Source organism: Malus sylvestris, chromosome 5 (genome assembly GCF_916048215.2).
Source record: "Malus sylvestris chromosome 5, drMalSylv7.2, whole genome shotgun sequence".
NCBI lineage: Eukaryota > Viridiplantae > Streptophyta > Magnoliopsida > Rosales > Rosaceae > Malus > Malus sylvestris.
Window position 1 is genome coordinate 4886495 of NC_062264.1, and position 72089 is coordinate 4958583.

General features: G+C 37.2%; 3 protein-coding genes and 1 pseudogene across 5 annotated transcripts; 1 reads left to right on the top strand and 3 right to left on the bottom strand.

The window, feature by feature from the left end:
• Positions 1-9211: 9211 nt before the first annotated feature.
• Positions 9212-29825, bottom strand: LOC126620965 (fluoride export protein 1-like). The gene is given in 8 exon segments (XM_050289300.1): positions 9212-9736; positions 10062-10477; positions 10618-10767; positions 10770-10809; positions 11117-11215; positions 11583-11660; positions 27777-28211; positions 29587-29825. Coding segments are annotated over 8 exon segments (1440 nt in total). The 5' UTR covers positions 29590-29825; the 3' UTR covers positions 9212-9517.
• LOC126620966 (fluoride export protein 1-like) lies at positions 25274-27886 on the bottom strand (annotated as a pseudogene).
• Positions 29826-58093: 28268 nt separating the features above from the next.
• LOC126620967 (glycine-rich cell wall structural protein 1.0-like) lies at positions 58094-60919 on the top strand. Its single transcript, XM_050289301.1, has 2 exons — positions 58094-58978; positions 60616-60919. The coding sequence occupies exon 1, from the start codon at positions 58222-58224 to the stop codon at positions 58936-58938; it is 717 nt and encodes a 238-aa protein (XP_050145258.1). The 5' UTR covers positions 58094-58221; the 3' UTR covers positions 58939-58978; positions 60616-60919.
• A 1399-nt stretch (positions 60920-62318) lies between these two features.
• Positions 62319-64080, bottom strand: LOC126620968 (probable ribosomal protein S11, mitochondrial). Of its 3 annotated transcripts, none has more exons than XM_050289302.1 (3): positions 63683-64080; positions 63327-63454; positions 62319-63023 (listed from the first exon to the last, which is right to left on the bottom strand). In XM_050289302.1, the coding sequence occupies exons 1-3, from the start codon at positions 63743-63745 to the stop codon at positions 62564-62566; spliced, it is 651 nt and encodes a 216-aa protein (XP_050145259.1). In that variant the 5' UTR covers positions 63746-64080; the 3' UTR covers positions 62319-62563. The 3 variants fall into 3 exon arrangements, with proteins under 3 accessions (XP_050145259.1, XP_050145261.1, XP_050145260.1); XM_050289304.1 differs by having other exon boundaries at positions 63810-64074; XM_050289303.1 differs by having other exon boundaries at positions 63759-64072.
• Positions 64081-72089: the final 8009 nt, after the last annotated feature.

Genomic DNA, 72089 nt, shown 5'->3' on the forward strand with positions numbered 1-72089 from the left:
GAAGATTCCTAGCTACCACCGTCGCGGTTATGTCATTCTTCATCATAGAGTCCCCAACTGTAAGAGGACCGGTGGCGGATAAGAAGGACGGGCGCCATACGTTGTCTGGAGAAGACATATCAACATCTTCCCCAACATTCAAATCAAGACGACGATCAGATGGGCAAGCCATTTGCAAAAATGATGAAAGAAGAATAGGTCGTGTAAGTCGAATTCTTAGAAATGCAAAATAAGGGAAATTCCTAACAGGTAGCGACTCTCTAAGTGTGTTTTTGAACACGATTCATGCCTCTATAAAAAGAAGAGGCAACAGGGCCTGTTCAAAAATCGAAGAGGCAATGTGGTCGTTCAGAAACCAAAGAGGCCCCTCTCCCCGAATTTCAAAAAACTGAGCCATTTGTTCATAAATCGAAGAGGCAACAAGGCCACCAGTTCAAAGATCGAAGAGGCACCACTCTCTGAATTTCAAAAAAGACCGGCTTTTCAGGATTTGTCACCATCCTTCACACGCAACCTCAACTTTGCGGAAATCACGCACAACTTTGTAAAAGATTTCTGACAAAGCTGAAAACGCGTGAATCTTACTATTTCAATTACCCAACGGTTGCCGACAAGAGTAAAGGAATAGTGCCACTACTGGCTATTGGGAAATTCCTATATATGTCGACCTTCACCCTCCATAGCAAGGCAGACCTGCAAAAATGTCCAACCCTTCCTCATTTCCGAGAGTACACTCCCAGCAAAGCCTATTGAAATACCCAGTTTTCTTCCTCTCCTGGAATACCTCTGTAAACAAATGACACCAAAGTAAAAGTATCCCATATCATCAGGGTAAAAAGCAAGAGTATCTCATATCATGCAATCTCCCTATCCTTTTCTTTGTCCTTGTTCTTACCTGCAAAGACAAGGATAAAGAAAGCAATATGTCGGAACCTCCACTCAAACTCCGGGTAAGGAATCGACTACCTGGAACCTTTGCCTGGTTGCTTACCTGGCATTGCTCTAAAGTACTCGTCTTAAACTGCTGATGTACTTCCGAAGAAGATGCCACATTTGCCTAGAGAACAGATAAGGCAAGTGAAAATGATACCTTGAAGCATGTGGAGACAACGTGTTGATTTCCTTCAAGATCAAGTCTCCCCTTCCCTGCACAATCAAGCAACCCAGCAGAAGAAGTCTGAGTTGAATCCAAGAGCTCGAGCTGCTTCAACAACATATTGACGGCATCATCATCGAAGAGCAAAGCCTCGCTGTGCAACGCTGTCAAAATTGCCACCATTTATTCGAAAGCAAGAGTATTTCATATCATGCTTTCTCTATGTCCTTGTCTTTGTCCTTGTTTTTACCTGCAAGACAAGAAGAAGGAGAGCCATCAGTCAGAACTTGAAAGTCAAACTCCCAGTCAGGAACCGATTGCTTGGAACTTTTCCCTGATTGCTTACGTAGCACTACTCTCGAAGTATCCATTATCTCAACATCTTATACTTCCAGATAAGATACCACATCTGCCCGAAGAACAGATAAGGCAAGGGAAAATGATACATTGAAGCATGTGGAGACAAGCACAACAAAGCACAACAAAGCACGTGCCAATTCATCTGCTACTTCTTCAAAATCAAAAGTATCTCATATCATCAGGGTTTCAATCACTCTGGGTAGTGGACTCGTTTTGACCCTCAAATTCTTGGGTCGACTTGCTAGGCGTTGTGGGCTGCACGTGCCGATTCACCACCCTTGAATCAAATCCTTAAAGATCAAGTCACCAACTGGAAGAAGAGCCCATCAATCTTGAAGATCATACCGTTGACCAAACTCCTCAAGTGTGAATTAGAAAGATTGAACAAAGCAACAAGTCATCACCTTCACCTCGTGCCTGCTTGCCATGTGTTCGAGTCAACCTTCAAGAATCAAGCCTCAACGGCCCTTGAAGAAGCTTCCAGCCAAATTCAAGATCAAGCCTCGACGACCCTTGAGGAAATCACAAGTCCGATTCAAGATCAAGTGTCTACCACCCTTGAATCAAATCCAGTTCAATAATAAGCTGTGGAAAGTCAACAATTGGAGGAAACCAGAAAATCCTCCAACCTAGTTCAAGAATAAGCTTGTGGAAAGTCAACAATTGGAGGAATCCAGAAAATCCTCCAACCCAGTTCAAGATCAAAGCTGTGGAAAGTCAACAAGCGCAACAAAATACGTGTCAATTCATCCACTACCAAAGCCAAGGATCATATACCACATGAAGCTCCTTGTGGTCTAATTTCAACCTTCAATATCAAGCCTCGACGACCCTTGAAGAAATTTCAAACAAAGTTCAAGAACAAGCCTCAACGGCCATTGAAGAAATCTCTAACCTAATTGAAGATCAACCATCAATGGCCCTTGGATCGACATCTACATTAAGGGACTTCAAAACGCATCTTCTACACATAATAAACATGTGTATACAGCGTGCCTTGAAGTGGGGGCATTTGTAGACATCGAAATTTTGGTGAAATAAATGTTGATCAATAATTAAAATTTCAACGTTCACGTGTCACATAAATTTTACACATAGCAGGTGACTCAACGAAAAATCGAGAATCATCAAAAAAGTCATCAAACAGGACACGTGTCAACACCTGGCAGAAACGATTTATTTCATCTGAATAATACATTCAAAATTAGGCTTTGGAAAATTCTATAAATAGAAGCCATTTCATTCATTTTGGGGACCCCAATTCATAACCAATTCACCTCACACCAAAACCTTGAAGCTTTGAAACTCCAAAGCCCCAAGCAAATCCCGAAAGATCAAGAAAGCTCTCTTCGTTCTTCGTCAACCCAACCTTCAAGATCAAGCCCCAACGGCCCTTTGAAGGAACTTCCACCAATTCAAGATCAAGCCCCGACGGCCCTTGAAGAAAGCGTTCATCGTTCATCATCCGTTCATCCTAAGATCAAGCCCCAAAGACCCTTTGGATCAACAACATCAACAAATCCACATATCCAACCGTTCTTCAAGATAAAGCCCAAAAGCCCTTGAAGATCCATTCATCAACTGTTCATCAAGATCAAGCCCTAAAGGCCTTTGAAGATCCGTTCATCAACAATTCTTCAAGATCAAGCCCAAAAGCCTTGAAGATCCGTTCATCCATCAACTTTCAAGATCAAGCCCAAAGGCCCTTGAAGAAACTTCCCTGAACCTTCAAGATTAAGCCCCAACGACCCTTGAAGAAAACTTTCAACCGTTCATCCAAGATCAAGCCTCGACAACCCTTGGATCAATCGCACATCCACAAATCAACACCTTACGGAGATCGAATCAGATGATCAAATTTGAGAGAGATTGTAACCCCTAAATCATTAATACAAATATTATTTTGTACATGTGTTCTTGTCTAGTTCGTTTCAGGAATTTCCGTATTTACAGATTCAACTTTAAATTATAAACAGTCTCAAGAGGTGTCCTCTAAGGAGGACGAAAAGAAGACTGAATAGCATTAGCAATAGCTTCTCCTAATTGAGCAATATCGGGGAAACTAGGCTCAACAGCGGGACGTGGATCTCTACGAGGCGCCATAGTTCTGACAGAAGACATCAAAATAATTAGAAAATTCACAAGATATGCAAGACTGCAAACCTAAGCTCTGATGATGGTGCTCGTCCTCTAGATAGGTCTCACCTATATGCGAAATAACTAAATAAACGTTAATTAAAGCATACAACCACAATTAGCTAATAACTTCTCATACAATGCTCAAATGGGGTGTTTGAATATACCAACGTGATCTACTCAACACCACGAGCATCCCCATATTTTTAGAAAAATTTTCCGAGCATCTACGCACCGGCCAAGGCACAGCCAGATGCACGGCCCACGTTCAGGCACGTGCCTGACACACCAAACGGATTCCCTAATGGAGTTAGGGAATATTCCATTAAAAACCAGCATATACCGTTAAAATTACCTAACGACATTAGCATATTCCGTCAAATTTGATAGAATATTCTCCTCCTTCCTCCTTGGTTTGCTGAAGTCCAGCACCGGTGCGGCTGCTATCGCAGGAAACTTGAAAAATCTTTAAAACTTCATATTTTATTCGATTCTCAACCAAAATTCATGAAATTTGTCTCAAAATGAAGCTTAGAGTGAGTAGAACACATTCTTACCACTTTCAAGCCTTGAAATCCATGGAAACTCGCTAGAGAAACCTCGATAATCTGGCCAAAATTTGAAACTCGTCAAACTAAGCTTCCCGAGGTCCAAAACACTCCAACTTTCTTCCCCGATCGTCGTGAAGACGTCCTAAAACTCCCTAGAACCTTAAAACTCGAAGAAAAGTCCATAATCATGACTGCATGAACAATGCTCAAAATCGGGATTCTTGGGTTCTCGGGTTTTCGAAGGATTCATGTTCTAAAAATGGTACGGATGTGTTCCTGAGCTCACAAGGAACACAAAGATGGCTTCCAAAACCTCGATCCATGATTAGTGAGCTAGGTTCGAGTTTGTCCGTACTGTTGTACGGAAATGGAAGAAAATCCGAGAGGGAGGAGATAGAGAGTCAACGAGATTGGTTGGTGTGTGTGTGTGTGTGGTCCAACTTTGGGCTACTAACAACAACAAACCATTAACTTTAAGTTCCAAAAACTTAGGAACTTAACATATTGGTCCACCTCTAAAAGTACGTTACACGCAACACATCTCAATGTTCAAGAGCAAAATAGACATTTCACATTGTTGATAAAAATAATCTGAGACAGGCTGTGACAAATAATGTTTAAAAGTGGTCCAATGTTGGTTGTGTACAAATCATGTGGTGGTTGGTTGGGGAAAATATTTATATTTCGACAAGTAAACCATTTTTAAGGAATTATGTAATCATAAATTTTTAATTTAAATGGATGTGCGGGGCTGTTTTTTTTCTTTCTTTTTCGATAGACATGAGGCGTGTGGGGATTCTGCTTCGCTATTTAAAATACGGTGTACTTGTAGTTCATTTCATTTATTGGTGAAATATTTAGGTTTAAATCTGGTTAACGAATAAGCCAAATTAAATTATTATAGTTGATCTATTGTGTGATTTGAACCTATATCATCATTTTTAGTGTAAATTATAGCGTTATAATTTTTTTTTTTAAAGTCATGCTGTTTTATAATAGTTTGAATATCTGGAATAAATCGTTTACCTTTACCTTCATCTTTATGTACGTGGAATTTTACGAGTTATCTATTACAATCCTGGAAACCAAACGAGCTTAAGAAACAAAGAATCGGAATATTTAAACTTAGGACCTTGAATACAAAAGTGTATATTCTTAATCACTTGAGCTACAATTTCTTTGTTAGACTTTTGTAGTTTAGAATGCATAATCTAATAAAAGCTTTATTTACAGAAGAAAAGAAAGAAAATGAGGAGACATGTTTGATTTGTACTAAATAATAGGGGTGTGATATCTACACATCACGTTTTAACTTCTCACACACCCTCTTAATTTCTAACCGTTAGATCGAATGAATTAAAAAAAAAATCAAAAGACAAAAATAATAATGCTTAAAGGTGGTCCAATGTTAGTTGTGTAAAAATCATGTGGTGGTTGGTTGGGGAAAATATTTATATTTTCAATTTAAATGAACCTGTGGAGCTTTTTTTTTTTTTTTTTTTTTTTCTTTGATATTTTGATACAGACATGAGACGTATGGGGCTTGTCAAAAGAGTCATTCTTCTTTGTTATTAATTCAGTCTAGTTGTATTATGTTTTATTAATAAAATATATAGGTTTAAATCTTGTTGACTAATAGGGCCGAACCAAATAATTATATTTAATTTATTGTGTGATATTTTCATCATCTTTAGTGTAAATCCTATGGTTATAATTTTTTTTTAAGTCATGCGGCTTTATAACAGTTGAATACAATATTGCAATAAGTGCGAATAGTGTCAAGAGACTAATGTGAAACTTTTGTTGAATTGAAGGACATAAATTGACCGAATTTTTGTTCTAGGACATATTCTAAAGTCGGGAGCAAGTTCAGGGATGAATTCTCATTTTCACCTTTTTAAATCTTTCTTTGCTTATAAAAACAGATGAATACTTGTATTATGTGGAAAGATTTACAATATATGAAGCTATCGATTGAAATGTAAATGTAAATATTGTTGATGTGATATTCAAGTTGTTAGGATTTAATGTGAGTCATTGAATCATAGTCTTTTTGGTATCTTAGATTAGATTTCATTAAGTCATAACTCATGACAAGTGTAATCATCTCATAAGGTGACTTAAGATTGAATGGTTAGGATGATTTTGTATGGTGTGATAGAGTGAGAGAGTGTGGTGCTCCTCCTCTAACGATAATATATTATTTGCATGCATATTAAATTATTAGTCTCTGTGATGATATGGTAGTTGGAAGAAAGTTCATGTAGTAAAAGAACAAAAAACCAAATCCCCTCCTTCTTTCCTGCAACCCGCACCTCCACCAGCGTTTTTTTATCAGGAAAACTAATGAAAAGGGCTTGAAAACTTTGAGTTTTAATGATAAGGACAAAATAAAGGGTAAAGTGAATAGTACCAGGATTGACTTTTTAGTGTAAAAATATGGTTTTTCGTTAAAGTGAACAGTACCGGGAGCTTTTCGTTAAAGTTTCCTTTTTTATCTTCCCCCAATCAACTTTTTAACCACTCAAAGCTGTCCTAAAATCCCCTTTTCTTCTTCTCTCTCCTCAAAACCTTCTTCTTCCCTTCTTCCTCCCCCAATCAAATTTTAAACCCCTCAAAGCTATCCTAAAATCCCCTTGTCTTCTTCTCTCTGCTCAAAACCCAAAAAGCCTGCGTGCGCTTCCAACATCCAGGTTGCAGACAGGTTCGCGGCGATCTGCAGGCTGCTGGAGCAGTAGATTTTGCATTCGGCTTCCTCCGCTAACAAGTCTTAGATTTGGCAACAGCTCTAGCACTACTCTCAGTTCCCCGATTTCAATAACTACCTTGCTTTCAATCTCGCACGTGCCGAGGTATGCTCCCCCTCCCTCCACTTCCCCCCAATTGTGTATTCATTTTCAATTTGAGTCAGTAGGGTTTGTGTTTTTGCTTTTCAATTTTTATTTTTTTAAGAGAGAGAGAGGGATGGGGAAGAAATTACAGGGGGAAGAAGAAAGGTGGGGGAAGGTTGGGGGAGACTGGTGGTGAAGGAAGGCTGGGGGAGGGTGTGGGTTGCAGGGAAGAAGGAAGGGAGGGTTGGGGGAGGAAGAAAGGAAGAAGAAGAAGTAGAGAGAGGAAAAAAAAAAAAAGAAAAAAAGCTGGAGGGTGCGGGTTGCAGGAAGAAGAAGGGGATTTCAGGGTTTTTTTTTTATTATAATTTTTTTTAATATATATTTTTTTAATGATATGTGGCATCTAGTCATTGTCCACGTGGAACAACATGATCAGTTAACAGAAAACTTAACAGTTTGACTAACGGATGAATGAGACTGTCCCAAAATTTACACTTTAGATATAACTCTAAAACGAAAAAAACTTGATGTACCAAATGTTGAAAACCACAAAACATAAAGGTAGTAAAGGGAGTTACCCTAAAAAAAATTAGAATTTAAGTTCTTGTGGGGAAGTTTGTTAGTATTTATGCCAAAAAATGAAACTTCCGTCAACTCTCCTTTAATTATTAACACGTGAGCTATACATATTAGGCTAAAACAAAATTCTCCATCAATTGTTAGCATGTGGGGCTTAAATATGAGGCTAACTTTATTTTTTTAGTCTCAAATGTGAGTTTCATATGCTAACAATTAACGAAGAGTAGACGAAATTTTTAATTTTGAATCTAAATCTAAATAGATTTCACCACACGGACTTAAATCCTCTTTTTTTTGTTGTTATGATTTAATGTGAGTCATTGGATCATAGTTCATGTGGTCTCTTAGATTAGATTTCATTAAGTCATAACTCATAACAAGTGTAATCATCTCAAAAGGTGACTTAAGATTGAATGGCTCTGATGATTTTGTATGATGTGATAGAGCGACAAGTGTGATGCCCCTCCTCTAACGGTAACATATTCTTTGCACGCATTTGGTGTGAGGATGATAATCCAATGAGAATTTCAGCTGTGATACTTCTTTGCAATTGTTGCATCACTGCAATTCCTCAGAAATCATTCCATTGAAATCGTACACTCAGAATCAATATACTAACAAATCTATTACAATGGATTTCCGAATTACTCGTTTCCCCATGTTACGCCAACGCATCTGTAGAACGGTAAGAACTTGGCCGGTGTTAAAGGTAGGCATTGGTAGCGGTTGGTCAGCCCAATCTGGTGATAGTTCCACGAGATGGCTGAAACTTACATGAAACCTGTGTATACCCCCATCTGTATCATCACGAGAGGACGGAGATAGATGAGGATATATTTTGTCTCTCCCGCAAGAGTCTGCTACACACTCAAGAAGCACCACGGTGTCATGTTTTTGATCCTAATGAAGACCGCGCGGGTTCGGCGAACATGCTCCCCGAGGCATAACCAAAGAATAAAAATCAAAACAATGGCCTGAGCATGCTACTACTTAGGGGTGGATTTTTTTGCCTAATTGCCGTGCCAACCGAATTACCAACCGTGCCATACCGATTTTGTGCCAAATTTTTTTGTGCCAATCGGTAATGGTACGGTATTCTACCGTACCGAAATTTCTTGGTACGGTATTGGTAATGGATATCATTACCACGGTATTACCTTACCGTACCGAACATATAATATAATATATCATTTATAAATTATATAATATATAATTATATAACACATATTTATAATATTCTAATAATTTGATATGATGAAAGAGGCTCAACCTCGGTTCAAGATTCCAAATAGGAAGAAGATTGCGGCCAATGTGTGGGATTTATATGTGTTGGAGAAGTCTAAATTATTTGAAGCAATGCATAATCAAAAGGTAAGTATCACAACCGATACTTGGACATCAGTACAAAACATTAACTACATGGTAGTTACCGCTCACTTCATGGATAATGAATGAAAGTTGCACAAACGGATCATAAACTTCATAAAGATCACGGGTCATAAGGGAGAAGACATTGGGAAAGTTCTAGAGGTGTGTTTGAACCAATGGAGGATAGAGAAGATCTTTAGCATGGGGGAAACTTCTATTTGTTTTGGTTCATAACTTCTATTTGGATTGTAAGCTTAATTTTCATCATGAATCTTGATACATCATTTGAATTATTGTGTGTGTGAATTGTAAATGATGAATAATAGATGAATTTAGGCTACAATGTATGAGATACAGGTACAATAAAAAAGTTTTGCCCTTGAATTGGGTTAAAAAAGCAAGAACAAATTTTGTCCCAAAACAAAGTGGCAATTACCATTGCCATACAATGCCAACCGAACATTTGGCAATACCGAACTTCGATATACCGAAAGTTTGGTATGGTAATGGTAATAGATTTTACCAAACCGAAAGTTTGGTATGGTAATTGGTACGAGGGTTTTGGTACGGTAACCGTACCGAACCCACCCCTACTACTACTTGTATGCCCTTGTCCAAACAGGTACACAATATATCAGGATTCCCAAACCAAACGAGGTGCATATCGTAGCTGTGGCATATGCGTATGCTCTCCATGGGTATTTGCTTTCTCTCATCGCGTTGAACTCAGCGATGAAGGTAGAAACAGTACTAAGGCAACCCAAAAATCCAAATTGTATGCCTGTTGCAACAATGTCGCAAGTCTTAGTATTCACCTGCACAAACAAATAGTTCTGCACGTCAGATTTTCTATTAAAAAGGAAAAAACCGTGGGCATGGATCAAGACAACGTATGACAAAGGTAATGCAGTTCGAAAAACATTACAATAGAGAATAGTACGGTTCAAGAATTCCCCAAGAAGCTTTTAAAACCTCGACGAGAAAAAAAAAAACCCAAAATAACAAATTTAGCAGTTTATAATATGACGAATATATGTGAACAGTAAGCTTGCCGGACACGAGACAATAACACATGAAAGGTAATGGTGAGGATGAAGTCATGGAGTGGATGCGGACAGATATCATATCATAACAGCTTACTGCCTTCTTCACAGTAGACAGGGCTGCCATTACACAAGCTGCAGAAACATTGGCAATTAAAGTACCAAATGGAACCCATTTCAACAACCCGGTCTTTCCTAATCCACATCCATTAAGCCGGGCTAAGAACCACCGGATCCACACACCAAAAGGTCCAACTATGCAACCCAACCATAGTTGCGCCTCGCTGCTGCTACTGTTAAATTCCTCTCTCAACAGTACTCCACCTATGCTCCACAGAGAACTTAGCATCAGCAACAACACTACTAAAGCTACCAAGTGACGCTTGTAGCTGTCAACCCTCCACCTCCTTCTAGAGCTGGTAATACCACAGACTGAGCTTCTCTCAAGAATCTGCCTAAAACCCTTTGCTGTCTCTACCCCAAAAATGATGGAGTAGGCCGCAAGAAACAAACCTGACATCCGTCACATAAAAGAGGATCTCATATTAGTCCAGTGATTTGAGTAACATTGATTGAAATGAAATTTAAATATCCTGTTTGCCAAAGCGATCCACATGTCTACTGCAGCAATTCTTTAGAATATGACATCTTACCTATCAAAAAGCCGAGCAGAGCAAAAACCCAATGTCCTTCAACACTGAGTTCAAGCATTTTCTGGTTCCAACCACTAAAAGTTGTAAGGCTTCCCAAGTAACCAGTTGTTAATCCGATGACCAAATAATCTGACACATAGGATATATCTCTTTGAAAACAACACCCAAACACCCCATCAAGAAAGAGCCAACCTACAAAAATGCATTAGAAACAAAAATTTGAGTTGGAACATCATCCAGCATTTTCGGCATCACAACCATTGAGAACTATGACATGAAAAAAAAAAAAGATGATGGGAAAAAAGTATGGAAAGAAAGGTGTTAAGAAACTTGATAATACTTCGGCGATCATCGTACTGTGTGCATCACAAGTCCTTCCTAATACTCATAAGTAACAGCTTTACAGAAAACATGTTTATTAACACAACACTACCGAATAAAGGGCATAATACATTTGTGTGTGTGTGTGTATGATCGTGTGCATGAGAGAGAGAGAGACCATATTAGAAGGAAGATCAAGGTAGAGAATGGTTTTGTCGCTTGTTACACCAACAACTCCAGGGCCAAACAATTTTTGCAGAAGATATCTCGTTAAGACCTGCATACTGTAGCATGTCAAATAATCTATTTAATATCTAGGTTTCCAGATTTGAAGAAAGATCTAAGAAGATGTATTACAGTGACATATTCAATTTTTTCCAAGACAAACAGAAATATGAACATGCCAGTGCATCATCAAACATTTTTGTGAACAAAACTTATGTAATTTTAGGGGGTACAATAGACCGGATACAATTTGTCTGCATACCAATTACACAGATTTTCCACACAAGAAAAAAAAATAGCACGAAAAAGTTCGCAATACAATTTGCCAAACAAATGCAACAACAGCTATAAACCCAACACATTAGGACTAAAAAAAATTTACATCGGTATTTAGTAAGAAACAGAGTTAACCGTGTTACCCCAAGAATGCCAAAAAATGCTAAATGAGTCATGCATGAACCATATTCCAATAATTTTGGCAACCTTGTTGTATTTTCCTGCATATGAAAACAAAATAATTTAAGTTACTAGCATGATTCGACAAAAAGAAAAGAAAAAACTCTTAACATGTTATGATCAATGAAAAAGAAAGCCAAATGGACAAGGATCTCTAACAAACATAATATACAATATGAATTTTATCAACCGAAAGCTCACTGGCTTTTTGTCTTCGGATATGATCGCATCAGTGGAAAGAGGAGATATGATTTCCTTTGGCAAGGGAGTGACAGGGGAAATTGCAGGGTCACGACCCCATAATCCATAGGTTTGCAGTTGAACATACTCTGAAGGAAACAGGCAGACGCTGCCAATCTCACTGTGCCTATTGCTGTGAAGAGCCCGATCGCCAATATCTCCTGCCTCTGACACACATTCACTTTCATTGTCATCATCTATTTGAGAAGGCCGAACATGTGATAAACTTAAAGACCGCCTCCTTAATGAAGAAGTGGCACCGCTTGTTCGATCATTGGATACGCTTCGTCTGGGTTTAGTGTCATTAGTCCCACGGTACCCTTCCTCCATAACCACAGCGCTTGATTTCTCTTGAAGTGACTTCACAAATAATAACAATAAAATCCGAATGTTGATTATTTAGAGAGCTAAAAATGAGAGGAACAAGTCCAGTAGAGAAAATAATGCAATTATTGTGCTACAAACGTTGAAATGCTATAGTTTGTACTTTGGAAGGAGCCCTAACCACTCCGTGTGTCAAAATAATCAAAAGATTTGCATACAAACAAACGGCGACAACTCTTTCAGCTTTAATAAGAATAAGTCAAGACCTTAAAAACCAAAAAAAATATAAAAATAAATATGAAGTATAATGACAAAACTTCGTACATAAGCTCTAGCAGCCATGACACGAGCAAAAAGAAAGAGACAAAACTGATTCGTCAAGATTTCCACAAAATTCATACATCCTATAGCTCTAAACAAATCCATTCAGATAATATTTATTATGCTACGTATTAAGATTATAGAATTATGAATGATGTCACCGTTTCATCTATTCATCTAAAGGGAGAATGTACGCTTTATTTTTCTACTTGTCATCAAGTAAGAAGATACAATAATGCAATTAGACTTAGTTTTTCGTCAACAAAAGAGTACTGTTACACTGCAGAATTATGTTTAACCACAGAAGAAACAAAAATAATTGCTCAACTTTTTCAATGACACCACACGATTTAACAACACCAACAAAAAGCAAATGCCAGGGCCTGCCAACTAAATTAATCATAAAGTAAATTTCAGTGTCAAACAAATCACAGAATGTTTCTCAAAAAACAAAAAACAGACGAATCACAGAATGTCCTTCAAACCAATTTAAATCTAGCAACCCAATAGTTATTTTGACAAATAATCAATGATTTCTCTTCAAACTTGTAATACCAAACCTTGTGAATTTCAGTTCATATACAGAATGCAATATGCTTTTGTCGTCTTTGTAAAACAAAATACAGAAGACAAATCATCAAAAAATCCCAGTCCGATCTAATATTGTCATGTATTTCAACTATCCCAAGTAACAGTGCATGATGAATTTGGGATACTGACACAATGACATTTGGTTATAGCTAAGTTCGAGAAGGGACTATCTTTTTGCTTTATGACTACTAGGTAGCAAATTGAACAAGTTGGGACCTAATAAAAAGTTGGTTCATAACATCAAATTAGAAGCAGTAACAAAGTCAATTTGTTTAATAAGCACTCAAATCTCATTTCTCTAAGGACGTGTCCTCCACTAAAGAACCTAAAACATAAAAAACCAGAAGAACAAAAAGATTACATTTTCATTGGTTGTGAACTGTTAAATTATGCACAAACTAATCAGAAAGTGAAACATTTCAGAACCTAGAATTATTAAACAATCTCATATTCTAATAACACAAGTTTAAGGTGCAAGATAGACGCATTAAAGTAAAATTAATACGAGCTTAAAATATAAACGAGAAGAAAAGGTCAAAACTTAGAGAAATTGGAAGATTAAAATATAGAGAAAAAAGGAGTTTAAGGTACCGTTGATTCTTTGAATACAGAAAGAGGTGTCTAGATTTCAAAACTGCAGAAAGGGTTCGCGAGTTTGGTATTGAATGGCAGCTGGAGAGGTTGAAGGCGGCGGCAATGGGAGGAAGACAGAAAAACAAAGAGTATTTATCAAATATAGAAAAAAAAACAATCTTTAATTTCAAAAATGTTACATTTTATAAAATCTTTCAAATATATACAAAATTCCATCTAAATAGACGCAATACTCTCAAATTTAACAATCAAATAAATTAAAGGCTTTTTAGCCAAAATGATTTGTGACATTGACATAACTCCTTAATCTGGTCCTTAATAATTAATGATAATCAATAGTAATGTTCTTGAATTTGTCTATCATGAATCATTTTAGTCTTTCTTTGAATTTGTTCATCGTGATCATTTTAGTTTTTTTGTGAAAAATTTGTCAATTAGTATGTTAGTGTGATGATGTGGCGCCATGTGGATCTCACAAATACAATCATATAACGACATGTGGACTAACTTTAAAAACTATTTATATATTTAAAACTAAAAATGATATTAGTAAGAAAAAAGGTGTTGAAAGCATGATTGAAATTATCCTGCTCCCACTTGAGGTAACTACGGCGATGCTCAATGTCGGTGATGAAGGGGTCGAAAGGGATAGGGTTGGTTGTGGAGTGTAGAAGCGAAGGTGAAGTTGGACCGGATGTCACGCCCCTATCCCGACATACGTCCAAGATCGACATGTGACGTCACCAAATACCTGTATCTCTAACATACCTCGCCTTCGGGAAAAGGTAAAACATAACTTAAGATCCAACTGTGCAATAATTCTTCGTAGACTTTATGGCTGCATCTAACATCTTCGTTAGACTGCCTACATACCCTAAATAGGGATCAAGCCATTCATAGTTCATTACTTCACTACACTCGAACATTCATCACATAAATTGTTATGTCCCAACAATATACCACAATGCATATCATGCAACATTTCAAAGAACAAACAACAAAGCACAATCATATTCTCTAGCCATATTTATCAAAAAGTCTAATCATAACAATAACAATGATATCCAACATCACAATCCCACATGACGAATAGCATTTCCACTTCATCCATCACATAAATCATCATGTTTCCCTCATAAAATCACAATTCTTAGCGTGTAACATATTAAAGAATTAACAATGCACAATATTATTCTCTAGAAACATTGATCAACCAAAATAATCAAAATAACTACACTCATATCCAGCATCATTCCACAATCCCATCAATTAATCAATTCATGAACCAAAGATGTACAATCTTAGCATTTAATTACGTTAATCAAACAATGCGATAACAAAACATTTCACTAATTTAACCAAGGAACTCTATATAATTCCCCACTTGGATTATGAATAATAACATGGTAATTCTAATTTGTATTCACAAGTTCTATTGTGGGTAATTCTCATTCACTTGAATTTAAGATTCTAAGATAACTTTACGGAAATGAACAAGAGCAAGGATTCCAGACCACTCAACGAAATCCAACAACATCGGGTTCCGGACCACTCAACGAAACCAAAATATCAAGCAACTTTTCGTAATCTACCCTGACATGTCATATGTACAATCATGCCTACATCAAGGAGATGGCACACTAGGCAAATCAGACACATGGTTAAGCTGCGAAGCTCGAGTGAGTGACAATAATACTAATATGTGATATTCAATAAAAACAGATCATCGATCACAATTTATAAGCATCAAGTATAAAATCATGCTTTATGGAATCACAATCAAGTCACTGAAAACTCCGTAGGAGTCACCCAGACATCCAACGGTCTTTCTAATTCAAACCATAATATTCTTAAAACCATCATTCATATGTACATTAAAAACTAGGGCTAGATGGACGCAGTTCGGTCGAAGCCCACATAAGTAACTAAACACGAAGTGGCCCCCCAAAGCGGATTAACCAAGAAGAGCCACTCCTGAGGAAGTAACCAAGTAGGCAATGACCCCCAATGCGGATTAACCAAGCAGAGTCACTCCTATAGCTGTTAGGAAGTGATCACCCAATGCGGATTAACCAAGCATGATCACTCCTCATCATACATGGTCATAAGGATCACTCCTCATAACACAATCATATAAATTCTACATAATACTTCTAATAGAATTCTAAGATCACATAGTCATAGCATTTATCATACTTATCATTCACATTGCTAAAAAGAGATAATTAAACACACATATATCACAACCATCATCAGTACACAAGCCAAATCATGTTTCATAAACAAAGGTCTATGGCTAAATATATAAAAATCACATTTCAATAGAAATCACACTTATAAAACCAATTCATATTCACAACGAATACTAATATAAGAATTTAAGGTAATAACCCTACCCCATATGTTAAGTCACTATTTAACCAATGTGGGTCCACTAGACTTCACTTAGTCTCCCGTAGTACCAATTTTAGTATGCAAAACATTTCGAGACATGTTGACCAAAAGTCAACTCTCAGTCAACGGTAGGATTCGCAACTCCACATAATTCGATCCGAAAGATCCGCCCATCGGATTTTGGATCCGTAACTTCTTAGGGTTCTCATTATTCTCATAGAACAACATACTAAATTCTCATCGAGATCCGACGGCCGGATCTTCACCAATTGCTAGAATTAGATGGTAGTTAACAATTAATTTTACTAACTTAGAAATCCAATTCAGGAAAATCCGTACATCAGATTCCTGATCCATCAGTTCTAGCTATCTTCAAATATTACGTTCTATAATGCATTAAATTTTGGTGATGATCCAACGATCAGATCGTCGATTCAAATTTTGATCAAGTGATGTATCATAATGAAACTAAGTTCAAACAATCAAACCACTTCATACAGATATCAATTATGAATCCAGGGCATCTAATTGGACTTAGAAAGACATCATCGGTCCACCGCTGAACACGTCGCCGCACACGGTGGCCGGCCACTACAACTCACCAGAAAATTCAACTAACTCCAAAAATTATCAAATTTTACAGGCATGTAGAGTTCAATGAGAGGAACAAATTTCATACTTGGAGTGAAGTCCAATTCGGCAGGAAAGTGGCCTGAAAACTCCTCGATCCGCCTGAACCCTAAAAATTGGGTGTGGTTCAATTTAACGTCAAACTCAACTCCACCACCTCCAATGTTGATTGGGCTTTGTCCCTGGACTCCAAAGACACTTGAGGGTGGTGATGGTTGATGGAAATCCCTTCGGAAATGGGCGGATTACCGCCATGGCTTCGGAACACCCACCATCGGTTCTTCACCAAATTACCCCAAATTCCTTTGAATTGTGGGTGCAAATGGAAGAAGGAGTGGCGAGATGAAGCTTGGGAATGTTTATTTGGTCTAATTCGATAAAAAACCATCATAAAATCCAGAGGAACGGGTCAAGTACGCGGGTCAAGGGGAAACCCGTTTTCCCCCTCATTCTCTCCTTCCTTCCTTTCCCTTATTTCCTCCTCCCTCATTCGCCACCTCCTTTCTCTCTCCTTCTCTCCTTGGCCGAGACTCTCTCCTTTCTCTCTTGAAACTCCCCTCTTCCTCCCTTTCATTCGCTGCCCTCCAGCAACTTCCATCCATCTTTTCTTTTCTTTTTTTTCTTTTTTTTCCTCTCCATAAAATAATTTATCCACCCCCATATAAGGAAAGGAAATTCTAGATTTATGCATGGTTGCCAACTATATATAAAATTCTTTAAAAATAAATCTTGAAATTAATAATACTTAAATATGTAATTTAAATAGTGAAATTCGGGGACGAAATTTCACACCGGAGTTTAAGATGACAGTAGCTAAAAAGGCTTTAATTTATTTAATTGTTAAATTTGAGGGTATTTGTGTCTATTTAAATGAAATTTTGGATATATTTGAAGCAATAGTGAGCAAAGTAATAAAATTGACACTTAGAATTCACGTTTGAACGCAAAAATCCACTTTATACACAAAGGGAAGATTCACAAAACACTTAGGGCCAGATTCAAACTTTTGGACCATTTCTTCAACAACTAATACTTGTGAGTTCATTCTCACTTATTTTTCAACTTTTTCTTTTTTTTTCTTTTTTTTCACATTTTTCTTTTTCACATTTTTTCTTTCTTTTGTTGGAAATACCTTTCCCCCACACTTGTTTTCTGCATAATGTTGATCAAATTGAATTCCCTCTAAGTCATGCTCCACTATACTTTAAGAACAAAGGTATGGATAGTCCTATTCTAGGCTAGGTAGGGATAATGTGGCTAACAAAGAAATTAGTCTAGACAAGGCTCAAAGGGGTTTAACCTACAAAACAAATGCATGGGATGAAGGATTTTTGGCTCTAGTGGTAACTACTAAACAACTTCATCTTGTTATGTGTTATGCACTCAATTTTAAGCTTTGAATGAAACGGGCATGAGTTCTAGTATTTGGAACTATAATGATGAAAATGCATTCTAAGTAGCAACCAAGCAAAGAAACAATGAGATCATGCAACGACTTTAGAAAACAAGAAATCACAGATTAATAACTCTCCAAACAAAGTTTAGGCTCAAGTCTCTCAGGGTTGTAGCATTTGTTTGAGTTCCTTCCTTCAAGCATGTTACAAAAACTGATTTTTTTTTCTTTGTGATTACATGTGAATTCGTAAACGTCAACTACAACCAAGCATAAACCAAAGAGCATATCAAACTTCCATCCATGTTTGTAACTCTCTTTAACAGTTATACAATTAAAAACCAAATCCTCATCATTGTGTTGGAAGGTACCCTAAGACACAAACACACAAAAACGACTCTTTTTGATATTTTTCAGAACGTTTTTCGATTTTTTCTTTCTTTTTTTGTTATGTGACACAAAAACACTTAAGAACACACTAAAAACACTTAAAAACAATGAGAAACAACTTTAGAAGTGATAGGTGAATAAATCCCACGAAAATCATGCAAAAACAGCTTGTTTACCCCCCCCAACACTTAAACCAAACATTGTCCTCAATGTTTCAAACATAAACTCACACATAAGCAAACAAACAAACAACGATCTAAGCATGGCAAAATAAATGCAGTAAAGAGAAGGGTTTAGTAACACAAATCTGGTTTTGGAGTGAGAATTTCATCGTTCCTTAGTTGAATGCATGGGTTGCCTCCCAAGAAGCGCTTGCTTTAACATCTTCCAGCCGGACGTAATCTTCTTTTAAGCTTTATTGGATCCCACGGCATGAAGGGGTACAACCTCCACGACATGCTCCTCAAAACACTTCATGCTTTGGATCTTTGAATGGAAAAGGAAAGTGATCCTTCCTGATTGTGTTGTTTTTCTTCCTTAAGTCAACGTGAACTCTCCCACCACCTTGAATTTGATTAGGTACTTGCACCAAAGAAGGTAATAACATATTATTTGAAATGGGAATTGGAATTGGCGTAGGTGGCTCACCAATGTGCCAAAATGAAGTGGCAGCACTGTTAACAGATGCACAAGGGGTACTATCGGCCAGATTTGGTGGTATGAGGGTTGGGGCGTGTCCCTTATGCTTTACTCCAATTCCCTCTTTGTTGGTGGTTTGAAATTCATCCTTCTTTATTTGTGCTGAACGTTCCTGCCTTACATCTTTAATTACATCAATGGCACAACAAGAACGAACCTCATTAGAATTCTCAATAGATTCAGAAACTTTAAAGTTAATCATATCGCCATCAAACGCCATTGTTAACGCTCCATTGGCCACATCGATCTTGGTTTGGGCTGTTTTCATGAAAGGTCACCCAAGTAAGATTGGCGATGGTGGAGAGTAGGCTGAATCCTCCATGTCAAGCACATAGAAATCTGCAGGAAAAATCAAGTGGTCTACCTGCACCAAAACATCTTCCAAAACTCCTTTCAGGTATGTATTATATCGATTGGCTAATTGAATAATAACATCATCATTTTTAAGCTCTCATAAATTCGTAGATTTATAAACAGAATATGGCATGACATTAATTGATGCATCTAAATCTAGCATAGCATGTTCAAACCTTGTATTACCAATTACACGAGGGATAGTGAAACTACCTGAATCTTTGCATTTAGGTGGCAACTTTCTTTGCAACATTGCAAAGACATTATGACTCACATGTACCACATCTTTCTCCCAAATCCATTTCCCTGTTATACAAAGCTTCTTAAAAAACTTAGCGTACTTCGGGATTTGCTTTATAGCATCAAGGAGTGGGATATTGACGTGCACCTTCCTAAATGTCTCCAAAATATCTTTTTCATCATCTTCGTTCTTGGCTTGCATAAATCTACGAAGGAAAGGCACTTTTGGTGGAATAACATTAGAATTAACCGCATTTGAACCAACCTTACCTAAATTTGCCGAATTGGAATGTGTAGGGGGTGTAGGGAGCTGCGGCAAGGATTGCTCAATCCTTGTCGTGGCTTTATCTTGTCCTTCTTCCTCGAATTGCAGCCTCTCATCTTCTTTTTGACTTGATTTGGATGGTCTTGGGTCAGTTCCAACTTGTTTGCCACTTCTCAACGTGATGGCCTTGACAGATTCAAATCCTCCCCTTGGATTCACAATGGTTGAACTAGGTAATTTGCCTTGTTCTCTAAATTCTCTCATGAACTCCACCACTTGCCCCATTTTCTTCTTCAATTCGTCCACTTCTTTAGCTTGATTTTTTACTCCCTGCGTCTAAGTGGTGAGTAATTGAATAACTTTATCATTATCTAAAGACATACCTGGATTTGGTTGGGCTGAATGTGATTGAGGTTGCATTTATGTGTATGGCATTGGAAACATCCCAGGTGGTGGTCGAAATCCTCCTTGTTGTGGTTGATGAGGCTCCCTCCACTTCATATGTGGATGATATCTCCTGCCCGGATTGTACGTGTTGGCCTATGGATCATATTTGGGCTGATTTTGGCTTTGGAACCCAATAGCATTTGCACTTTCCCATCTTACATTCTCAATCAATTGAGGGCATTTTTCAGTTTGGTGTCTTTGCATGGAACACATGCCACAAATTGTATTTTCTTTCACTTTGGGTTTGTCAACAACTTGTGACACAAGAAGAGTGAGATTAGCCAATTGAGATTTAATTTTAGATATTGCACTTACCTCGTTGACATGTTGCTGCCGTGGGGATTCTCTTTGTCCTACTCCTTCGTATTGTTGTGCATTCAAGGCTCGATTGGCAATTAAAGTCTTGGCAGCAACCGGTGTTTTGTCAACCAATGCACCACCCGCTAAGGTGTCTAGCATTTGTCGTTCAATAGGAAGAAGTCATTCATAGAAATATTGAATGAGAAGCTCTTCTTTCATTTGATGTTGGGGACATGATGCAACAAAAGCCTTGAAACATTCATAGTACGCCAGGAAGGATTCTCCTTGATTTTGTTAAATGCCACTAATCTGCTTCCTCAAAAGAATGATTCTTGATGTTGGAAAGAACTTCTCTAAGAATGCTATTTTCATGCTCTCCCAAGAAGTGACGGTTCCAGGTGCCAATTCGTACAACCAATCCTTAGCCTTTTCCAAAAGAGAGAATGGAAAAGCTTTCATCTTCAATATGCTTCCATCGACGTTGACTAGGGTCATGCTTGAACAAACCACTTCAAATTCCTTCAAATGCTTGTTTGGATCCTCCATGGACAGCCCATGGCACTTTGGAATGTGATGCAACAAACTGGACTTCAACTCGAACTCTTCGGTCTTGCCTTGAGCTGTCATGGGATATTGAATGCATAGGGGCATGCCATTGTCCAATCTCGAAGCTGAGAGTTCCTTGATTGTTCGATTGTCCGCTGCCATAACTTGTACTTCCTCTACTTCCTGGGTCGTGGCCTCTTCTTCCTCTTCTACTTCTTCTTCTTCTACTTCTTCTTCAAGCTCGGGTTCAGGGCTAGGTGGATTAGATGCTTGCTGATTCCTCTTCCTTCTCAAAGTCCATTCAAAATCGTCGTCAAAGTCAAAGATATGCTCACAAACCGGTTGAGAACTTCAAGTCATAAACTAGTACCTAAAAACAAGAAAACAAAACAAAGTCAGAAACTTAAAACAAAATATACAAGAAATAAACAATGGGGATTAGCAAAGTTGCTAATCCCCGGCAACAGCGCCAAAATTTGATGTGAAATATTCTAACACACAAATTAAACCCTCTTATTGACAATTATAGTAAAGATGTAAGTAGGGATCATTCTAGGCCGGGGATTAGGAAGGATTGCTAAGCTACTTAAAACTGACTCAAAAATATAAAACTAGGCTTGAAAACACTTAATTAGACTCAAAGAACTCAAAACAAACTAAAAAAAACTCAAAACATCACAAAACTATCAAATAAACTCAAACTAGACACTAGAGAGTGATTTAGATGAAAATTGATTTTAACTTGACTCAAAACACTTAAAAACACAAATTTGGGTAGTTTCTAACTTAATTGACACAACAAAGTAAAGGGGATTGGGTTTTGGACGAATTTGAAGTAAAACAAGTAAATTAAAAACTTAAACAGATTTTGGCATCAAATTGGGGTAAGTGGAAGGGTGATAAGCCAGCTAAAGGGTTCTTCTCCACACATGACACACTTGCACACAAATCGATTTCCAGTTGCTTTTCCATTAAACCATGAACCTCAACGCCCCAGATTAACCGTGAACAGCACTAATTAACCCTAAGATTTTCCTTAAGTTATTGAATTGGATGGACAACGCATCGGCAACCAAATTATTCTTCAATAGTCCCCTACATGAATAGCATAATAGAGATACAATCAAAGATCATTAAGCTTTGTGAAAATCATAAGCATTGACAAGGCATTCGTAACTACTCATGCTAGGAATTTAACTTAACATGATCGTGACCAGTGACCTTCACTACGTATGAATGTAAGTTCGTAACGATTATGTGAAACTCCCTTATATTTTAGCATTAAATCCCTGCATGCAAACTAAGTGTGCACCCTTAATCAACAAACAAGAATAAGTTCTGAATCAAACAATTAAGTAAATTACATTCACGATTTATGAAATCATAACAGGAAGTAATCAATTCCTATTGCAAATATGTTCATGGCTTTGAATTTCCCCCTAGCTAAAACGAGTTAAGCTCCTCATGTTGACAAAACAAAGACAATTAAACTTAAACATTGAAAACAAAGGATGGATTACACCTAAGAATGTTCCAGCAATCCAACTTGATTGGCAAGCACGTCCAAGGGTCCTCCTCCTTCTTCTTTGCTACGATACAAGGTGTGGATGAAGGTTTGGATGATGAATTGTATGGAAGAATGGCTGAAAGTATGAATGGTAATGAGTGGATGATGGGATGATGTTGAATGGTGCGACAAGGTCCTTTATTTATAAGGGAAGGAAAAACATGGCTGGGAATTAAATTGGGAAGGGTTTAATACTCTAAATCCTCCAAGAAAAGGGTAACAAATCAGAATCCCAAGAAGAAAACGGCAAGTAAGGTGCGGCAAGGCAAAAGGGAAAGGAGAATCTCTTGTCGTGTAAGGGAAAAGGAAAAGGGTGCGGCAACCCCTTTATGGCTGGGATTAGGTCTTCTAGAACCTATATTAAGTGTCCTACTATATTTAAGAAGCCTCCTTGTAGCTAGAAATTAAGTGGTGAAGGATTAGGAAAGTTTAGGACAAAATAAGGTAACTTTGGCTAACATTCCTCCTTTCTTGCTTGCATCTTTAACTTCCTTTTTTTGAATTATTAACTTCAGCATAATCCTAGCCTATTTTGGTCTTCAATTTGGTCCATCCACCTTGCTCCAAGCATGTGCCATCCATTTCAAGCCCAAAACTGCTCCAAAATGCACCAAAATGCACTTTCTTGCCACTTTAGCCCTTTTGACCTACAAACACATGAAAATAGCTTAAAATACTAAAATAACTATGAACCAACATAAATGCAAAAAAACAAGCTAACTAAGTTTCATAAATATGCTCCTATCACACACCACTCGTAGATGGTGGGTTGCTCCACCATTCTATGATGGAAATCGGAGCCATTGCAGTTGCGCGAAAGGACAAAACAACTAAAGACAGAGCTACATCCACAACACTTATGGAAAGTGGGTTGCTCTACTATTCCCTGACAGGAATTAAGGCCATCGCAGGTGCAGGGAAGTAAGAGGGTGAGAGAAACAAGAATGAGGAAGAAGATAAGAAAGGTTGAAAGGGTGTCTGCCACCAGCCTCAAGCATAAACTATAGGCCTGCAGCTAGAGAGAGGGTAAAGTTTGGGGTTTCTTCTAGGGTTTGAGAGCGAGATAAAGAATAAGTATTTCTTTTTCACATACTTTCACTTAAGGAATAAGTTCGGTTTTGGATAGATCAGATATCAACTGACTATATTATTTTCGTCAATCTAAATATGGGCGGACCCACTCAGGTGCAAAGGGGTGAATCTCCATGAATGACTTGGGTGATGTCACTTTAAAGGTTAGAGTTGATCTTCCATTGCCTTCCAATTGCTTGATAAAATGCCTCAAATAGAAGCTTGGGTTGTTGGGCAGCAGGGCAGGCTTGGATGTGCCAGCAACGCACGTGGATGTTATGTGCATAGCACCTATGTTGTTTGCCACACCTTTCCACACTTAATATTTTTTAGTATACTTGGCCAAAACAACTTTGTTTGGGCGAGGTTACTTTATAGAAAAAATTAAAATATATATAAGGCATTTTTAACCAAAGAACCATACCAGCATTGGCTTATAAGAAAAAGAAAAAAACAGATCTGCATCAAACCCCAAGAATTAAGAAACCCAATTCCAGTTCAAATTGTCAAATCCCAATTCTACCAAGCTCAATCCCTAATAGCCAAACTCCTACCACTCCACCCCGACGATCATTCTAACGACCACCTAAATTTCATCCTTCAAATTCTAAAGTAAGTTCTTCATAACTTATTCAAATTAATTTCTAATTTTTTTTAATGAATTGGTTAGAAAAATGTTTCTTTGTAAATAATTAGATTTGATGATTGATGTGGATGATAACGTATGGTTTTAATTTAGATGGATTGATATGTGTGTTTTAGTGTTTATGTTGATAAAGTGATGAAAGTTTTTATTTGGACTATTGAATGAGTTAAGTTGTGTGTTGTTTGGTTTGTATGACTTTATCAAATTTGAGTAATCTGTAACAAAATTGGTGTAGACTTCAAATTATACAGTTATGTTACGATATTATAGGAAACATTGTGCAAATACTACCATGGACAATCTTGGTAGTTCAAGTTCAAATGAAAGTGAGTTAGAAAAATTTTGGCTACCATTCCGTCAGATTTTGGAACTTGACCTTCAATGTCAGATTATGAGCCCAATATTCAAGATCAAGTCCAAAGAGCTTATCAACAAAAAGAGTATTGTCGGCCTATACTAAAGCCTTTCCACAAAGACTTTTTTTTCCAGAGTTCCTCAACTCTTTAATTCCGATTGGTATGATGAGTTTCATTGGCTAGAGTATAGTATAAAAAGAGATTCCATGTAAGCATGTGAGTGTCAATAAATATGATTTATTTATTTCTTGTTAATCAATTAACTTGGTTAACAAATTAGTTGGTGTTGAGGAAATTATGGAATCATGCTTAAATTAAGGTTTGGAGTCCTTATTTGGTTAGACAATATATCAATATCAATTAGGACTCTAATGTTACCCTATGATTTGGCAAATCCCCACTAATCAGTTAAAGGCCGGATTAGTGGGAGTATTTTCACTATACATAGGCAGGCCTTGCTTTCAAAAAATACATGTTTGATTCTGAGCAAACCCTATTATTATTGGAACACTTCTGCTTGCTGAAAGTAGAAGACTCCTTCAAAACCTTGGCAATCATGGCTTCTTCTTCCTCCTCGGCAAACATGATCCCCGAGGCATAACCATAGAATAAAAATCAAAATAATGGTCTGAGCATGCTACTACTTGTATGCCCTTGTCCAAACAGGTACACAGTATATCAGGATTCCCAAACGAAACGAGATGCATATCGTAGCCATGGCATATGCGTATGCTCTCCAAGGGTATTTGCTTTCTCTCATCGCATTGAACTTAGCAATGAAGGTAGAAACAGTACTTAGGCAATCCAGAAACCCAAATGGTATGCCTGTTGCAACAATGTCGCAAGTCTTAGTATTCACCTGCACAAACAAATTGTTTTGCACGTCAGATTTTCTATTAAAAAGGAAAAAATCGTGGGCATGGATCAAGACAATGTATGACAAATTAGACAGGGCTGCCACTACACAAGCTTCAGAAACATTGGCAATTAAAGTACCAAATGGAACCCATTTCAACAAACCCGTCTTTCCTAATCTACGTCCATTAAGCCAGGCTAAGAACCACCAGATCCACACACCAAAAGGTCCAACTATGCAACCCAACCATAGTTGCGCCTCACTGCTGCTACTGTTAAATTCCTCTCTCAATAGTATTCCACTTATACTCCACAGAGAACTTAGCATCAACAACAACACTGCTAAAGCTACCAAGTGACGCTTGTAGCTATCAACCCTCCACCTTCTTCTAGAACTGGTAAAACCACACACTGAGTTCCTCTCAAGAATCTGCCTAAAACCCTTTGCTGTCTCTACCCCAAAAATGATGAAGTAGGCTGCAAGAAACAAACCTGACATCCGTTACATAAAAGAGGATCTCATATTAGTCCAGCAATTTGAGGTACATTGGGTTTGTGATTTACCCATGCATAAGTTTCAAATAGGCTCAAAGAAAGAAACCAGCTAGATTGAAATGAAATTTAAATATCCTGCTTGCCAAAGTGATCTACATGTCTACTGCAGCAATTCTTTAGAACATGACATCTTATTACCTATCAAAAAGTTGAGCACAGCAAAAACCCAATGTCCTTCAACACTGAGTTCAAGCATTTTCTGGTTCCAACCACTGAAAGTTGTAAGGCTTCCCAAGTAACCAGTTGATAATCCGATGACCAAATAATCTGACATACATGATATATCTCCTTTGAAAACAACACCAAACCACCCCATCAAGAAAGAGCTAACCTACAAAAATGCATTAGAAACAAAAATTTGAGTTGGACCATCATCTAGCATTTTCGGCATCACAACCATTGAGAACTATGACATTAAAAAGTTAAAAGATGATGGGGAAAAAGCATGGAAAGAAAGGTGTTAAGAAACTTGATAATACTTCGGTGATCATCGTATTGTGTACACACAAGTCCCTCCTAATACTCATAAGTAACAGCTTTACAAAAAAACATGTTTATTAACACAACACTGCCGAATAAAGGGCATGATACATTTGCGTATGTGTGTTCGTGTGCATGAGAGAGAGAGAGAGAGAGAGAGAGAGAGAGAGAGAGAGAGAGAGAGAGACCATATTAGAAGGAACATCAAGGTAGACAATGGTTTTGTCCCAACAACTCCAGGGCTAAACAATTTTTGCAAAAGATATCTCGTTAAGACCTGCATACTGTAGCATGTCAAATAATCTATTTAACATCTAGGTTTCCAGATTTGAAGAAAGATCTAAGAAGATGTATTACAGTGACATATTCAATTTTTTTTCAAGACAAACAGAAACATGAACATGCCAGTGCATGATCAAACATTTTCGTGAACAAAACTTATGTAATTTTAGAGTACAATAGACCGGATACAATTTGTCAGCATTCCAATTACATAGATCTTCTACACAAAAAAAAAACAAAAATAGCACGAAAAAGTTCGCAATACAATTTGCCAAACGAATGCAACAACAGCTATAAACCCAACACATATTAGGACTAAAAAAAAATGTACATCGGTATTTAGTAAGAAACATAGTTAACCGTGTTACCCCAAGAATGCCAAAAACTGCTAAATGAGTCATGCATGAACCATATTCCAATCATTTTGGCAACCTTGTTGTATTTTCCTGCATATGAAAACAAAATAATTTAAGTTACTAGCATGATTCGACAAAAAGAAAAGAAAAAACTCTTAACATGTTATGATCAATGAAAAAGAAAACCAAATCTCCTATCCATGTTCAAGAATCTCTAACAAAGATAATATACAATATGAATTGTATCAACCGAAAGCTCACTGGGTTTTTGTCATCGGATATGATCGCATCAGTGGAAATAGGAGGTATGATTTCCTTTGGCAAGGGAGTGACAGGGGAAATTGCTTTGGATGTAACAGGGTCACGACCCCATAATCCATAGGTTTGCAGTTGAACATCCTCTGAAGGAAACAGGCAGACGCTGCCACTCTCACTGTGCCTGTTGCTGTGAAGAGCCCGATCGCCAATATCTCCTGCCTCTGACACACATTCACTTTCATCGTCATCATCTATTTGAGAAGGCTGAACATGGGATAAAGTTAAAGACCGCCTCCTTAATGAAGAAGTGGCACTACTTGTTCGATCATTGGATACACTTCGTCTGGGTTCAGTGTCATTAGTCCCACTGTACCCTTCCTCCATAACCACAACGCTTGATTTCTCTTGAAGTGACTTCACAAATAATAACAATAAAATCTGAATGTTGATTATTCAGAGAGCTAAAAATGAGAGGAACAAATGCAGTAGAGAAAATAATGCAATTACTGTGCTACAAGCGTTGAAATGCTATAGTTTGTACTTTGGAATGAGCCCTAACCACTCCGTGTGTCAAAATAATCAAAAGATTTGCATACAAACAAACTGCGACAACTCTTTCAGCTTTAATAAGAATAAGTCAAGATCTTAAAAACCAAAAAAAAAATACATATGAAGTATAATGACAGAACTTCATACATACGCTCTAGCAGCCATTACACGAGGAAAAAGAAAGAGACAAAACCGATTCGTCCAGATTTCCACAAAATTCAACAACAATACAACCTATAGCTCTAAATAATTCCATTCATATAATATTTATTATGCTACATATTAAGATTATAGAATTATGAATGATATCACTGATTCATCTAATGGGAGAATGTACGCTTTATTTTTCTACTTGTCATCAAGTAAGAAGATACAATAAGCAATTAGACTTAGTTTTTCGTCATCAAAAGAGTACTGTTACACTGTGGAATTATGTTTAACCACAGAAAAAAAAAATAATTGCTCAACTTTTTCAATGACACCACACGATTTAACAACACCAACAAAAAGCAAATGCAAGGGCATGCCAACTAAATTAATCATAAAGTAAATTTCAGTGCCAAACAAATCACTAAATGTTTCTCAAAAAACAAAAAAAAGAAGAATCACAGAATGTCCTTCAAACCGATTAAAATCCAGCAAACCCAATAGTTATTTTGACAAATAATCAATGATTTCTCTTCAAACTTTGTGAATTTCAGTTCATATACAGAATGCAATATGATTTTGTCGTCTTTGTAAGATAAAATACAGAAGACAAATCATCACAAAATCCCAGCCTGATCTAACATTGTCATGTATTTCAACTATCCCAAGTAACAGCGCCTCATGAATTTGAGATACTAACAAATTGACATCCGGTTATAGCTAAGGTCGAAAAGGGACAAATCTTTTTGCTTTATGGTTCATAACATCAAATTAGAAGCAGTAACAAAGTCAATCTGTTTAATAAGCACTCAAATCTCATTTCTCTAAGGACGTGTCCTCCACTAAAGAACCCAAAACATAAAAAAGCAAAAAAGAAAAAATATTACCTTTTCATTGGTTGTGAACTGTAAAATTATGCACAAACTAATCAGAAAGTGAAACATTTCAGAACCATAATTATAAAACAATCTCAGATTCTAATAACACAGGTTTAAGGTGCAAGATAGATGCATTAAAGTAAAATTAATACGAGCTTAAAATAGAAATAAGAAGAAAAAGTCAAAACTCAGAGAACTTGGAAGATTAAAATATAGAGAAAAAGGGGAGTTTATGGTACCATTGATTCTTTGAACGCAGAAAGAGGTGTCCAGATTTCAAAACCACGGAAAGGGTTCGCGAGTTTGGCATTGAATGGTGGCTGGAGAGGTTGAAGGCGGCAGTAATGGAAGGAAGATAGAAAAACAAATATGAGCAGAAAAAAAAAGATGATTGTGGTAGTGAAAAGTGGAAGTCGAAAGGTTCTGAGAGAGACAAAGAGAGAGATGAATGGGGTTTTAGGAGGCAGGGCATGGCACGGCTGCTGTTCACATATTTTTTTTTATAGGAAATAACGAAAAGTCCAAAAAAACTTCATTTTTAACGAAAAGTTATTTTTAAAGGTATAGTAAATAGTGACAAGTAAAGGTAAAAAAATGATTTTCCATTAAGAGTGAACGGTACCGAAAGTGTTTTATTAAAACTCTCTTTCTTTTTTGGGCACGGCATGGCTAGTGTTCACATGTTTTGGTTTGGTGTTTGCTACGTGAATGACAGATCGACTTTTGGCCTTTATTTTACTATTTCTTCTTTTTATAATTGGTTTGACTATTTAATTGTCTATTATATAAATTTAAAGAGAGCTAGACCCACCCCGTTGTCTTATTTTCACACCCACATTATATTTACACCCACTATAAAAAGTTAAAATGTTATTTTCTCACCCACTATTATTCCTAAAATAACCCTTATATATAATTAGAGATCCACTTTTCTCTTAAAAAAAGAATATAAACAAATAATATTACTCTCTTCTAAAGGGCAAGAAAAAAAAACCAAGGTCTTCTAGTCTTCAATCTGATGTAGTTTGGTCGGGATTGAAAATGGAGAAGCTTACTCAAGTAAACCATCTCTCAAGCCGGAACCCTCGGGGTTTTTTTTTTTTTGTTTTTTGTTTTTTATTCTTCTGCAAGGAATAAAATAAACTATAAAGCCAAATGATCTCAAATCTCAACTGTAAACTTCCAATTAACAAGATTAGCCATTCCCCCGACAACTCTCTTCTCTAACCCTTTAACCAATCTCTACTGCCACATTCTTTCCTTTTCGACAACGAACAAAAGTATGAAACTCTCCAGTCAAATGAATCACAAAAGAAATAACTACGGTGAATTCAAATTAATACTTTAACTAAAAAATCAGGAAGTTAAACCATCTCTCAAGCCCTAACCCCTGGGGGATTTTTTGTTGTTGCAAGGAACGTATGTATGTGAGGTTATGCTAGATGATGATGGAGAATGATTTCTGAAATTTCATTAAGGGAAGGCAGATAGGAGTTGCAAAGAGGTGGGTTCTGTTTGGGCAACCAAAATCCTAGGGATACAACTCTCTTTAGTAATTATTTCACACCCAAACTTTTCTTTTTTCTTTTTTATAAAAAAAAAAGTAATGCAAAGGGAGGTAACTAAGGTCCTTATTAGTCATTTTACAAATGGATAAATTTGTAATTAAAAAATTCATAAAAAATGGGTGGGACAATAAGACATTGGGGTGGGAATAATAGCTCTCAATTTAAATTACCTATTTGTTTACATCTCTTGATTTTATTTGGGCTAGCAAATCCTTTTTAATAGTAATGCTCGATCAACTAAATTTTTAAACCAAATTTTATAAATTAAACAAGATGGATGTTGATGATTTGATTATTATTTAAATGTTGATTAACGTGCTGATTTTATATTGGTGAGACATTATTTGATTTGTAAATTTGATATAAAATTTGATCTCTCAAACATTATCCCTTCTTTAATGTAAAAATTAAAAAATATGAACACCCACGAGAGGTAGGCATGTGATGTAATGTAACATGCACAAAAATTCCTCAATTTATATAAGATGAAGGAACACTTGGAAGAATAAGGTAAAATGCATGCAATTGAGGGATCTTTTAATAACTACTTCGTTACACTGCTTCCAGTTTTTAAACAAATGAAAACTAAGAAGTGAAAAATATTTCTTCTTAGTTTTCATTGTTTTTGTTCTAGAAGACACTAGGCGCTAGTCAGACGACGGGCTAGGGTCTAGCAACTAGGCGGATTTAAGTTAATTTATTATATCTCATATAAATAAGTGTCAAACATATGACATAAAAGTATTAGTTAAGTAGTACATAATCCTTTTATTAATTAAAATACTAAGTGACATGACTTAATTGGACAAAAATAAAAAATAAAAAAAAAAGCAAACTATAACATGTAAAATACATATGCTTTGAGCAAACGATATTATCTACACGAAAAAGGAAGAGGATGGTCTTAGCCTCACAATGAGCTACCAATAATGTGATTTAAATACTATAGTACTAAGTGAAAACATGTCAAATACATATTAACATAACGATAATAACTGATACTTTAAACCCTTGAAAATGGATAAGCATATTTAACACCAGACTCAAGATTACACCGCTACAATAACTCATGGGCATCGATAACTAATAGTAAATATTTAATATTATATTAATATTCATTAAATAGATATTGAAAATGAAATGGTTCTTAAATAGTCCTTAAAATAACGTTTTTTTAATTGTTTTATATATTTATTCTTCTTTTCTGTTTTCTCTATCTCTTTCACTTCATGCAAGTAGGTTGTAATGAAGGAAATTTTGTGAAAAACATGTTCATTTGAGCAACATCTATAGCATGCAATTAACAAATTAAAGGCAGAATCATGCTTGCATGCACTCAAAACAAAACATTACCCATGAAATTCAAAGCCTAGTAGTTAGGTGAACCAATACTCAACTCAAAAGGAAAGTGAATTGAGAAATTTATACCTTTGTAGATTCCTCTTTGCAAAAGCAAAGGATAATCACCCAAGAGATAGGGCCTTCATTCCTTGCTTCTTAGATCCATGGATTTGGATGGAAGAATAGGTTTCTCCAAGTTCTCAAAATTGAAAACCTCTAAGTCTCCACACCAAGGTAAGATTTTAAGAAGAAATGAGCGACCTAGAGGAAGTAAGATTGCTAGCTATTTTCCTCTAGGGTGGCCGGCCTCTTTAGAGAGAAAAGAGAGCTTGTGTTCTCATCCTTTCCCCAAAAGAAAACCCTAAATGAATTTTGGCTATAAAGTCATATTTATACCTTCCTTCATTGGAGTGGCAAACTTGTAATTAAAGCAAGTTCACTACCCTCCTCTAAATGGCCGGCCTTAAGGGTTTATTGGGCTTTCAAGCCCTTTGTTTATTCAAGTTGTCATACAACTTGAGTTAATGGGCTTGACATTCAAATCCCATTGGGCCTTGCGGCCCAAAACTAACCTTAGGTCTATAACGAACTTATTCGTTTAATTAATTAACATATTAATTAATTCTAGCCATAAATAAATAATTAAACCATTTAATTATCCTTACTCATCTCCGTTGTTTCTTCAATCTCTACCTTACACGGTGTACGATCCATTAGGTTCCTTTTAGCGAGGCAGTGGGCGATTAGAACTCTTTCAAATCGATTGTGAATTGAAAATTACTTTCAATTCTCCCTTTAGTGATTATACACGTTTAGGGCTTCCACAAACCATAAGTGACACCTAACAGTATGTCATGGTTACCCAAGCTAATCAGAAGAGGTGGAGAACCTATTCAGTTTAGGATTACAATGCAATACGGTCTTTCTCTAATACAATAATCTTGAACACATTGTTTGGTTTGATAGTTTATTCATGTCTACTATCCAATGTGATTCATTTACTTATATGATTACTTTGAATGTGATTTGGAATGACTTCCTAAATCTCATTCATACTCTGGCCAAAGATTCTTAATCATATCATAGAGTATTCTCCCTCAAACGGTTTGAAGGTTAGAGATCCCTTGTTGCGCATTCACTTGCCTCCATGGCTAAGTGGCTTAACCCCAACTATGCCGTGGACACCCGCGAATGGAGTGACTTTGACATAATCAAATATCAAGGACCTAACCACAAGACAACTATGATGCCTCAGGTCAAATGACTACTTTGCATTATCCCAACCATGAGTTCTCATGTGACATGAGTATGAGAACTCTTCGTTGATCGTGTTCAGTGAACTCATTCCTTATTGAGCACCTACATACTTGTCTTGGTGTCAGTCACACCAATGACTCGAGACCAGTCACTCTCACTAAGAGAAGACATAGCACATACTGATCTTAACGGACTGTCAATGCCCAATTGGCAATTCTATGATCAGGAACGTTTAGGATATGTATACGAAAGAGAATGGTCTCATGAATCTAACTTCTTTAAATTACATTCTCCTAATTACATATTCCTTGGACTCATCGTTTAAGCATATAACATTTATATGAAATGGCTTAAAACAATAATCTATGCCCTTGATATTAAACTAGATTAGTTTAACATGTGAAATGTCCATAAAGTATCATCATATGATTGGTTTTAGGGCACATTTCCAACATGTAACTCTTTTGTTTAAGGGCATTAGCCTTTGAATCCGAGATTCGAATATATTCGAATCTAATTCGAATCTCTTTATGATAATTTAGTATAAATTATCTTATTGTTTATATAAAATAGGGTGAAATTTCAATTTAGTCCTTAAACTATGACCTCGGTGAAAATTAGGTCTTTGAATTATTTTTTGGGCAAAATAAGTCCCTAAATTCATTAAAAATTGCTAAATTTATCCATACTATTATGTTCAAAGCTCTTTTATCTAATTTTTCATTAACTTAATTATAAATAAAAAAGAGTGTTACTAGACCTCTCCCGTGTCTTATTTTCACACCCACATTATAATCCCACACAATACAAAAAGTTAAAAACTTGAAATGTTATCTTCCCACCAACTATTATTCTAAAATAACCATTATATTGAAATTCTTTTTATTTTTATTTTTATTGAGTAAAAAAAAATCTATAAAGACATAATTCAATTGATCAAGATGCACAACGAGGATCGTATCTATACAATACATTTTACACAATTCCCGGTGTCTTCTCCATCCTCCAGCATGCCACCCGCCCCGAGAACACCATGTTCCACTTCATATGCACCTCCCACAACAGTCGATATGTGGATTGTGGACAGACAAGCTTTTATCCTAGTTTTCAAGGCTGTTTGCCGGTACTGACAACAAAAACAAACATATCAAATTAAAATGCCCAAATAAATTGGGGACTTTATGTTTTTTGAAGATGTAGAGAGGTGGGTTGTTCTAGAAGATGGGGAAGAATGAACCTGTCAACCTAGAGAGCAGAGGTTATTCTTTTCTCTGGTCTTCGATGTCATTTTACAAGAGAGTAAATTTGGTATTAAATTTTTTTTATTAAAAGGTGTGTAGAAAAATAAGACAGTGGGGGTAGGGATGGCAATTCTAACCGTTAAACCCGATAACCGTGGATAACCACTCAAATGGATTGGATTTGGATATGAAAATTCAGGTATGGTATGGATATGGGGAAAAACCGTGAACTTTATTCGGTTATGGTTTTGGATATGGTTATAAGGGTCCCCAATCCGTACCCGTCCCCAAATCTGACCTGAATATTATATATATATACACACAAATATATTTGATATATAATATAATTTTATTCCATTTACCGAACCCTCCTTATACTAATTCATTATGCATGCATCAAACCCTATACTATCTTTATTATGCACCATGCATGGGGCATACCAACAACCTCATCAATTCAATACTCTTATTGTTATACTCAACCAAATTAATTCATTGAATCATTTTATATATGAATTATCAAATGTTACAAGTTTATCAGATTCATATCTCTTCAAGAGTCTCACTGTCAAGAAATTGGTGCATGTTATCATGAACAACTTCAAATATATTGTTATGTATTTTTGTAATTGGATGTTGCTATTTAATGACGGAATTAGTATCTTCTAAAATTTATAATGCGTCAATTGGATGAATATAAATTTTTTTTTGTTTTTTGACGAAGATGGATATAACTGATAACCAATTGAAAATCTGTTACTCGGTGGATATGGTTATGAATAATCCCCGATGGTTAATTTGCGGTTATGGATATGGTTAATTTTTGTGGTTATGGGGATGGATATAGCATTTCCGTCCCCAAACCGAATTGTTGCCATCCTTATAGTGGGGTGAGTTTATCACCACTCATAAAATAAAAAAAAGAGACATTGAATACATATGTTGGCATTAAATAGAGTCTAAGTGTCACGCCCCGAACCCAACATATGTCCAAGATCGACATGTGACGTCACCCAGCATCCGTATATCTAAGAGATCCCACCTCCGAGATATATACGAGGCATAACTCAAGATCCAACTGCATAATAATTTTTTGTAAGCTTTATGGCTGCATCTAACCTCCTCATTAGACTGCCTACGTACCCTAAACAGGGATCAAGCCATTCGTAGTTCATCATTCACTACCCATCTACATTTACCACAATACATTCAAGCCGAAAGATATAACATTCTTCAATCAATCATTAGAACTTGACAAGTATGGAAGTACTAGATTCAGGACTACATAACAATCCAATATGACAAACAACATTTCCACTTCCTCCATCATATAAATCACTATGATTTCAACAGGAAACCTTAATCCACCACATGTAACATATCCAAGAACCAACAAGGCACAATATTATTCTCAAGCCACTTTGAGCAACGAGACTAATCATAATAGTAACAATCATATCCCACATCATTCCGCAATCATTCTACTTAATCAATCCTAAAAATCAAAGATGCATGATATCTACAATTATTATGTTATTCAATCAATAAGGTCCCATATCAATTCACAAATTTTAATAAAGGATCCCTACATAATTCCCCACCTGGATTCCAAGTACTAACATGATAAGTCTAATTTATACACAATGTCTACTATAAACAATTCATATTCACTCGACTCTAAGGTCGGACTACCTTTATGGAAATGAGCAAGCATAGGGATTCCAGACCACTCAACAGAATCCAACCAAAATACCAAGCGACCTCTTGTAATCTCTTCAAACCTGACATTTGTACAATCAGTGCCTACACCATGGGAATGGTGCATCGGCATCAAGAATTCATATAAGTTGCAAAGCTCGGGTGAGTGACAATAATACAAGGATGTGATAATAATGATAAGGCCAACCATTAATCACAGTTTACATCTCTTGAATATAAATCCTTCATAAGGAATCAATACCAAACCTTTGTAACTCCGAAGGAGTCACCCAGACATACAATGGTTCATCTAAAACAAATCACAACATCTCACAATCATAATCTCATACAACACAATGAAAAGTAGGGTTAGAGAGACACAGTTCGGCCGAAGTCTACATCTCTAAAGCTATCTCAATCCAAATTCAATAAACCCCAAGGTGAACACGATCTCGGACCATCTCTAACAGAATCGCGAAGTATGAGGGATTCCGGACCCTCTTAACGGGATCCAAGTGGGTACTATTCTGGACCATCACTCAACAAAATCGCGGAGTAAAATGCATGATCACCACTAAATGAAACCCAAGTTAGATACGATTTCGGAACATCACTCAACGGAATCGCGGAGTAGAAGGGATTTTGGACCATCTCTCAACGGAATCCAAGTAGATATGATTCTGGACCATCACTCAATGGAATCGCGAAGTAAAAGGGATTATGGACCATCATTCAACAGAATCCAGACCAGGATACGAATCCGAACCATCACTAATGTGTAACACCAATCAATGAAACAAGACATGGATCAAGTTCTTCAAGGTACAAAGACTCAACAAAACGAGAATGAAATAATGACACAAGGGTTGAAACATGTTTCGAAGTAACAAACCCCATAACAATGGGTTAATGGTCCACTATTAGCCCTCACATTTCATCACATCAATACAAACCATATTTCCAATATGCACGTCAAATCACACCATAAAACTACATTAATGGCTAAATATAAAAATTAACAATTTTATAGGAAACATAATTATAAAACCATCTCATATTCACACAGGATAATAGTTATGAAAATAAGATAATCACCAATATCACATATTAGTCATTCACATTTCTCCACATCACACCAACAATTGAATTTCTGGAAACCAAGCTAGACATAGGTTCACAGGGTCATTATAAGGTATTTGGTATTTAGATGACACTCGTGGACGGTCACACGCACCGTCACACGCAATGGTAGCCATGGTGAAGGGTTTGAAAACCCAAATTTTCAACCTTAACCCAAGAGGCTCAAATTCACATGGTAATTAGAGCTCAATAAGGGAGACATTATTCACAACTAGACCAATGACAAATTCTAACCAGAATCATCCAAATTCTTCGGGGAAACTGGGTTTCTAGGGTTCTAAACACCCAACTCTAAAATGAATACGAAAGCACGAACCAAGCATACCAACTTGAAGATTATGAAGAGTGGATGAAGTTTCATACCTCACTTGAGGGAAATGGTTGCCGGAATCGCTGGAAAAATGACAAAACCGCCGGAAAATCCACGGGACTTTGCTGCCTCGAACTGGAAAAATGGATAAGAAAATGGAAAATCTAACATTACAGAGTTGTAGGACTCGTCAAGAGATTTCCATGGACACCAAGATCACTCAAAACAGAGATCGGATGAAGGAGATATGAACGGATCAAGTTGGAGGGTTAACGGGTTGAAATCTCTCCAAAAACGGGTCAAAAATCAAAGCCCCTCGCCTTTTTTGTTTTTTTTTTACTGTTGTCTAATTCCTTTTTTCCACACACCTTAGTCGGTCCCTTCACCCAAATATATGTTTTTTTTAATTTTTTTTGGACCTTTTACTCACAAGTGGAAGTTAAATAATTCCTACAAACTATAGTATCACAACTTCAAACGTCCGTAACTATACCGTTATAATTCGGACTCGCAAACAGCTTTCGCTTATGCGCTCGTAGTTTCAAGATCTATTCGAATACGTTACTTGTGACCTCGAAGGTCAATGAATTTTGTAACTAATTTAATTAAAATCTAAATCCAAATAAATTAAAATCTAAATCCAAATAAATTACTTTCCAAACTTCAAACTTTGTAACTAATTTAATTAAAATCTAAATCCAAATAAATTAATATAATTTCTCAAAAAATAATACAAAATCTCAATAATACAAATACGTAGATTATACCAGTGAAATCCAGGAACAGGATTTCACACTAAGGACTAAAATCAATTTTTAATCTTGTATAAGACATTTTTCTAAACTTTATCTTATTTAGAGATTAAAATTTAGTTTTTTAAATTAACAACTAGCATCATTTCTATCCTTCAATTCTTATCCAAGAGTAATGATATTTTTACCATTTTATTATACCATATTTAGTATACCGCACCCAATGTGGCAGCTTAGGTGTATAGTCTAGGTGTAATTTTCTGTTTCTTTTATTAAATTTTAGTTTCGTTTTTTGAAAACCTAACAATTTGAATACTTTCTCCTTCTCTGTTCGGTACCCTCCATCCCTCCACACTTTTGGAGGACATACAGATGATAATTCCGGTGAAAGTACAAGCCAAAAGATTCGGAAATATCAAGGAATATACCATGAAATAAATTTCTTGAGAATTAAAAAAAAATTCTGACTTCACAAAACAAAAAATCATGAAGGATTCGGGCTGTCATATAAAGCAGCAATTCGATAGGAACTAAGGATATATAAGAAAATGTTGATTTTTTCATCACGTCTTCCTCCTTTTTAAAAAATGAAAACTAATGAAAAAGACTAGAAAATTTTGAATATTAACGATAAGGACAAAATAAAGAGTAAAGTGAATAGTACTAGGATTGACTTTTTAGTGTAAAAATGTGGTTTTTCGTTAAAGTGAACAGTACCATGAGCTTTTCGTTAAAGTTCTCCCCCTTGAAATTCAATTTTCTTTAATTAAAACTCATCATGAAAATTTCTCTAACAAAAACCCAATAACTAGGTTCCAACTAAGCAATATCCATAATTAAGTATAACTTGGGAAAAATTGTATTTTTGGATGTCTAAATTACCCCTAATAACACTTACTTTGAGTCTCTCACTTATTATCTACATTTATTTTACATTATTTCATTCAATTAAATGTTCAATTACCTTATGGGGATTTGGAAAAAAAAATTAAATGTCATGATTCCTATGCATTCCTTATATAGTTGTTTTCACATAACGCTAACAGGTAAATTAGTGACACACCCCGATCCGGTGAATCAAGGCGTGCTGGCCGTCACGTGAGCCTAGGTTGCAGTCCTGTATAATTGTTAATGCTTTAATGATATTTTGATGTTTCTGTTAGAATTATGCCACCTCGTAGAGAGCGTAGGGAGTCCCGCCGTGCTCCTGAACCTAATTTCCCGGATATCACTCAGATAGGGGAAGCAATGGCCCAGGCTTTTCAGAATGTAATTCGTCCTCCTCCCCCACCTCAGAAGACACCCCTGGAGACCATGTACAATTTGAAACTGGATCGTTTTATGGGTAATGAAGGTCACGAGGGGGCAGAGAAATGGTTAGATCATATTGAAAAGACATTTCAGGTGATGCAAAGTCAGGGGAACTTTCCAGCTAATAGGTGGGTTGAGACCACTACCTGGTTTTTGGGTCGAGAGCCAGCAGCTTGGTGGGAAAATCAGACTAGGTTCTTGTCACCTGAGGCGGCTGCTGACTGGAAAGTATTCAAGGAGAACTTTATGAAGAGATTTGTCCCCCCAGAGTATATTGATCGCAAGAAACAGGAATTTACTCCATTGAAACAGAAGAATATGTCAGCTCATGAGTACTATAGAAAGTTTACTGATTTGTCTCGCTATGACCCTGATACAGCTGGTAATCAGGGAGAGATGCTTCGACGTTTCAAGTTGGGATCTAAGAAAAAGTGGCGGACTTTTGCCAGTGCACTTCCTTGCGCCGATTATCATGAGTTTTTCGAGATTTTGGTTAGGATAGAGGACTCCGATAATCTTCCCAGTGACAGTGAGAATGACGAGGACAAGAATGATGGTCAGAAGAAGGATGATAAAGGTAAGGGTATCTCTATTCCGGGACCTCGCAAGATGCAGAATTTTAAGAAGAGTGGAGCCAGTTCGAGTTCTTCTAGTGGAGGATATAGTATTACTAGCCCGAGGAGAGGTGGTGGAAGATTTTCTGGTGGGCCCAGATTTCAGAGGCAGAGGGATTCTAGTGGTGCTGGTGGTTCTGGAGCTCCGTGATGCCGTTGTTGTAATTTTCGTCATCATGGTGAGTGCAGGAGAGATGGTGGTGCTTGTTATACTTATGGGCAAATGGGACATCGGGCTTCTCACTGTCCCCAGGGTCAGCAGAGACCTCAGCAGACCACTATGCCACCTCCAGCGCCGATTCAGCAGAGTTTTGGACCAGGCAGTTATGGCCAGTCGAGTCGTGGTGGTGCCTACCACTACCAGGGGGATGCTGCTCCGTATGCTCCCGGACCTTATCAGTATCCCAGGAGCCTTATTCTCAGACAGGGTATTCTCAAGACTTTGGGGGTTATTCTTCTTATTCATCCATGCCAGCTGGAGGATCTCAGTGGCATTAGGGAGGTCAGCCCCGCCAGGGGGAAGTTGCTACTGGTGGTGCAGGATCATCTAGGCAGCCTAGTCAGTCAGGCCAGGGACGTACTCCCTAGGGGCGAGGTAATCAAGGCAGTAGAGGTCGTGGTGGACGACAGCAAGCTCAGGGGCGTGTTAATCACATCTCACTGCAAGATGCTCAGAACCATCCAGACTTGATCATGGGTACGTTAAATGTTCTTGGTCATTTTGCTAGGGTTTTGATTGATTGTGGTGCTACGCATTATGTGATTTCTCATACGTTTGCTCAAATGACTCAACCTCACCCTGCACCTCTAGGATTTGATTTAGAGTTTGCCATGCCTAGAGGAGATAAATGTTATGTTAATAGTGTGTATCTTGGGTGTCCAGTGATGGTAGAGGGCGTAGTTATGCCAGCTGATCTTATTCCGTTAGATATTGTGGATTTTGATGTGATTCTAGGGGCTGATTGGTTGCATCATAATCGTGCCTATATTGATTGTTATGGGAAATCAGTTACTTTTTATCACCCTGGACTACCCGAGGTTACTTTTGTGGGCGAAAAAGGTGGGGTGAGACATGGTGTTATCTCTGCTATAAGAGCAAGGAAATTATTATCGAAGGGTTGTCAGGGATATTTAGCACATGTGGTGTTAAATGATGTTGTTCCTACCAGTATAGAAGAAGTTGGTGTGGTCAGGCATTATCCTGATGTATTTCCTGATGATTTGCCGGGGTTACCGCCAGACAGAGATGTGGAATTCTCTATTGATTTGCTTCCAGGTACGGACCCTATATCTCTAACTCCTTATAGAATGGCTCCTGCTGAGTTGAGAGAATTAAAAATTCAGTTGCAAGAATTACTTGATAAAGGTTTCATTCAACCTAGTTCGTCACCTTGGGGAGCTCCAGTATTATTTGTGAGGAAGAAAGATGGAACTCTGAGATTGTGTGATTATAGGCAATTGAACCGGGTAACGATTAAAAACCGTTATCCATTGCCTCGCATCGATGATTTGTTTGATCAGCTGAAAGGTGCGTGTGTATTCTCTAAGATTGATTTGAGATTTGGTTATTATCAGTTGAAGATTAAAGATGAAGATGTACCTAAGACGACTTTCCGAACCCGTTACGGACATTATGAATTTCTGGTTATGCCATTTGGGTTAACCAATGCACCTGCAGCTTTCATGAGGTTGATGAACGAGGTATTCCAGCAATATCTTGATAAATTTGTTATTGTTTTTATTGATGATATTCTGGTATACTCTAAATCTCAAGCAGATCATATCCGACACCTTAACTTGGTATTAAAGAAATTGAGGGAACATCAGTTGTATGCCAAGTTCAGTAAATGTCAATTTTGGTTTACTGAAGTGGCATTTTTGGGACATGTTGTATCGGCTCAAGGAATTCAGGTGGATCCTCAAAAGATAGCAGCAGTGGAGCATTGGGAACAACCTCGAACCGTCACTGAGGTACGAAGTTTTCTTGGTTTGGCAGGTTATTACCGACGGTTTGTTCAGGATTTTTCTATGATTGCTTTGCCGTTAACGAAGTTGACCAGAAAGGATGTTAAATTTGAGTGGGATGAGAATTGTGAGCGGAGTTTCCAGCAATTGAAATATTGCCTCACTCATGCTCCGGTATTGGTACTTCCTGATGATAGCGGTAATTTTGAGATTTATAGAGATACTTCCTTGAATGGTTTGGGATGTGTTTTGATGCAGCATAATAGAGTGATTGCTTATGCTTCTCGGCAGTTGAAAAATCATGAAAGGAACTATCCTACTCACGATCTTGAATTGGCAGCCATTGTCTTTGCCTTGAAGATTTGGAGGCATTATCTATATGGTGAGAAGTGTAAGATCTTCACTGATCACAAGAGCCTCCAGTATCTATTTACTCAGCATGATCTTAATCTTCGTCAGCGAAGATGGATGGAATTATTAAGTGATTATGACTGCACTATTGAGTATCATTCGGGTCGTGCTAATGTGGTAGCTGATGCACTAAGCAGGAAACCTCAAGGTAGACTCAATGCTTTATATGCTTGTCGTGTTCCTCTTCTTGTTGAACTGAGGGCAACTGGAGTAAGGTTGGAGTTGGAAGATCGAAGTGGAGCTTTTCTTGCCAGTTTTCAAGTCAGGCCAGTTTTGGTGGATCGTATACTCGAAGCTCAGATGGTGGATGAGGAAATTCAAGAAATGGTTCAATTAAGAAATGAAGGGAAAAAGAAAGACCTCAGGATTCGAGAATCAGATGGCATGCTTATGCAGGAGAACATGATGTATGTTCCGAATAATGAGGAATTAAAGAAGGAAATTTTGGATGAAGCGCATTGTTCAGCTTATGCGATGCACCCAGGAGGAACTAAAATGTACCATACCATTCGACCATTTTATTATTGGCCGGGTATGAAGAGGGAAATTGCTGAGTATGTGAGTAGATGTATTATTTGCCAGCAAGTTAAAGCAAAAAGAAAGAAGCCTTTTGGGCGAATGCAGCCACTTCCCGTTCCCCAGTGGAAATGGGAAAATATAACCATGGATTTCGTGTATAAGCTTCCTCGTACCCGAAATGGATTCGATGGTATTTGGGTGATTGTGGATCGACTTACCAAGTCAGCGCATTTCATTCCAGTGAGGGAGAAGTATCCTCTGAATAAATTGGCTAAGTTGTTCATCACGAAGATAGCGAAGTATCATGGAGTTCCAGTGAATATTATTTCTGATCGAGACCCAAGATTTACTTCTAAATTTTGGGTAGCTTTTCAGGAAGCTCTGATACCAAACTGACATACCCCGATCCGGAGAATCAAGGCGTGCTGGCCGTCACGTGAGCGTGACGGCCAGCACGCCTTGATTCTCCTGATCGGGGTGTGTCATTTAGTATATCCTACAAATATAAAAAATTTATTTTATTCAAAATTATCAATATTTTAAATGTAACATAGGTAAATTATTTTTCACAACATATATAACAATATAAGTTCCTAGTAAATTTGTGACAACCCGTCCCAAATTTTATTATTTTATAAATTTTAAAAGTGTGATTTTAAGAATATGCCCTAGAGGTGAAGGGTTTTTGACTTTCATTGACCAACGTATAGTGAGACGTACATAATTCTTTTGGTATATCCTAGTAGTACTCGTCGCTACGGACGCGTAGGCGTGAACAGAGCATAAATTGGAGTTATAACGAGTGAGATATTAACGTTTAAAGCTGGGGATAAAATGGTAATTTTATTGTTATTAATTGTTGGAAGGCTCCAGAAATTTGGGAGCCATCCTGTTACACTTAAAGCCATATGGAAGGCTATCGCGGGGGGCAAGGAAGAGGTTGCCCAACCAGAGAAGAAAGAAGGAAAGGGAAAGAAGGAAGTTGCAGGAGGGAAAGGAGGAAGAGGGAAGGACGAATCAGGAAGAAGGACAAGGAGGGAAAGGAGGGAGGTGAGAAGCACTAAACCCATGCCTTCATCCCTGTGACCCGTCCAACCCGAGTTAGGACCTGGACTTCCTCGAGCAAATTCGGACAATATTCACCATTAATTCCGGTGAACCATAGCTCTTCAACACCTGCAATCATCATCTAACATATATCTTTTCCATTTTCACCCAAAATTAGAAGGAATTTGGTTGAAGTTTGATGGAAAAACCACCATGGGTGCCGTGGGAAAGGTTACTCAAAATCCACCCATTTGTGAAACGTTTTCCTTCAATTACCACTACCAAAACACTTCCCTAGAACTCAGGAACAAAGCCCAAGCAGTGGTGGAGGCGTCGAAGCAAGTTTGGAGGTCGAATCGAATCACACCCAATTCTATAGTTTCATACAGTTTTAGCAAAATTTGAGCCTTTCTAGGCCAAATTGGACTTGGCCATAGGCGCCAATTGTTTGTGACGCCTCGATGTTCGTGCTAGAAAATTGTAGCGCGGACTCCAGGTGAGTGGATCTTTCCTTGCTCATCATATGTTTCATGATTGATAATTCTATAAATGTTTTTAAATAAAACTAAGAAATTTATGCCATGACATATATATATATATATATATATATATATATTTATATGTTATAAAATACTATGAAATGGTTGAGTTAGATTTTATCGTGATCTATCCATATGCGTATCACTATAATTGATTTTTGCGAACTACGAATGGCTTGATCCCTGTTTATGGTACGTAGGCAGTTTAACGAGACATTAGATGCAGCCATATAAGAAATGAGATTAAATAATTGAGACCATATCCTTGTTTAAGGAATTGAGCAATATGTGTGGGCTTTTGGTTTTAAGTATATATGTATACACTTGATATTTTCCTAGAAATATGTTTCAATGAGATTATGCCTTGAATGCCATGCATGTAAGTTTATAATTCGTATATGAATTGGTATATGATGCATTATATATGTTTGTACCATACTTGACCAACCCTGAAACTACTAAGCACCGGTCAACATTATACCGCCAAGGACCCAGAAGAGTCTCCCTCCAACCAGGAGGCCAATCACAACGCGACATATGTCAACATCAGAGGCCGATCATAACGCGACACGTGTTGACATCAGAGGCTAATCACAGCACGACATGTGTCAATGTTAGAATGAAACTAGAAACTCTCTTCTATAAATAGAGATCATTCTCTCACAATATTTCCTAATGTCATTTGCATTCACTAGTACTCACAAAATGAGAGCTTGAACCTATGTACTTATGTAAACCCTTCACAATTAATGAGAACTCCTCTACTTCATGGACGTAGCCAATCTGGGTGAACCACGTACATCTTGTGTTTGCTTCCCTGTCTCTATCCATTTACATACTTATCCACACTAGCGACCGAAGCAATCTAGCGAAGGTCACAAACTTGACACTTTCTGTTGTACCAAAGTCCTCACTGATTTTGTGTATCAACAATATATAATTGTGTTGCTGTGAACGCTCTGAAGTGCAAAGGTGAACGTAGGACATTCAAGTAAGTTTAAGTAAATTCAAGTAAGTATACGATATTAGCAGGATTGATGAGATATGTGATAAGATATGAATATGTCGTATAGGTCACTAGAGGTGACTCCGACTTTTATGCTATATGATGAGATATGAATATGTCGTATAAGTCACTAGAGGTGACTCCGACTTATATGCTAGCCATGATTGATGAGATATGTGATGAATATGAATATATCGTATAGGTCACTAGAGGTGACTCCGACTTATATGCTAGCCATGATTGATGAGATATGTGATGAGATAGGAATATGTCGTATAGGTCACTAGAGGTGACTCTAATTTATATGCTAGCCATGATTGATGAGATACGTGATGAGATAGGAATATGTTGTATAGGTCACTAGAGGTGACTCCGCCTTATATGCTAGCCATGATTGATGAGATTGGTGATGAGATATGAATATGTCGTATAGGTCACTAAAGATGACTCCGACTTATATGCTAGCCATGATTGATGAGATATGTGATGAGATATGAATATGTCGTATAGGTCACTAGACGTGACTCCGACTTATATGCTAGCCATGATTGATGAGAATGTGATGAGATATGAATATGTCGTATAGGTCATTAGAGGTGACTCTGACTTGCGTACTATTATGAGATATTAATCGCATGATTATTTGATATTATTGTTGAGATGCTGTGTTGTGGTACATTATGATTTCTCTGGAATTTATATAGGTGTTGTAACGAGGGATTACATGTGTTATATGTTTTCTATTAGTAATTTACTTACATGGCCACTTACCCTTGTCTTGTCTTCACCCTCCAGGTATTATTAGCTGAGTTTTATTATCACCAAAGACTCGTGGCGATTCTTAGTATCGGAGACTATTTCGAGGGTACGATTCTTATATCATTTTTCTGTACTTGCTTACGCTCTAACATCACATGTAAAGTGGGTTCATTCCCCGTTCACCAGTGCACTCTGGTATTTAAGCACTCTTAGGTTTAAATTTATTCACAATTTTCCACACCATCACACTTTATGGCTTCGTCACCTTCTAGGTGTCGGCCAGCACAGCTTGATTCGGAGTCCTAGTGGGCATTTTGGGTCGGGGTGTGTCAAAATTATGTAATGATACATGCAAAATAATTTACCTACAAAATAAATAAATATTTTTTTATTCAAAATTAATTAAATACCAAATTTTATAAAAAATATATATATAAAACAATTTACCTACATGCAAAATAGTTTACCTACAAAATAAAAGAATGTTGATTGATTGCATACTCTATAATAATAATAACAAAATGTGGCTAGTATATATGTAATATCACATGAAAAATAATTTACCTACACAATAAATAAGTGTTTTTAGCCAATTGATTCAAATTAATTAATTACATATTATTTTACATAAAAATATAGATAAATTATTTGTACGCATATATATAATTTTAACAAAATGTGTCTAATACATACATGCAAAATAATTTACCTACAATGATTGTCAAACAAATAAAAGAAATGAAACATATGATGGTAAGAGAAGTATAAAGTAGATAATTTTATAATAATAAGGCACTTATTTCTCACAATCATGGTGGATAATTAAATTCATTAACATAATTAGAGTGTTGTGGCACAATTGTAAATAGTTTGAAAATAATAGGTATTTATTTGTTTACATGCCAATCTACTTCAATTTTGGGTTTTATTTGGATGTTTAAAATGAGATGAGTTTTTGTCGATAAAATAAGTGTTGTATGGGCTTATATCTAAAGAACCCATCAGTCACCGGAGGAAGGGGTGGAGCACCATCATGTGGCTATCCGGCTGGCGATGTAGGAGAGGGTGGATCAACATTAGTCGCTGGAAAAGGGAGGTAACGGTGGAGAGAGGAGAGGATGGCGGCAACAAGTCTAGAAAACGTGTAGATTAGGGTTCCATTAATTTCATAAAATTTTGTTTTAAACTCAGATTTTCTTAATTGTTACGATTATCTACTTTAGATGGTAAGAATAACATTATATACTTCTTACAAAATGGGTGATGAAAGAAGGCTAGCTTAGTTGTCTTACTCACCCTTAGCTAGGCTCTAATTGGACCTACTTTTATTTGGTTGAGAAGTATTGATCAGTTGCAACTTTGTGTAATAGTTTCCATGTTTATTTGCCGCAAGAACTAGCCAATGCATTGCGGAAGTTTCTGTACTTCTCTTTCATCAATGACATCGATCGCTTCGTTATAATAATAGGAGCTTCTCTCTATTCATTTTACAACGTACAGAAGAATATAGGCAACATGCAGGTGCATGCACTGTGAGTCCTCGTGGGGAAGAACAGAGAGAGAAAGAGATAGACACATGCTGAAAACTCATGGAGTTTTTCTAGTGTGGTAGCGATGTAAATTTTCTTTCTAGTTTTGGAAAATAAGGTAGGGGAATTCTCGGGGAACCTTATATATTACTTGGCTTCTTACACATGATTATGTGTGTTTTATGGTAAAATTATATGACTACTTGACAACATGATTCAAATGTTTATAAGTTTGACTATGGTTGATATTTCTTGAAGAATAGTATTTGTTTGAAATGTCATTTGGATATTGTTTTATAATTATCTTGAACGATACGTTGAAAAGGAATAACTATGTCATGCATTGTGGAATCATTGGAAAAGTATCAATGGAAATGAATACGTGAAAATGTGAGAATAAAGTCCCACATCAGTGAGAGACCAAACCATGCGAAGGGCTTATAAGGAGTTGTGCTACTTCTCATATTGCTAATTATAATGGTTTTATACTGGGACCTCAACTTCTTCATAGTGTCAAAGAAGGCCCACATGTGAACTCCAACGGTCACACTTGATACACATCACATAAATCGTGTTTTCCACGTGTTTGGCTTGAAAATTCGCCACACGCCGCACATGTGAGGGGGCATGTGAGGGTGTGAATGTAAAAGGGTCCCACATCAATGAAAAGAGAAACCTTGCAATGGCTTATAAGAGGTTGGGCTACTCCTCATATTGCCAATTGGTTTTATGGTGGAACCTCAACTTTTTTCAAGATAACTATGATCGTTGCTTCAAAATAACTATGAACATTGCATAATTATTTGTTGAGGTCCTAAATTGGAAGAGTAAGTGGGATTTATGGAAACATGGATAAAAGTAGTTGAGTCATAAGAGAATGCTTTGAATGATAATTTTATTCTTCTCAATGAGAGGTTTTTATACAAGGTGTACAACCTTAATGTAATAGGAAGAAAACTAATTACACAAGATTACAGGAGATTACATGGAATTGATATCAATTAGGAATCCTACCTAAAATACAAAGTCAACACTCCCCCTCAAGTTGGTGCATATATGTTACTCATGCCCAACTTGTGTAAGAAACATGAAAACTTATGACTTGAAACAGCTTTCGTAAGGATATCTGTCAACTGATCCTCTGTTCTTATTGTCGGTAGCTCAATTATTTTTTCTTCTAATTTTTCTTTGATGAAGAACCGATCAACTTCAACATGCTTTGTTCTATCATGTTGTACCGGATTATGTGCAATGTCATGGGCAGCTTTATTATCACAAAATAATTTCATAGGCTGACCATATAGTATACCCAAATCGCGAAGCAGGAGCCTAAGCCACAAAATTTCACAAAGCCCCAAAGCCATACCTCTATATTCAGCTTCTGCACTGGAACGGGCAACCACATTCTGTTTCTTACTTCTCCATGTAACCAAGTTACCCCCAACGAATGTAAAGTAACCTGATGTTGAGCATCTATCGTCAATCGAACCCGCCCAATCTTCATCAATATAACCTTCAACTCTAAGATGATTATTCCTTTTAAACAAAATTCCTTTGCCGGGACTTCCTTTCAAATATCTCAAAATTCTCATCACTACATTCATATGTTGTTCTCCGGGATCATGCATGTATTGACTTACTACACTTCAGGCATAAGCAAGGTCCGGTCTTGTGTGTGCCAAGTACATTAAACGACCTACTAACCTTTGGTATCTCCCTTTGTCAACTGGTACTTGATTATGATCAACACTAATCTTCAATCCTTCCTCTAATGGTGTAGCTACTGGTTGACAAGCTGACATACCGGTTTCATGCAACAAATCAATAATATACTTCCTCTGTGATAAGAAAATTTCCGAACTGCTTCTCGATACCTCAATCCCTAAAAAATATTTCAAGGATCCAAGGTCATTCATCTCAAATTTTGTAGACAAATATCTTTGCAAGGCCGCACGTTCTTCTGGGTCATTACCTGTTACCACCATATCATCTACATACACAATAAGTGCAGTAAGTTTCCCATTTCGTCTTTTCAGGAACAGAGTATGATCGGAGTTACTTTGTCTGTAGCCAAATGCTCCCATAGATTTTGTGAATCTTCCAAACCATGCCCGAGGGGACTGCTTCAAACCATATAAGGATTTCTTCAACCTGCACACTTTTTTTTTATATTTATCTGGAGCATTACATCCCGGTGGAAGATCCATATAAATCTCTTCTGTCAAGTTCCCATGCAAGAATGCATTCTTCACATCAAACTGCTGTAATGGCCAATTAAGATTTGCAGCAAAGGACAACAAAACACGGATTGTATTGATCTTGGCTACAGGGGCAAATGTATCTGTATAGTCAATTCCATATTTTTTAGTGTATCCTTTTGCTACAAGTCTTGCCTTGAAGCGATCCATCGTCCCATCAGCTTTGTACTTCACCGTATAGACCCATTTGCATCCCACAGGTTTCTTACCAGCTGGCAAGTCTGTGATCTCCCAGGTAGCATTCTTCTTCAAAGACTTCAATTCTTCATTCATTGCTGATTGCCAACGTGGATCAATTAAAGCCTCCTACACACTGTTAGGAATAGATACAATAGATAATGGATGCACAAATAACTTATTTGATTCTGACAGGTGACTGGTAGACACATAATTACTTAACGGGTATAACACATTAGACTCAGGGTTGGGCTTACTCATCGGATACCTAGTTTTGCATTTTGGGTCGGCTTCATAAGTAAGTTTAGGAATACCTCGGTTGACGCGATCAGGGAGACGATGTGGTGTTGGTGCATCCGGGATCGAAGATGATTGATTATGGTTATTGGGACTCAAGATTGACTGTGAGATAGCTGGTGTCATATGATTGTCCGGTGGTGAGGAAACAGGCAGTGAGCCATCTGGGGATGTCGACTCGTCCCTTTCAAGGTTTTCAATATTGTTTCCATGTGAATGATCACCACTTGTCTCCAAGACATCACCATTTAGTTCCAATCCATTCACATCATTGTTCTCGTGTAAGTGATCATCACTTGTCTACAAGACATCACCACTTAAATCCAAATCATTCACACTATCTATATTTGGAATATGATAATCAAGAGTTTGAACTTTTGTCTGATTCTCCCCCTGAAGTGAAGACTCGAGATGAGCAAAGTACATATCATTCTCATGAAACGCAACATCCACAGTGACAAACAATTTTTTCGTCAGAGGGTGATAACAACGATACCCCTTTTGATGTGAGGCATACCCTATAAACACACACCGTAAGGCCCGAGGCTCAAGTTTACTTCTCTGCTGTTTATGAAGATGAACGAAGGCCACACAACCAACCACGTGAGGTGGAAGATTAGGAACTGTATGAGCATCAACATATGAAGAAAGAGTCTAAAGCGGTGTCTGAAAGTCAATTGATCGGGATGGAACACAATTTATGAGATATGCAACGGAGGTGAAAGCTTCTCCCCAAAAAGATAACAGGAGACACGCCTCAATCAAAGAAGCATGAACAACCTCTAGAAGCTGACGATTTTTGCATTTTACAACACCATTTTGTTGTGAAGTATATGGACATGTAGTCTGATGAACAATACCATGATGATCAAGAAAGGCACGAAGTTCAGAGTTTATATATTCGCCGCCATTGTCACTCCTGAGAACCTGTATTTGTGACTTATATTGTACTTGTACCATAACCACTGAAACAAAGAAGGAACTTCACTTTTGGACTTCATCAAACAAACCCAAGTCATACGTGTGCAGTCATTAATAAAAGTAACAAACCAATGAGCACCAACAAATGTAGTAGTTTTAGATGGTCCCCAAACATCAAAATGAATGATCATAAACGGGATTGAACTTTTATTCAAACTAGGCAGGAATGAAGTACGATGACTTTTAGCCATTTCACAAACATCACATTGAGGGTTAGAAATATCATGCTTACCAAACAGGCTAGGAAACAACTTCCGCAGATAGCCGAACGAAGCATGTCCTAGTCGACGATACCACAACCAAATCTCAGAAGCTTTATTCTTATCCCCCGGATTTCCTTCCACTGCAAGAGCTTGAGTCAACATTCGGGAACTGTTGGATGTCAGCTCCAAGTAGTAGAGCTTCCCTTTCCTAATACCATAACCAATCGTCTTGCGAGTCTGAATGTCCTTAAAAACACAAAAAGAAGGCAAAAAACTCACAAGACAATTCAGGACGACAGTTATTTGAGCAACAGATAATAAATTATAGTCAAGAAAAGGAACAACAAGTACGGTATCAAGACTAAGGGTATCTGAAAGGGAGACGGTTCCTTCCCCGATAACAAGGGCATGACTACTAGTGGCGACACCGACAATAGTTTTGGTGGATGGTTTTAAGGTTTCTACCTGTCTAGAATCACAAGTTATATGTTCAGTAGCACCAGAATCAATTATCCAGGTATTATTCGTAACAGAGGCAGAAACCTTTAAAGCTTTACCATTGTTACTTGTATTAGTAGCGGCAGACACTTCTGTAACTATATTCTCAGAATCTGTCTTCGCATCAGCAAACGAGGTACGCGTGGTCGTATTCTCATGTCCAAGTTGCTCGGATCGATTTGGAGACGTACAATTCCAGACTGCCATTCCCAAGCAACTTTAATCAATACATCACTCGGAGATTGGTAAAGCCCAAATTTCCAAGCAAACCAAACCCAAGAAGCTTCAATTTGTCACGGGCCAACAAGAAGGATAGCCCAACAAAAAATAATAATAATCTATAAAAAAACACAATTTTTTTTCCTTGCTGTGTGGGCCTTAATCAAACAGCCAATATTTTTTTTTAACACCACCAAATCTTTTCCGTTTGATTCCTTTTTTTCTTTTTCCTTTCACCTTTTCTGTTTTGTTTTCTTCTCACTTTGAAACAGCAGCGGTGGTATGGTGGTTCAAGGCTCCAACAAGGATAATAGCAGCAAGGACAGATTGCAGTTCAATGTGCGAGACAAAGGTGCAACAGTGTTGTGGTGGATCGGTCATATCAGCAAGTCGGATGGGAACAGGTTCGTGGGTCGTCGGACCTCGAGTCAGGTACGGTGCAGCAACACAATTCAATTGAGTTGCAATCTGTGCAATTTTTCACGGCTTCAGATCAAATCAGAAGCAAATAGGCCAATTGGTCTGTCGTGTCACACAACAGAAAGTCAAACGATTCGATGAATTCGGATTAGCAACGATGGCGTCGCTCGCTGTTCGTTTCGAATTCAGAAAGGGTAGCAATGACAACAGTTGCTTGCTGATCGAGGTCGGCACACCACACACGGCTGAGCCGCAACAGTGCTATCGCAGCTATGGGGTATTTTTTTTTTCCTTTTTTTTCCGACCTAACTCTGATGCCAAGAAGAGAATGCTTTCAATGATAATTTTATTCTTCTCAATGAGAGGTATTTATACAAGGTGTACAACCCTAATGTAATAGGAAGAAAACAAATTACACAAGATTACAGGAGATTACACGGAATTGATATCAATTAGGAATCCTACCTAAAATACAAAGTCAACAGAGTCCACTCTTAGGCCACCAAGGTCTATGCTCAGCCCAAAGTACATGAACTAAGAGAAGCTCTTTCAGTTAGAGTCCGATAAAATAATCTATTCGAGTTTCGAATTTGAGGACTAAGAGTTTGACAAGATGACTAATGAAAAAAAAGGGATTATTTGTCAATTTAGTTAACAAAATAGAATGAAGAGGAAATGTGTGAAATTTCGTTCCTAGATTTCAATATTTTAATTTAGGTAAATCATATTAACGAAATATTATATTATTTTTTTTTATTGAACTTTAGTTAACTTGTTATAAAGTTTGAATCTTAATAATTAGTCATTAAAAATCAATTGACCTTTCGGGATCAATCTTAGTATTTTCGGATAGAGCTTGATCCCACAAACGCATAGGTGAAAATCGTTTACAAAATAGGGTTTTAACAAAGGAGAAATTAGCAAGAAAAGGCAGGGGCAATTTTATGTTCGGATAGAGCTTGATTCGAGAATTTTATGTTCTCTGCTAAAAAGTGGTATGCAAAATGTTAGAGTTTAACAAGGGGCAAACTACGAATGGCTTGATCTAGTTCTAGAGTACATAGGCAGTCTAACATAGAGGTTAGATGCATCCATAAAGCAAACGAAAAGTTATTCCGCTATTGGACCTTTGATGGTGTCTTGCTCATGTCTCGTAGGTGAGGCATAATAGATGTACATGTACGAGGTGACGTCACTTGTCGATCCTAGACGTATTTCAAGATCGGAGCGTGACAAAATGCATGCATCATTCTTGTGTCCATTGTGTTAAAGTATAGTGGTTTTTGCACTACTAAGCTAGAAGCTAACCCCTTATGAATATCTAACAGGTGTTGAATCAGATCTGAAAGGTAGTTAACTTTCGATGGAAATCTAGAGAAACGTTTGCAATGTAAATTAGAGTGTGATAGTGCTATTATTAAACCTTATCACGTAAAATAAAAGTTATGTATTTTCATGTTCTTTTTATTTTGATTTGCTCACTAGGTACGGGGTTGTTTTTTCACCGATCCTGGAGAGATTTTTCAATGTGACCGATACACGAGGTGGTACACCACGTGTTACCATACAAATAGTAGGATATGTGTATTAAAAAGTTAATAACTTAAAAAATAAAATTTTCCACTTCTATAAAAACACATTATATACCACCCGTATTCCCGTTACAATAAAAAATTTCATTTCTCCCGATCCTAAGCCTAAGGCGTGACATCTACCATTGGCAAAGGTGCGGTGCATGAATCCATGTTGTCAGCACAATCATTGTTTCGATCCTCCTATCTCTGCATGCAAGAGTTAATGTTAAGGAGTTATCTTTCTAAATCATTCTCTCGAGGCACATTAAGTTTTTGAACCATTGGACTATGGTTATGAGGAACTTGAATGCCCTCAAAATCCATCCAATCCTCCACTTTATGAGGTAAATCCTGATTAATAGCCTACTCTCCCACAACAGGATTTGGGTTTGGAAGAGGGGCTCAGTTTTCTTCCTACTATTGAGCAGAAGGTTGGAGCTTTACCCTAGGTCGTTATTGCGCCGAGCGTATGCCATAACGATGTTTCTAAGGTTTAGAAGGAAATGATTATGTCTAAAAGTTCCTAGATTCAGAATTGAGAGACTATTATGAGTACAAATTCTCAATGAAAGTACTAATTTGTGTGGAACGAATTCTGTACAAACATAGAATTACTTTGATATACCCCTACTACCAAGAAGGAAAAGACAAGTGAGACATTGGCACACTGATGCAGTGAGTCAAAGACCCTTCAATGCCTAAGTCAAATTTAAATTCAACCAATATTGCTTGACTTTGAGAGGCATGAGGGGCCTCAATCATGAGGCCTGTTAGGGACCGATCCAGGATTTAGAATGGGGTGAACTAAATTGTTTAGAATTTGGAAAACACTTCTATTTCTTTCTAAATCATCAGTAGTATCCCAGTGACAACATATTTTAAAAAAATTATATGCTGCCAAGCCAATACAATTTGAAATCCAAAACGAAACAATAATTTCACTTGAAATTTCATAGAGCTACATTGATTGAAGTATTCAATTGTACGAAACAAATGATTTATACTTCAATTGTACGAAACAAAAAGAGAGAGAGAGAGAGAACCATTAGGCCATCTCCAACCAAAGGGTCCAGAGGGCTAAAGGGCCGAAAATAGCCCTAAAACCATCTTCAACCGAGAGCTAGGCCAGAGGGTTCGGGAATCTGGGAGGGCCCCACGGAATTTCAAAGGGCCAAAGGGCTGGCTACTTTCGGCCAGCTAACCAGCCCCAGGCTGGCTATTTTTTTTTTTTTTTATAGTTTTCCTATTGTTGTCAGTTATAACCAACAACATTAAAGAATGATTTTTTAATACTGTCGGTTATAATAGGTATTCATAGGCAAATTTTTTTTAATATAATGGCTAGCTGAGTCAGCTAGCAGTTGGGTTTTTTTTTTTTTTTTTAATTTAAACATTTCTTTTCTTCTATAAGTATGGTGAAGTTCTTTCAATTCTTCACTTCATTTGCAATATTTCCTTCTTCAATATTTTTCAATATTTCCTTCAATATATTTTCCAATATTTCCTTCATCTATAATATTTGTTTCAATTTTTTAATAATTTCCTTCAATATTTTTTCAATAATTTCCTTCAATATTTTTTCAATAATTTCCTTCATTTTTTCCTATAACTTATATTTCACAAAATTTGTTTCATATTTTTTTTTAAATTCCATTTTTTTCTATAACTTCTATTTCACAAAATTTGTTTCATATTTTTTTTAAATTCTATTAGCGGAAGGTCGAGAAAGCCAACTGTTGTGTTAGAGGATCCAAAGAGAAGCATTGGGATTGGAAGTTGGAATTCATTCCAAAAGAGAAGCATTGGGTTTCATATTTCTAACACAAAAAGATGAGGAGTTATAGAAAATGAATTGAATTGAATTGAATATGGGCGCAAATGAATCCCAATGCTTCTCTTATGTTAGAAATTCAAGTTTGCAATGAATTCCAACTTTCAATTCAATATGTTTTGTTTGTTGCGCCTTACTTGAAACCCAATGCTTTCAATTCATATGAAACAAATTTGTTTCAAGCATTGGGTTTCATATAGAAAACAAAATTTGTTTCATATTTTTTTTAAATTCTATAACTTTTAGAAATCTTTTTGCGCCCATATTGAATTGAATTGAAGCATTGGGTTTCATATTTCTAACACAAAACATCTTCTCGTCCCATTTGCGCCCATATTGCTTCTCTTTTGGAATTGGATGAGGACCCCCAGTTGGAATCTGAAGAGAATCCAAAGTTGGAATTCATTGCAAACTTGAATTGAAAGAGATTGAATTTAAATAGATTGAATTCAAAGTTGTGTGAATTATATCCCAATATCCACCCTATTTATAGCAACAAAAAAAAAATTCAAATCCAACGGCTAGCTGACGTCAGCATGATGTTAGCTACCAATGGCTAGCTGACGTCAGCTAACTGTTGGATTTGAATTTAAGTTGTAGTTTTTAAATAATAAATTATGTTTGGCCCTATGGCCCTATGACCCTTTGGCCCTCGGTTGGAGACGATTTTTTGTGAAAGGGCTAAAACGAGCCCTCTGGCCCTCTAGCCCTCGGTTGGAGACGAAGGCAAATATGACCCTATACTGTTCATTAAAATATTAATATCTTAGAGAATCTTGGAGGGTCAGAGGGCTAAAACGAGTCATCTGGCCAGCCATCGGTTGGAGATAGCCTTAGATGATGATGTATTAAATATATATTAGTATTGTAGTCTGACTCTAAAAATAAATAAGAAGACCCAAATTGTTAGAAAACCGGGCTTAAGTAATGAGCACGTTTATCAACTTTTAAGTAATAATTCACTCATAAACTTATATGTCATTTAATTTACACAATTTTATCTACAAATCTAATTTTCCTAACATTACCCTAGTTAAAATAAAATATCTAGAGTCGGCCAAACAAAAAAAATATCTAGTTTAACTCCGAAGGTATGTCTCCCATACACGTTTCAAAAACAAAAACAAATACAGGGATGATGACCGACAACCAAGGCTTGGATTGGGCAAGTGGCAAAACCACGAGACACGAGAGTCCCACCTTTGGCGGATATTTTACGTATGAGCTTGTGATGGAGAAGAGCTAAAGCCTCCTGAAGACAGTTATTTTAGGACTCCCAACACTTATATAAGAACCCTCCACCACCACCATGCACCCAGACAACATCCAAAAACTCGGTCCCTCTCCTCCTCATAACCTCCCTTCATTTTCGCATTTTCTTAAATTTTCCCAAATACCCCTACCTCGATATGGCTGATCAGGAGCAGCACAGCCGTGGCCTCTTCTCCCACCAAAGGGACGAAGACGAGGACGAGAAACCCTCATCCTACTCTCAGTCTCAGTCTGGTTACGGTGATCAAGCCCGTTCTGGTGGTGCTTATGGCGACTCCACTACTGGTTACTCTTCCGAAGGACGTACCGGTGCCCGCAGCGGTAGCGGCTACGGTGACAGCACTGATTACTCTGGTGAAGGATGCCATACTGGCGGAGGCGGCTACGGAGGAGGCAAAACTGATGATTACTCGGAAGAGGGACACGGAGGCCGTGCAGCGTACAGCGAGACCACAGCTTACTCTAGCGAAGGACGTCTTACCGGCGGAGGTGGCTACGGCGGGACCGGCAACACTGATAGTTACTCGGAAGAAGGACAAGGAGGCCGTGCTACCGAGACCACAGCTTACTCTAGCGAAGGACGTCGTACCAGCGGAGGTGGTTACGGCGGGACCGGCAACGCTGATAGTTACTCGGAAGAAGGACACGGAGGCCGAGCTACCGAGACCACTGCGTACTCTGGTGAAGGACGTCGTACTAGCGGCGGAGGTGGCTATGGCGGGGGAAGCACTGATGATTACTTGGAGGAAGGACACGGAGGGCGTCGCGGGTACAAAAAATCTGATGATGATGACTCGGAAGAAGGACACGGAGGGCGTGGCGGAGGAGGGTACAGCAAGAAAAGTGACTATTGAGGAGCTTAGTGTAGCTGCTGCTACTGGCGCTTATGCCTTGGTAAGTACTGCAAACCCCTAATTTTCATGATTGTAGCCTTAGATTTAGCACTTACAATTATTGAACTCTAGACATAAACCCACCTATATTTATTTTTTGAAAGCTAAACCCACCTATATTAAAATATCTAAATAAAACCCAAATTTTGAATTTGATACATGTAAGATAAAAGATGTCCATACATTTAAATTTATTTACAAAACCATGCCACCAACATTAATATGACTATTACGTTTTTTTTTTTTTTTTTTTTTTTTTAGACTTTTAATCTATTGTCTTTTGTTTGTCAACAACATTCAATTAGTTTAAGTTTTTTTTTTTGCTTTTAATTTAAAAAAAAAAGAAGAAGTTCTTTTCTTGTTTTATGTGAAATCGCCTAATCCAAATCTAGTTAGTTCAATATACATTCTATTGAAAAAGTAGATACATTAACTTGTGAAAATTAAAAAAAAAAGGGTAAAAATAAACAAGTAGATACATTGTTTCTTGTAAAAACTAAACAATAGTTACATTATTTTCATAAAAAAATAAACAATATGTAAATTTTTTTTAATTACACAATAGGTACACAATTTTCGTACAAATTAAAGAATAGCTACTTTATTTTTGGAAAAAAAAAAGTTTTCTTTTTAAAAAATTAAACAATGAATTTATAAGGTAAATTAGTTTGCATGTATTTTTCATATATATGAGTTTGTTATTATGTAGGTAAATTATTTTTCATGTATTTTACATATACTAGGTATATCATTTTTCTTTTTTTTAAGCAATCTAACATTTTAAATTTTAATAGTAGGTGCACTATTTGATTCAAATGTATTTTTTTGTAGGTAAATTATTTTGCATGAATTTTACATATATCAGGCATATATATATATATATATGTGTGTGTGTGTGTGTGTGTGTGTGAAATAATTTACCAACATTAATATGTAAAATATAATTTTATTGACTTAATTAAGCATGTATAATAACACATATTAGACATGTTTTATGTTATTACATATTAGGCAATGAATTTATAACATTAATGTTTTCTTTTTTTGTAAAATCATTAATTCTCCCTTACCATCCATCCGCATGGCATTAATTATGTACATCGAACATTCAAATAGGGTTTATAAAAAAAATAAATCAAATAGGGGTATTTTAGGCATCCAAATTTTTTTTAATGTGTAAAGTCAAACATAATTAATGAATTTGCTGATGTGGAATCTAGTCAATGGGTTTTATTCAAGAAAAAAACTTATGTTGGATTTTATGTAGAGAAAATTAAGTTTTAAGGGCTAAAGTCATATTTTCAGTTAAAATGATACTCTTATCTTGCATTATTGTATATCTGCCAATGAAATGGCATGTTGATCAGTCTTAGAGGGAAGTTAAACCATATTTGTCAACAGAAAAACAAATTGGGAGTTCTGACCAAAATCTCTTTCTAATTAATCATATTTTCTGTTGCCTAAAATCTATGTGTACTATTATTGTAGAATCGTAAACGTAATTTCTATACATCAAATCAAAGATAATGTTTTATTTGATAATTGTTCATCTCTTAGATCTAGATATGTATGAGTAAAAAGTTTGAACTTTTTATGCTCTCTTTTTTTTTTTTTTTTTTTTTTCTTTTTTGGCTGCAGCATGAGAAGCACAAGGTAAAGAAATAAAGTCAAAGAGAAAAGAAAGAGACTCGAGAAAAGAAACGGTTCTTTGCAATTTAAAGCAAAATAATGATCGCAGTACAAGGGAAATAATGATCAATTAAATATTTCTTAGTTTTGCATTATGTTTAATTTAGTTATTTTGTATGGTCACAATCCAAAGTGTTTATCTCTCAGATTGGATTGATGCTTGGTGAGTGTTTAATTAGATCGGTGTTATCTAGTTTTGTTAGCACTACATGTATATCGTTGCGAATAAAAATATCGAATAGTTTACTTGGTATTATTTTGAACAGTATTTATTTGAGATATTATTGCTTCTTTTAAGAGAAACAATCGCAATTTTTATTGATTTAGGAAGGATTAATATTTTGTCATTTAGTATTATAATTTAGTGATTGTGCGAATACTGAGCACAACTAATAATACACCATTTTTGAAGGATGGTTCTGACACCATGAATCTAAATCGTGCAATCATCGTCTCCATTCGGTAAGCATTACAAAGTCAGAAGGGATGACTGTCATGGTAACTCTGCATGCGAACACCATGAGAATAATTGATCAGATATGGGAATTGTGGATATGAAGCATTGGGTATGGAATGATCGACCTCCTTGCAAATCCCATATCTTGATTTGCCGTATGACATACCAAATCAATGCGGGACTTGTTTTTCATTCCAGAGACTATTAAAACTCAGAAAGGATGAATAAAAACCCAAAACTTTATCCACTAAAAATCACATAAATTCAACTAAACAAACGCCAAGGCAAGAACCCTGCAGTGATTCCATACAGGAACCCAGCAAGCTAAGAACAGAGTTCAACCTCATAGAGAAGTCAAAATCATTTGGCTCTTAAACCAGAAAACAAGAACAGTAGCTAACATTGAAAAACTATCTTCAACATTCACTCATCGATGAAACAGGCTTTTAATGAACAATCGAAATCTGGCAAAGAAAAGAATAATAATGAGCAAGACACGCAACGTTCTTCCCTCGACGCTATAATCACCTCACCTGTTGTTTCCCTCAGTAAGAAACTTCATTGATCTTGTCGAGTAAGAGGAGGCCCTCTTCATAAGAATCAACAAAGCGATACTGACCAACCCAACTCTTGGCAGAAACCCACATGCATGCGCATTCCGCATTCATGCATTAAACTATGTTGTACCACATATTGGGCCATGATGTATGTAAGAGGGGAAGGAAACCTTGTCCTATAAAAGGCATCATTCACCCTCAATGGCAAACCCTAGCCTCTCTTGCAACAATAATGTAACTCTCATTTCATATAGTGAAACCAGATCGACACCAATGTGGACGTAGCTCCAACTTGGGATGAACCACGATATACCGTTGTGTTCTTGTGATTTTACAGTCAGATTTTTTCGGTTCAAGATCGATCCGATTTTGTGCATTAACAAACTATAATGACAAGACAATAATATTGTTTGTGTTTATGTACTTCAGCTCGAACCTAAATCATTTCAGTCATGAAACATATTCATTCCAAGTACGACCACCTATCAACGTACAATGAGCTCTTTATGACATTAATCATTAGTAACCTAAAATACACATACAGGTAGAGAATAACCGAAAGTCTATCACACTTGATAAACAGATCATCTTCAACATGAGTTCTTTACCAGTACTAAGAAAAACTGAAAAGGCCAAACTTTCCACACCAATATTATCGGAGAAGTTATTTAACCAACTAGTTTATCTTAATAAACAACCATCTTCAAAAAATAGCAATAAGACCTTCAAATGGACTACATTAGCTTTACAATAAGATAGAAATTCAAATTTTGAAGCAAAAAAACCAAAAAAAAAAAAACTAGGTCAAGCTCATTATTTCACCAAATACATCTTCCTAACCAAGTAAAAATTATACCCAGTCAAGAATAAAGCGCATCATGTTTCAGATACGACACTGCTTTGGGAGTCTACAACCATTGTGAGGCTTTCGGGTTCTATCTTCGATGTATACAATGGGACTGTGACCCGCTCGGGAACTAGTGAAGCCCTCTTTCCAGCTTATGATAGCCTGCCTTTTCTTCTTAAAATAAGTAAACCCCTTCACCTTCATTACAACTGATTTTAAGCCAAAATTTCTTGACATCCGTCCAACATGTTCTGCAGTTGCTTCAGCAGAATACTTGGCCAATTTAGGTCCTCCTTTCATGTCTGGTAAGGAACCAGCTGAGGCCCCAAGTTTCTTGTTGCCCTTTGAGTCCGTCACAGTAACAAAGGTATTGTTTTTCATCAGCTTTACGTGGACAATATCAGCATTTTGCTCTATATTATATCGAGGAAACTGAGAACCCCCCAAGTTGTTCCTTCCATCCTCCTCTATAACTCCCCTCACAAAGTTTATAGACCTGGAATTCCTTGCACCATTCTCAGAAACATTGAAACCATTTTGAAAATTTTCATGGTGGCCTGTAAATTCTACAATATATTTTCAATCATTAAATATCACTAATGAAAGATTGATTCCCTTCCCATCAAAGCTTCTCGACTCACCATTTATATCATCAAACTAATTTCATAAGCAACCGTATTCAAAACCCAAGTTTGAGGTAAAAAAAAAAAAAAGTCTAATATTGAATCAACCTCATAGGCAACAAAAACAGAAACCCAATGGAGCGAAAAAAAAAAAGGATGTAGGAAGAAGAACTTGCCTGGTGGAGACGGAGAAAGACCTAGAAGTGATGAGCTCGGCCTGGCCCTGGCATCGGGTTCTAGCAAGGCGGTGAATCAGAGAGGAAGACAATCGAGATAGAGACGAACACATGGCGTGTATGATTTCCTGAGGAAATTAAACACACACAATGGGTAATCTGAATAGAAATTGAACAGCATTTCCAATTCCCTCAGCTACTGGAATGTCAGAGAAACAGAGTGAGACAGACCACCAGCTACAAGGAGAAAATCGAAAAACCCCTAAATCGAAAAACTTTGAGAGAAGAAAATGGAAACCCAATCATTGAAACGAAAAAGCAATGAAATTGAAAACCCAAATGGAAAACCAACAAACCCTAACGCGAAGTGCAGAATCAATGCATGCTAATAATCCTATTAAACCATCATCGATGTTCATATCCGTTACCTACCCACTATGAACATAAGAGAGATCGACAGACGAGAGAGAGGGAGAGAGAGACCTCTGGAGAGGCAGGAACGAAGAGACGGAAGCGCAACCGAGAGAGAACAACAACACTGGTGCACTGCAGACTGAGTGCTGACTGCGAGCCGAGTGTGTTTTATTGTTTTGTTATCTACTTTCTGACCAACATCGTTTCCTTATTTGCTTTTCGACCTCCAAATGTTTCCAAGTTTCCAACTTTCATCATTCCAGTTCTTCTTCGATGATATCATTCGCAACATTACCAGTAAAATGAAATGAAACATCAACAACCGGATTTAGGGTATTAAGTCAATCGAGCAACAGTTGTTCCTTCATTATTATCCTTTATCATAACTATAATCCACATGCCACAAACTTATTCAAACATGATAATTACATGACTTGACAAATTATAAAGAAGCATAAGGCAAGATTGGTTGTGGAGTAGACTACAATGAAACATTTGCTCCACTTGCAAGATTGGACACCATAAGAACTCTCATTGCACTTGCAGCTCAGAAAAGCTGATAGTTATATCAACTTGATGTAAAATCATCTTTTTTAAATGTAGTGTTGAATGAGGAAGCCTATGTGGTTCAACCTGAGGGGTACATACATTGTTCCAGGTTCTGAATACAAAGTATATAAGCTTAGAAAGGTTCTTTATGGACTAAAACAAGCTTCAAGAGCTTGGTATGAGGAAATTAACTCCTATCTAAGTGAAACTACTTTGTATATCAAGATGAAACAAGGGGGAGAATCACTCATTGTCTCCATTTATGTTGATGATACTACGTATACTGATAGTAGTATGGAGTTGATCAATGAATTCAAGGCTGACATGATGAGAAAGTATGAAATGACATCCCTTGGACTTTTTGTATCATTTTTTGGGATGGGAATTCTACAATCTGAGAATGAGATTTTCATTAAACATAACAAGTATGCTATGCTTTATTAGAACAGTTTGGCCCAAAAGATTGTAAACCTGTGGGCATTCCTATTGCAGTGAATGACAAGCTAAAGAAGGATGATGGTAGTGAGTCTGCAGATGAAGCTATGTATAAACAGATTGTAGGATTGGTATGGCACCATTTGAAGCGTTGTATGGAAAACCATGTCGTACCCTTCTGTGTTGGTCCGAAGTTGGTGAAAGAGTTTTGGTGGGCCCTGAGATGGTGGATGAGACGACACAGAACATTTAGGTAATAAAGGCTAACCTGAAAGCAGCCCAAGATCAGCAGAAGAGTATCACCGACAAACATTCCACTGATAGAGTGTATAAGGTTGGGGATTGGGTATTCTTGAAGCTCTCTTCGTGGAAGGGTGTTGTATGATTTGGAAAGAAAGGGAACCTCAGCCTTAGGTACATCAGAACGTACCAAATCATTGAGCGAGTTGGTGAAGTTGCCTATTGACTCGCTTTACCACCAAAGTTGGCAAAAGTACATAATGTGTTCCATGTGTAGATGCTACGTAGATACGTCTTTGATCTGTCACATGTGATCCCTCTTCAACCACTGGAGATCAATCCAGATTTGACCTATGACGAGGTTCCAGTGAATATTCTTGAGTACAAAGATAAAGTTCTGAGAAATAAAACCGTTCGATTGGTGAAAGTCTTGTAGAAGAACCACTTAGTTGAGGAAGCTACCTGGGAGATAGAAGAGCGCATGCGAGATTTGTATCCACGTCTATTCTTTGGTTATGATCTGTAGTCAGTGTTGAAATTTTGGGGATGAAATTTTCGTCAGGGGATAGGTCGACCCGTCCCTAATTTTCTATGTAATTTGTCCCCGAGTATGTGAATTGACATTTATTCCCTTGTTGATAAGTGATGTGGACGTGTTTATTAGTTCTTAAATTGTTTTTCTCACCAGCATAATTAAATTTTACTCATCACTTCAAATGTGTGAGTGCATGTTAGACTCGAATCAGACTTGTAACGTTAAAGTTACGCTCCATTAAAGTACGTTGTCCACGAGTATTTTTGTACACTCACGTACAAATTTATAGTGCCTGTAATACTATAAGAAAATCAGTTTTCCCATCCCTAGAGAAATGGGTCCGTGTCTCCTCAATCAACAACAAACTCATTTCTTTTCCACCAATCACTCTCCTCCATTCCTTTTCCCGATTTCTTTCCTCACCACCCAATCAGATTTTTTTCCCTCTTCAAAAGCCACCAATCAGATCACCCACTCACACCAGTCACCAATTAGGAACTCAGAAAGCACTATTTCTCTTTCTTCTCTCTCCCTGAAGGCACTCTCTCACTCTATCTCTCACTCTGCAACCCATTCAAACTCACACCAAACCTCACCAACGTAACCGAAAAACACCACCATCGTGTTCATCTCGGCTCCACGAACACAACCATACCATTGGATCACGAGTTGACTAAGTTTTGGACGTTGAACTCGAAAGGTCCGAACTCAGTGAGTTTGAGTTCAATGTTTTCAGGCCTAGTCGAGGAGTTTTGAAGGTCGGGGAAGCTCTCTTACAACTCCCCGAGACTCCTAGGCTAATTTTGGTGAGGAGTTGACGTAAAAAAACTCGAGGTTTTGAAGAGTTGAGTTTTGGTCATACCTACCTTTTGAGGTATTTTCAGGCCACCTCCGTCCACCTTTTAGACTCCAAAAAGGTATAACGCGATTCTACTCTTCATAAGCTTCATTTTCGTATAAATTTTGTGAAAAATAGTTGAGAAATGAAAAGGATATGAAGGTTTGAAATTTTCCTAGAAACCGGCGAAATTTTCTAGTTTCCAGCGAGTTCAGACGGTGGCGGACAACGGCGACCGGCGAAGACCACCAGAGAAGACAACGGAATATTCCGTCAACCCTGATGGAATATTCTAACGGCGTTAGGTAATGCCGTTAACTTCTAGTAAGGATTTAACGAAATATTCCTAACGGCCATTAGGCCTCCATCAGTCTCTGCCTGCACATGTGGCCATGCCATAGCTTGTGCATGGCAATGGGTCTGGCGTCCAAAAATGTTTCTGAAAAATTGTGTAGGTCCGTGACGTCAAGTAGATCGATTTCATGTATTGAAACCCTAGGTTTACTATGGGAGTTTTATTTAAGTTTCCTTATATGTGTTTTAATTAATTTAAATATAGTTATTTGACATATAGGGGAAACGTATCCCGAGGACTTAAGGGGTCAGGCAAGGCTTGGGGGCTATGATCCGACGACGTATTTGTGAGTGAGCAATTTGTTTTTAGACCTATACATAGTTATAGTTTCCATAAATGCGAATTTACTTCATTTTTATGCTTATATTGCCAAGTATCGTTATTGTGATACTAAATGATGCTATATAATTGGGATATTACTGTCATGACATTCATACATGCTTGTACATGCTTATCTTGCTACACCCCGGTGTTAGTACTCGCCCAGGGCCAGGGCCAATCCTTCATGTGTATGTTCACATCTGCACCGTTCGCTCACCTTGGATCCAAGTTAAGTGCCAGTCCTGTCGTTCAGATTGATTAGGCAATTGCAACTCATATGTGACCGTGCTTCCAAACCAGCCTTTATGTGATCATAGTTCTAGAGCGTATTGATTACACCCAGTCCTGTTTGTGTCAGAATTTATTTGTACAAACTCGTGTGTCAACTTAGATGGATGAGCACTTAATTATACTTGATTATCACATGATTATATTACTGCAGCATTTGATATACCATGACTTGGCATATTCTGGTTATATTGTTGTTGTATTGTTTTTACATACTTACGTAGTATGTTTTAAGGAAACTATACTTGTTTTATAGCGAAGGGTTAGTATGTTCGAAAATAAAGGTTTTCTTACAAACGTTGTTTTGCTGACCCACTCAACTTTCTTTTTCGCCCCTCCAGGACCTAGATAGCTGTACTATTTGTGGCATTCGAGGAACCTTCGGCAGTTCTGACATTATCTCTGTTTGAAGTATGAACTTATCCACTATTGTGTAATAAGTGTACTTTAGTTACTTTGACTACTTTAATGTAGTCGTACTGTCTATTATGCTCTGAATAATTGTAGTGGGTTCTTCCCACGACTGCGCACTCTTTCACTATTTAGTTTAAATTAGTTCTAGTTTGGTTTCAATTTATTCACTTTTTCACATCACTTACCCTTATGGTTACGTCACCTCATTTTGATGGCCAACATGCTTCGACCTCCTAAGGTCGGGGTGTGTCACAAGGCAAAAGAACACATGCAAATTTTCAAGGTTGGTAGCAAAATACAAGCATGGACAACATAAGCACATAAGATAAGGAATAAGCAAGATATCATATAAGCATGTCCAAGCAAGATAAAGTAACAAGTAATCACAGTTAAGTGATCCAACTCCCCCAGAAAGGATGCACACAATGAGACTAAACTCCCCCCAAATTGATGTTCTTCATGTAAAGAGACTCCCCCATAAACCTAAAACGCGACTTTAATTGTCTAACAAGAGACATAGACTCAACAGAAAGAGGAAATGTCCATTACCATACAAATCTAAGCATACGCAAAGACCAATGTACCTAAATAACCAAAGGCAACTCATTAAGAGGATAGAATCAAGATAATAGTTTAATCTTTGCACCAATAAACTACAGCTAAAGCACAAGCCATGAAGGGGATAAGAAAAAGTAGTTTAAATATCGATGCTTCCAAGAGATATTGATAAGACAAATGTTTGACAGAAAATATGCAATGCAATGCTCAAGAGGCAACTCTTCAAGGGCATACAAAGACAGTAATATAGAGATGAACACTTGCTTAGGATGCAAATGTGATGTGTCAAGGTAAGGGAATAAGATTGGTGATAGCCATCTTGAAATCATAGAACCAAGCACATAGTTTCACAAGCATTTCCAAAGTTAACCAAGCTTTTAATAATCCATTGACTTTAAGAAACATCACTTCCTACATAATATGGACAATGGACAACACTCGCCAAAAAGCAAGGCATAAGCCTTGAAGGAAAAGCCAACTTTGGTGCGGAACTTTGAGTGGGGCACCAATTTGAGAAGTGCCAAGGTCATTTGAATGAAGGTGAAAATTTGATAAATCATCATTGATATTTGAGGGTATTGTATACATGACCTACAGAGGGGGATCTTGAGGCACTACTCATGACATTGCATGGAAGGCTAAAAGAAGGGATTTTCCCATTTGATAATATAACTTTCTTTTGAAGATACCCCTTTCATAAAACACTTTCCCATTTGATATTTTGTTTTGTTTTGGGGGGAGGATAAAAAGAAGAGAATTGACACATGGTCCAAATTATAGAGTAAGTAAAGTCACTACCACTCAATTAGGACCAAAGCAACATTAAATTAAAAAAAAACTACTTGATTTGGATGATTGGAAAAATGATTTTTCAGAGGCCATGTGAGAGAATTAGGAAATCCTTTGACATCACAACGAACAAAAATTATCCAAGGCTAATCCACATATTACTATCAAAGTCTGACAGATAAGAGATGTATACAGAGAGCAAAATGAGATTATCTGATGAGATAATTGTCTACACGAAAACATACACAGAGACTAAACAAAATATTCAACTCTTGGAAGCAAGGCTATACAACCTATTCAATTCATATCACAAGGACCAATGGACCATCGAAGATCTCTATTGACACGTCCTGACACCGATATTCTCTGAATACCCGGATAGGCACGTGCTGGCCAACACCTAAAGGTGACGAAAGCCATTTATTGATTACAAGAGTAATGATTAAGAGGAACATAAGCATGAATGGTCATTAGAATCTAAGAGTAATAAACAAAGTTTAAGGAAATGTCTAGAGTGCACAGAACACGTCTAATTCAAGATTCACAAAAGGAAAGATCATTACAGATATCACATAAGTACGTGATAGACTGCTACTGGTAGGGAAATGCCTCGTACGTTGTGTCGTAGTCCTCGTTTCTAAGACCTGAATGGCGGCTCAAAACAAAGGTGAGTGGACCAAGTTCATATATACAATAATAATAAAACAGTTATCAAGATACTAACCCCCACAATTTACATAAAGAAAACTACTAGCATAATAAGTGATAGGTTTAATGAAAATCCTAGCATGCCAAAAATATCTCAAGAGACATATCGTGAAACACAAAATATCAAACGTCTCATAAATCGTCTCGTAGCGCTATGTACTACTAGTAAGATCACTGAATAAATATATATCTCCCGGCCCTATGCCAGCACCGCGGTTTCTGCGCCCGTAGCCAGAGATTACCAACTCCCGGCCCAATGCCTGCTCCGTGTCCCTCAGCCTGTAGCTTGGGATTATTTCTCCCGGTCTATCTGCCAACACCAAATCCTTGCCCCAGGCAGCATAGTGTCCACTAGGTACACATAAATCATTACACCTCTCATAAATAACCACTTCATGGCATAAAGTCATCCATCGTCTATACTATAAAGAAGGGTTTCTAAAACATGTTCTATCGTCATCCATCAGATAGTCTACCAATTCATGGTTTTTATAGAAAATACGATATTTTAAAATATGGCTCAATATAGGCCAACAATTAATTCCTCACCAAAAACAAGACGATAATCAATAATTCAACAAATCTGCTTAACATAAAATCAGTTAATAACTCGCAAGGCATGCATTTCATTTATGCAAATAAACTATGAAATTATGCAAATTTTAGAAAGGGTCCACTCATAAATACTCCTTAGCAATAGAGTTGTGCAGATAAGGATTACGAAATTCCCTCACTAGCAACTTCACCTAAGCACAAAAATTGAAATAAATAACTAAAAGGATTTTCTAAAGGATTTGGACTTGAACTAAATTAAATAAAGGATTTGGGTTGGATGGGTTAGGGTCTAATGGGTTAAAAGGGTTTAGGGTGAAAAAGAGTGGTTTGGGCTTAAACCCAAACTCACACTTACACACACACACTGTACACACACATACACACACAGCCTGTGCATATACACAAGGCCTGCACACACACATGGCCCACACACAGCCCACACACTACACAATCATACACACATGCACAGCATGCACGGTACACACACACACTTGCACAGCATATACATACACACATGCACATATGCACGGACACAAATACACATATGCACTGCACCCCACATGCACATATGCACTGCACATACGCACACATATGCACGGCATGCACACTCACTATACACGCACACATACGCACACACCGCATACTGATGCATGCATGCTATATATGATCATCATCATTCAGCACTCGGCATCTCAGTCGATACTAGCATTCGAACCTGCAACCAAATGCAGTACACACACACACTCACACATACGCTCCACACCACACTCACAACCCACACACAGGACACTGTTTAACAAATAACAAGGTAAATAAATTACCTGGGTTCGAATTCAAAGAGGTATATGCATCCACAGCAACAAACTCTCCAGAGTTCGTCGTCGGAGCTAGGTTCTTGGCATAGAGAAGAGCTGAGGTCAAAACCCTCGAGTTTTACCTTAAAAAACCAACATCACAAATCATAAAATAACATGCATAACCCAGGAATTTGAAGAAGGAACACAAGTCTCACCTGGGTTTGAATTTGAGAGCCTCAAAGCTCACGACATCAATGGTGATTCACTTCACAATGCCCCGATGATGCATGCAAGTACATTGCAGGGTTCTTCCAATCTTAGGGATTCCAAAAATATAAATTTTGGGCTTGATTTGTTGTTGACTCGAAGAGAAGAGGGTTGGGAGTTCTTGGAGCTTAGAGAGAGAGGTTTCGAGAGTTTAGATAGAGAGATAATTAATTTCAGATATGAGAGAGAGAGAGAGAGAGAGAGAGAGAGAGAGAGAGAGAGAGAGAGAGATATATATATATATATATATATATATATATATATATATATATATATATATAGACTAGAAAAACACCAAGATAGAAGCTCACCAATTAATACAAGAAAATCATTAAAAAAAATTGGGGGTGGGTGTCAAATTGGTATCAGAGCATGGTTAGGGTTTCTTTCCACCAATTTGGTAAATTTTAGTCTTTCTAAATCTTGTTGTCTTTGTTAGAATCATGGCTAATCCTGGTGGGAATGTGCCTCAACGACCTCGTTCTTCTATAATGGGGGGAATCCAGCAGTTTACCACTGCACTAATGAATGCTTTTTCGGGTCATAGGCCGAATCGGACGTATTTAGAAATTGCTAGAAGTCATGAAGTTACTGAGTTGAAATCTGTGGGAAATTGTGAGGAGGCTGAACAGTGGTTAGAGAAAATGGAGGATACTTTAGAGGCGATGAAGTGTCCATTAAATGAGTGGGCAAACATGCA

Excerpts from the sequence above, each read along its gene's own strand:
- LOC126620967 (XM_050289301.1), top strand. The coding sequence starts at position 58,222 with ATGGCTGATCAGGAGCAGCACAGCCGTGGCCTCTTCTCCCACCAAAGG.
- LOC126620968 (XM_050289302.1), bottom strand. The coding sequence starts at position 63,745 with ATGAACATCGATGATGGTTTAATAGGATTATTAGCATGCATTGATTCT. Across the intron at positions 63,455-63,682 it reads ATTCTGCACTTCGCGTTAGG|GAAATCATACACGCCATGTG; the intron begins GTTTGTTGGTTT and ends TAATTTCCTCAG. Across the intron at positions 63,024-63,326 it reads TCTTTCTCCGTCTCCACCAG|GTCTATAAACTTTGTGAGGG; the intron begins GCAAGTTCTTCT and ends AAGGAATTCCAG.